General features: G+C 41.3%; 1 protein-coding gene and 1 long non-coding RNA gene across 2 annotated transcripts; one reads left to right on the plus strand and one right to left on the minus strand.

Moving 5' to 3' along the window:
* Positions 1-1,563: 1,563 nt before the first annotated feature.
* Cdrt4 (CMT1A duplicated region transcript 4) lies at positions 1,564-46,376 on the minus strand. The gene is given in 3 exon segments (XM_063241662.1): positions 1,564-16,709; positions 16,711-17,123; positions 46,174-46,376. Coding segments are annotated over 3 exon segments (507 nt in total). The 5' UTR covers positions 46,232-46,376; the 3' UTR covers positions 1,564-16,673.
* Positions 46,377-55,198: 8,822 nt separating this feature from the next.
* Positions 55,199-58,180, plus strand: LOC134474310 (uncharacterized). The gene is made up of 2 exons (XR_010045100.1): positions 55,199-55,762; positions 57,131-58,180. It is a non-coding gene; the product is annotated as an uncharacterized LOC134474310 (long non-coding RNA).
* Positions 58,181-72,089: the final 13,909 nt, after the last annotated feature.

The raw sequence follows: 72,089 nt of genomic DNA on the forward strand, positions 1-72,089 counted from the left end.
TTCCTGTAATTTTGGGTGTTGGGTTATTTTGTTTCAGCAATGAAAAAAAGTAACTAAGACACACATCAATAAATGTGAGTTCTGGTTCCAACTGGGGTGGATTTCTGTGGTTGTTTGCCAGACACTGTGTCCTTCAGCAAGTGGTTACATTATGCTCTCCTTAGAGTTGCCAATTTCTTTCCTATGGACCTGGAGATTGAACTCATAGCCTCTGCCCTGAGCCATCCTCAATCCCCTTTCTAATTAATTTTTTATATTGAGACAGGGTGTCACTAAATCAATCTGGGCTTCCACTTGCGACCCTTCTGCTTCAGCCTCCATCAGGGCTGGGTTTACAGGTGTGTGTCTACACATACGGCTAAGCTGTCAACTTGAGGCTGATCCAAAGCAAGTATTATGTTTTGTGTGGTAGGTGTTGCTCTCCCCTCGGAGATCCAAGCTGGCTGGTGAGGAAAGTTGAGGCCTGGGAGAATAGTCCAGTTTCTCTGCTGGGTGAGCACAGGATGGTCTCCTAGCATAGGTCCTCCTCAGCTGAGAGCAGCTGAGCATCAAGGAAGCTAAGTGAACACACTAACAGTGTGCAGTCCTGTACACACAGCCCTCTAATTCCACAGACTGAACAAACTGTGGGTTGAAAAAGTACTGAATCCATACTAAATGTGTACATGCTGAACAGTTCAGAGTAACAACTATTTATATAGCATTTACATTGTTACTTTAGGTGAAAAAATAATCTAGAGATGACTTAAAGTCTATAGGAGGACTGCATAGGTATGCATATTCTGTACCATTTGACATAAGGATTGGAGTGTGTGCAGATTCTGGTACCCTTGGGGGTCGGGACTGAACCAAGGCATTGCTGTAATCTGAATGTTTGTGACTCCCCCAAAATACATATTCTAAAATCCTAACCTATTAGATGAGGGTATCAGGAGGGAAGGCCTTCACCAAGTGATCAGGTCATGGTGCAGAACTCTTCTGAAAAGGACTGATGTCCTTCTAAAAGGCCCTTGGGAGCTCATTAGGCCCTTTGATCTGCACAGGCAGCAAGATGGCGTCAACTGTGAATCAGGACGTGGGCCAGGACCTCAAATCTGCCAGTACCTTGATCTTAAACTTCACAGATTCTAGCTCTGTGAGAAACACATTTATGTTGTTTATAACCACAATAGTCTGTGGTTATAAACAGCTGCCAGAACAGGTGACAAAGGCTTTGCTACCTTGAGCCAAGTCAGAGGGCAAGGGAGGCAGAAGATCACACAAGTGCAACAGGACTTGAACCTCAACAAAGTCAAACAATCACATCAGGGAGGAAGCGTTGATCACTGGAGACATTTAAAAGAATGGCTTCGATCTCTATCTGTTGACTCTGGGGACATTCATTACGTCTTGCTAACTGAGAGAAGCAGAAGAAATATATTTTTTGCGATCCCATCTTTGCAATTACTTTTTAAATGAATACTTTATTTAACCATTTCTACCTTCAAGTCCAGGGATGTCATGTTCAAAAAGCTTTAAGCTTAAATTAAGAATTCTAATGATTTCCTTTTTTTTAATGTCAATTTTTTATTTTATTAGCACATGTTCACAGCACATTAAGCTTCATTCATTTAAGGGAGTAAGTACATGTACATCACACAGTGTCTTTTTTTAACCTCCTTTCCCTTCTCACCCACCTCCCTCCTTCCATCTTTAAATTCCCTTTCCCCAGGGTGTGCCAGGAAGAGAACAAGTCAGCATCTCTCGAGATCCAGCCATGTTGGAATTTGGGGGAGCTGAGCAAGAAAGCAAGGAGCCCTCCTCCCTGGTAAGTGGTGCGGGGAGCAAGCAGTGGGCACACCAGGGAGAAAACAAGTCAGGGTCTCCCGTGAGCCTACCAGTGTGGGCTGCGAATCAAACGTCCTGTATCCCCCCATCTCCTGTTAGCAACTGGATGGTGTCAAGGACAGCTGGAGTTCATAGTAACTAAGGCATTTATCCTTGTATTGTTGAGTTGATTATGCTGACCTGGGGCCAGAGGTCCGAGCATCCCTTAGGAGGATGACCCTGTGCAATATAGCAAATAAGGGGGATTTCCTTCTATCTTCTGTTTGAAGGCAAATATTGTTTCCACCATTGGCTTTGTTCTGATTGTTTTGCTCTATTCAATATTCTCTTCTGATAGGTTTTATAATGTTCTGTATTTGGTTTGATTTTGCTACACCTGATTGAATAGACAACTATTGTGAAGATAACAAGATATACTATGGTACCTGTTACTGTTATCCCGGTACCCTGCTCTGAAATTCTGTACCAGTTTCACTGCATTGTCTTGATTGGCTTTGTTCTGCCTTGTTCTGATGTATTTTACTACCTTCAAAATAAAAATAAATTCTTTTTCCCCATTTCCATGTTATTGTTATTATTTTAATACGTTTATGACATATAATATTTACATTTATTGCAAGTATTTGGTACCTATACATGATATCTCTCAAATCTTTTTATTTCCCCTTCCCTCACTCTCATTTTTCTGGAACCCTTCTCATTTGCAAAAGGTCTATTTCTTTGATTTCTTCTACCTCTCCTAGATTTTACTCTTTGTTTGTACTTTGCCTTATTAAAAATGGGAGATAAGATGTGTAAGTGTTTGTGACTGATGCTTCTCAAGCAATATTATATTTTCTAGGAGGATTTATTTCCCACCAAATGCCTGCACCAAGTCATTCCATTCTGTACGGACTTCACATTTTCTTCATTCACCCATCTGCTGAGGGGCATACAGACTCTTTCTAGTATTCAGCTGTTATGAATTGTGCTGCTATAAACACTGACATGCCCTGGTCCCCTTAATATGAAGTCTTTAGCTCTTTGGGGAAGAAATGAAATTTCTAATTTTAGTTTTTTGAGAACTCTCCATACTGATTTGCATAATGATCGTTACTAGTTTACATTGCTACCAACAATGTAGAAGGGTTTTCATTGCAACCATGCTAGCATTTGCTACTCTTTGCCTTCCTGATGACTGCCTTCTTTGTGGTGTGAGATGAGATCTTAACGCTGTTTTAATTTGCATTTCTCTAACGGTCAGAAATGTTGAACATTTTTAAAATCTGTTTGTTGGCCATCTGGATGTCGTCTGTATGTCTATCCAGTTCACTTGCCTATTTCTTGATTGGGTCTTGTATTTCAGGGTTGCTAATATCTTGAGTTCTTTATATAGTATATATCTAGCTATACATTCCTCCATCTAAGGAACATCTAGCAAAAAAATGTTCCTGTTCCATATATCGTCTCTTTATTGTTTCCTTTTCTGTGCAGAAGCTTTTTAATCCCATTTACTGCTCTTGCCATAATTGCTTATGCAATTGGAGTTCTAAAAGTCCTTACCTACATCTATGACCTCAAGTATTTTACATATTTTATCTTCCAGTAGATTCATGTTTCTGTTTAATGTTGAGATTGTTGGTCCATTTAGAGTTCAGTTTAGTGAATGGTGAAGATATTTGTCTTCGTTCTTCTGCAAATTGCCAATTTTCCCAGCATCGTTTGTTGAATAGGCTGGAAGAGACCCAGAATAACAGAAGCAATCCTAGGCAATAAAGGCAAAGTAGTAGGCATTATATTACCAGACTTCAAGTTATACTACAAAGCAACAGTGAAAAAAATGGCATGGTACTGGCACAGAAAGAAGTGTGTGAATTAGTGTAACAGAATAGAGGACAGAAAATATCTGTAGGCACATTCAGCTATTTGATCTTCAACAAAGGGGCCAAAAACCTACTGTGGAGAAAATAATTCTAATTACCATATTCTAGAAAGTCAATATTTATCTCAGTCAAATTTTTCTTTGGTTCAGAGAGGAAATACTTCAGACAGTGTTTACATGGATATAAGGGGTTATTTTAGTGTCTTAAGTCATTGAAATAATCTAATTGCAAATGCCTCCAATAGAAATGTGGAATGTTCTGTTAGGTGAGATAAAACAGGTTTCTCATTGCAATTGCACATTTGCTGTTATAGAAAACTAGTTCTTAAAATAAAAGGTTGCACAGTCATCAAATTTTTCAGTGATGCTGGTGGTATGCCTATGGCAGTGGCACAGGTGAGGTAGATGTGGTGGTGGAAATATGGTGATCATGCTGGTGGGGAGGATAGAGGCAATCAAGGCCACGGTAGTAGGCATGGAAGGACAGGTGGAAATGGAGATAGAAGTGTAATACTATGATGGGTTTACCCCCTGGTGAGTGTAACATCAATAGGCATCACCAGGAGATAACAGAGTATAAAAGGGTTTATTACCTGCATCAACCAAGGAAAGCACTAGGGATAAATCTCAAAGCAGTGCCCCCCAACAAAAGAAAATAAATAAACATTGGGAAACAACATACATATTTATTTAGGAAAGATTCATCATTGCACACAGAGGTGGGCATATTTCTGAGCATGCTCCATTCAAGATCATGTATTGCAGGTGTTAAAAAGTGGCAGAAGGGGCTGGGGATTTAGCTCAGGGGCATAAGTGCCTGCCTTGGAAGCAGGCAGTCATGAGTTCGATCCCCGGTACCAATAAAAAGACAAAAAGTGGCAGAAGAGGAGAGATTAGAGAAGATGGTGGCTTGCTAGGTTGCTGGGTGGACAGCTCTCTGGAGAAACAGTTCAGATGCTGGAATTTGATAACTTGGAGAGGGGTGGATGAGCGGAGAGGGACTCTCATGAACCCAGAAGGAAACTGAAGTGAAAAGAAAAATAGGAAGAGGAAGGAAAAACACAAATGGAGGGCTGGAGGCCAATGTGTGCACTGAGACCAGTCCATGCTATGCTGGGAGCACCATGGAGTCAGGTGACTCAAGGTCACGCTGAAGCCATGGCCACTGATAACGGGAATCGGTGAGTCCCGGGCCCTTGGCAGGAGGATACGGTGCAGCGTGGAGTGGAGCCAAGGTGGAGAACTACATTGATTCCCGGTGAGTGCTGAAGATTGGGTCCCGTGTTGGGTGTCCCTGGCTGGCGGACATCTTGGAGTGGGGCAGAGCCTGGTGCTGCAGTGGTGTCAATCAGCCATCCCTGGCCCAGAGAGGATTGGTAGGATCTGCTTGGGCTGAGCCATGCCCCTGATTGGGACCCAATAGCCAGGACCGAAACTGTCCTGACCCTGTGACGTCCACAAAGCACAGGCTAAGTCCCTGAAGGCACTTGTGGGTTGACTGGTTCAGAGGCTAGAGACTAGCCTGCATCATCCCTGCATGTACCTCAGATAACAGCAAATTGGAGAGGGCAGCAAAATCCCAGTCAGCACACTTCAGAAAAACCATAAGCAATATGGAGAGGGCCAGGGACCTCCACAACACACCTGTCTGAAAGAAACCAGAAACATGACAAGAGATAGAAATAAAAAAAAAAAAAAAAAAACCTCCAGCCTCTGGCACTGGGAAAATAACCCCAGGTAAATAACAGAAGAGAACCAGTGCAGTAATCATGCAATATTAGCCACAACATCATCAGACATAAAGAAATACCTTTGTGACCTCATAGATTAACTTAAAACTCAAATTCTAATCCAAGTGAGGCAAGATATAAAAAGATTAATTAAAGAAATGCTAAGCCCCTCTTAAGAAAACACAGATGGAAGAACAGAGGAACCCAGAAAAGGGAGAGAAACCTTTGATGAAGAATATAAACAAAACCTAGAATACAGGAAACAGATCCAAAGAGATTACAATGAAACTAAAAACTCCATTGAAAGCTGGTAAAATGCTTGGCAGAAACTAAAGTTAGCTTTTCAAAACTTGAAGAGAGATTTAGAATGTGTGATTGTGAAAGAAAAGATCTCTTAAAAATAATAAGGAACCAGGAAGAAACAATTCAAAGGCTAGAAGATGACAAGAGGATCTATAACTGAAGAATAAAAAACATGAGCAAAGAAGCAGGAGTAACCACAAATGAATTACAAAGACTATTCACAGAAATAATTAAGGAAAACTTCCCAAGCATAGGAAAAAGAAATGATGTCCAGATAAATGAGGCATAGAGAACTCCAGCCACCTACAACCAAAACATATCTACACCCAGACATAATAATCAAGATCCCAGAAATCCACCACAAGAACAGAATATTAAAAGCAGCCAGAGAAAAGAAGCAGATCATCTACAAAGGAAAAATAATCAAAATAACAACAGACGTATCAACACAAAGTCTCAAATCAAGAAGAGCCTGGGGAGGAAATAGTCCAAGCCCTGAAAGAAAATAACCTCCAACCCAGATTGATGTACCCTGAAAAACTCCCTCTCAAGATTAATGGATAAATAAGGTATCTCCAAGACAAGGAGGAACTGTGGGAGTACATGACCACCAATCCAACCCTACAAAAAATACTGAAGGACATTCTAGAGAGAAATAGAAAAAAATACCAGGATTCCAGCAACAGTGGCAGACAGGCCTCAATGAACGGGGCAGACAGTGGATTGAAGGAGTAAAGCAGACAAATAATAACAGAAAAATAGAATAGCAGAGATGAGGCAGAGAAGGTGGGCTATAATCTTTAATATAGATAGCCTTGATACACTAACAAAAAGAAACACAGGCAGAGTAGATTAGGAGGCAGGATACATTGAGATGTTCTGAATAGGAAATATACTCAACCTGAAAGAGAATTAATAAACTGAAAGTCAAAGATGAGAAAACAATGCTATATGTGACAGGAAACCAGAGAGAAATAAGAACAACTCGTCCAGCAGCCGTACATAGAGTGGAAAGCTATGACATTTTTGGACAGTGTAGAACTACACAGTTGGAAGGAAGGAAAACCTGTGGCTTTAGTAAGTAAAGGAGTACAGCTCAAGATCAAGCTCAGGGTAAAAATGTTCAGCAATACTCAGATAAATAACAGGTTGACCTCCTAATCTAAAAACTAAATGAGCTCGTGGGACCCAAAATATACAAAGCATCTTGAGAAGGGGAAAGGTGAGAAAATGCCTTAAAAAGGAAGGCAGAGGATATTGTTAATAGTGTATCAGGATTTAAAAGCCACAGTAGTCTTATCTCTCTGTTTAGTTTGATTTTATTTTGTTTCGGTCTGTCTACTCATATTAGATTTGAGGGCACAGACAGCTATCCCAAAATTGGCAGGTTATACCACGGTAACTATCCTTAATTTCCTATTAACTTAAACTGAAACCCTGTATTACTTACATTGTCTTACGATGACTGCTCTTATTTGAGCTGGTTTGTCAGACTGCTGTTTGGCCTTGACTGTTTTTATTCGAATTTGATATGCTTGATAGTATCAAGTCTACAAGTAGAGGCAACTACTCTGAAGATGACAAGATGTAAAAGATACCCATTCCGGTTTGATTATTAACTGCTTTCGAAGTCCTACAATGTCTCCAAAGTTGTATTTTTATTAAAATAGCTATGTAATGCTATGTTAAATTACATTATCTCAGATGATGTAGACAATTCTATTGAAAATAACAAGAGAAAGCATAGTAACTACTGTAGATCACCTAACGCGGTCTTATACGTCTTTTTCATTTCATGTGTTTATAGGAATATGTTTTGTTTTATCTTGCTTTGTTTTGTTCCTCCTTCTAATATAGAAAGGATAGAAATACATGTTAAGACTCATGCATGCATAGAACCAATAAACAGTTTATGAGAACTGATCTTATGACACATGATGAAATGAACAAATACTTTAAAGAAAAAGAAACACTACAGTACCCAGTGCTGATCCAGGGGTACCAAAATGTGAAACCCAGAAATACTATTATTCTTTGCTCAGAGTGATTTTTTGTTGAACAGAACTGGTTGCAGTCTCGCTGTTTGAAACCCCACTTTATATGCTTCATTTTCGTATCTTTGAATAACTATTTGTAAGAGGACAATATGTAAATATCAACTAGTGATTTCTTACTGTTTATTCTTTCTTTGAAAGTATGTATTATTTCTACCCATTTTCTTTTTTTTTTTTTTTTTAGTCTTTAAATAAAATTTTTTTTTAAAAAAGAGCAAAGGGAAGGAAAGGTGAAAAGTACTGTCAATTTATTGTCTCATCTTGAACTCTTGCATTGTTTACATAATTTTATTAGATTTGGCTTTGTTCTGTCTTTTGTTAGATTTTATGCTTTCAGATGGTAAGGGCAGCTATTTTGAATATAATAGGAAATATTATGGTAATCATGGTTTCCTATTATATTGTTTTGAAGTCTTATAATGCCTTCATTCATTGATCTGATTTTATTTGGTTTTGTTTGATTTTATTATGTGAGATGGTATGAATGCTATTTTGAAGAAAACAAGACATTATGGTAGCTATTGCTAATTTATTATCATCTTGTTTTGAAGTCCTACCATGCTTTTGTTCTTCTATTTCGATTGGTTCTATTCTGTTGTGTTTTATTTGATTTTATTATGTGTGATGTTATAGACAAATTTTTTTAGGAAAATGAGGTATTATAGCATCCATTGTTCATTTCCTGTTATTTGGTTTTGAAGTCCTATAATGCTTTCATTCTTTTGAATTTTTTTACTATATTGTTATGTTTGATATTACTGTGTGTGAAGGTATGCTCAACTATTTCAAATAAAAGAGACATTATGTTAGCTACTGTTGATGTCCAGTTGTTTTGTTGTGAAGTGCCGGGTTGCTTGTATTTTCCTATTCTGATTTGTTTTGTTTCATTCTATTTTCTTTTGTTCTCTTTAAAATAAAAAAAAAATCTAAAAAAAAAAGTGGCAGAAGAAAATGCCTCTGGGAGAGAATTAATATTACAATAAGCAAAGTTGACTCTAGGTCATCTAAAAAGAGTGCACTACGGTGACTGAAATTTTAGCTGGTGACATGTAAGTTTCTCTGGAAGGCTCTATCTGAAAAAGAATAATAAAAAAACTTCGAAGGAGGATTAAAAAGTCATCTAAAGGGGCAATAGCTTACCTAGCCCCCCATAAGCATAGGTGATTGCCCTCTAAATTACCTTCCTAGCAGCTAACAGAAGTGGTAAAGGTGGTGATGGTGGAGGGGGACACAGAGGTGGTGGAGGTGGTGGTACTGAAGGCAGCTGTCCTGGTGATGATGATCAAGACAGAGGTCGTGGTCCTGGTGATGTAGGTAGAGTTGTTGATGGTGGCAGTGGTGTGGAGGTAATGGTTATGCAGGGTGGAGGCTCCAGCCCTGGCAGTTTAGAGATGGAGATGGTGGTGATGGTGGGCTAGGCGTGAAGGTGCTGCGTGTGCCTGAGCTACCTACAAGGTCAAAAGGTACAAATTCTCACATTCTGGAAGTAGAACCCTAAAGAAGACCAGTTAGGACTCCTCAGCTCTACTAAATGACTTTGAAGCCCCAGATGCACTGTTATTCCAGACTGGCCAAGGCAGGCAACAGGAAACATCTTGTTGAATATCATGAATGTCTTTTCTAGGTCAAGAGAACTAAATATATCTCACGGATGAAGCAATGAGTGTTCCCAGTGGAATTTGTCTATAATCAAGAAAATAGGGAAGTTACTCAATAAATGCAAGATGGAGGTGGTTCAAATGTCTCCAAGATGAACGGGGAATTAATTAATAAATTAATTTGACTGTCCTGAGATCCGTACTGGGGGCAAAACTGGTATTCACCAGGAAGCAAAAATCAAATTTAGATTGCTCACCCCATCCCAAGAGTGGCTACTTCTGGTAGCAAATGTAATTTACTGTGCTTCTCCCAAAGACTTTATAGAAGATCTGTTGGCCCTTATAAATCTTTGCTTTGAGAAGCTGCACAGAACCCTACAGCTATGGTGGGTGGATCAAGGCAGCTATGAAGCATCTCTCTTGAATGAGATAGATGGTCTGAGCGACAGGCAACCATTAGAATACATGCATGAAATATGCAAATCTTTTGGGGGGCTTCCCAGAAGGCACTTGGAAACCTCCTTTTGTTCTCAGAATGGAGGTTCCTGTTCTTGGTATCAGAGTAGTAAAGGAGCATGATCAACCTGACTTTCGAGACTCAGGGTGTCTTGGACACTTTTAATTTAAGAAAACCAAAGTTACTTTCAACACATATCACTTACTTTTGCAATTATAAAAATTAATCAATAATAAGTATCAAAAGCTAGAAAAAGCAGTAAAAGGCAGGAGGGAGACAACCAAGGAAGGAGAGAGAGAAGGAAGAAGGACAGGATGAATCAGGAGAAAGCAGAAAAGAATGGGAGGAACTAGATGGATATAATCCAGAGAAGTAAGGAGATAAAGGGTGATGTTAATGGACCCCCACGCCCTAGAGAGCCTACAAAAATTTGGAAATGAAAGTTAAAAAAAAGCAGAAGTTGACTATTGTAGAGAAGAAATGGAGGACAGCCTGATCCTTTTGTTCTGGAGAACCAGGGAACTGAGGTGGGGCTCAGCTGGATGTTGAAGGCTTAGACCTGGCATCTGTCCCAGGATTAAAGAGGTCATTCAAGGGGCCTCAAGGTCTCCTTTGTAGCCACCCAGCTCAATATTCCAGGACAGAAAGGGAAGCAGAAAGTAATGGCCCTAGAACAGTGTGCGCTGCTCTAAGTGTTCACCGGAGTATAGAGTAAGATGCCCTCACCTGAAGCCCAGCCAAGCTAGGAAATCAACTCCATGGTGCTACAGAAACAAACATGTAAGCTGGGGCTGGATGTAACTAACGGCAGCTTTGTAGAAGTTTTTAAAACAACTCACTAGGCCACTAAAACTCGACTTGGCCAAAAACTCACCATGACCTCACTCTCTTTTATGAGCAGCTGTCCTGATACTAATCCTGCCTCCTTCCGTAATCCCCTTTTCATGAGATGACAGAGCAGGTCATGAGACTAAAGCAAACACACTCTCAAAGAGCCTCAGGTTTCTGCATAACATGTATCACAACTGTGCTTAGTAATGTACTTGCCTCACGTCCCCCACTGCCAAAATATAAACTTGAGTGCATCTCCCATGTCCATGACTGGGCACCAGGCATGCTGCATGGCACAAGCCAGCACTTGGTGCATGTTTTCTGGATTCCTGTCAGCATGCTGCAAATACCAGAACAAAAGAACAAGTTGGAGCTCTAAAGTTATGTCCCTTTGATAAAGGCCAGAAAAACCATGACTTGGAATTCCACCAGGTGAGTATGGATTTAAAAGAACAGAAAAACATCTTTTATGAGATTATGCCTCTAGCTCCTTCTATCTTTCTGACACACTACAAAGCAAGGCACGTAAAAGGTGCCTACTGAATACTGTATTTGAACCATACCGTCATGACTAGAAGGAATCTTCAGAGCAAGGCTATCTTTTCAGTGTTTCAAAATTTATACAAAAACCAAGTGCTTTTCCAGCCCCAGAACATTCAGAAAGAAACCTCTTCCCAGTGCATTTTGTTTTGGGCAATAGGACTTGCTCTCATAAATCATTTGCCTAATAAATACTTGAGCACCAAGCCTGTGCCAGGCATAGACTGGGCTTTGGGGAAGTGCCAGTGAATGTGGCCAGCCTTGTTGTCGAGGCTCACGGCATATTTAGCCTCAGGTCCAGGGGCACAGTGCAAAGTGGCTACATTAAGAGGGGTCTCTACTGAAGCTAACTCACTATTGACACTGGCACCAGCAGCCACCCATGGAACACATGTGCCCTGCTTGAACACCAGCAGGATTGTCACTGAGAAGGTCAAAAGTAGGGAAAGCAGCCTGCAGTTGGAGGTAAGGGGTCTGAGTCCCTGTCATGGTTTATGTCTGTGTCCCCCAGGCCTCATGAGTTTGCACTGTGCATTTGTGATGGTTCATTGTGTAGTGCTTGGATTGATGGTGTCAGTGCTCCACCCACAAAGGGGTGGAGCCAAGACGTGATGTAATGGCAGGAAGAAGGTGTGTCTTGCTCTTTGACGGTTCGGGATTGCTATTTGCAGCCGCCATGAATGGCAGCCCAGCCATGCCCGCCTGCCTGGGAGTCAACTGAGTGTGGACTGAAACCTCCAAAAAACTGTAAGAAATAAACCTTTCCTTTGCCAGCTTGGGCATCAGGTATTTTGTCTCAGCAATGAGCATAAAATAACTAAGACAGTCCCAATCCTAAAGGGGATCCCCTAATTCAAGAATAGTCAGCTAGGTAAGCATGACTCTTAAGTCTCTGGGCAGTAAAAAATGGACATGGACAAGCTCCAGGAGTGTGGGAGGAGAGCTGGATGCACTCAGGCCAACTTCCCTTCAGCCGTAACATGATGTTGTCCTAACTTAGCTCTTCACAAAAATCCTCCTGCGTGGCATATGTACAAAAGTGATCCCAGAGGTCACACTTTTAACTTTCCTGAACTATCATGGCTTCCTATTTTTTGTCTGCCAAAATTAATGTAATAGTCTACAATCGAATCTAAAGATGAGATAAATGGATACATCAATCCTTGCTGGGCTCCCCAGCAATTCTTGCTTTCTAGAAAGCATGGGTCAGGGAGGAATTTTTATTGATCCCAGAATATAGCAAGTGATAGAAGAGATAAGGTCTAAACACCAAGTTCAAAGTCTTTTTCATGCTGTTACCCAACACTTTGTGTCAACAGGGAGACAGATCCTCATCTTTATATTCTGCCTTGCCCCATGGAGCAATCAGGTATGGCCAGGGTCAAGAATGGGGTAGCAGTGGGGAGTATTCTTGCATGCCCTGCGGGCTCTGCATAACACATTACACAAAATGCTACATACATTCGAATGTCCAGTCCAGCCATGCCCTACTGGCTTGAGACATCATCCTGTCCAAGTACTACGTGACTGGTTGAGCCCTGGGGTTACTGGTAAGAGATGTAACCAGGCAGAAGGAGAAAAGAGAAAGAGTAAAATTTCCGTGATAACTTGGCCAACAGAAACTCAGCCCTGAGCTTCAGTTCAGGCTCTGACAACATCAGATCCCAGTAAATCTCCGGTCACTGTTTACCTCTTTCCAAACCCCTTCTCAGGCTGTCTGTTCTTATCTGGCACTGATAACATCCAGGCTCCGGCTCTTTGGCCTGGAAATGTGGAGATTCCTAGGATGGAAGGACTCAAGGACACATGATGCAGGTGGGCATGTTTGTGCTGACATCCTACAAAGCACTTTTACAATCTTTTCAAAGCCACCGTTGACACACGAGAAAAACTATAGTTTTCTACCCCAAGGAAGCATTATCAAGCTTAGCTGGGATCCCAGCTCAGGGGTCTGGACTTTGTCCTGTGCTGTATTCCCTGCTTCATGTTACTTCTCCACTACTCCAAATTACCAGGGATCAAAATCCCTGCCTCAGGGTTGTCATTTTGTTTTCCCTGTGCTTGTGAACTTATGTGGCATTTATTCCTCCTCCATAAGGATTTTCGGCTAACAAAATGAAGAGCAGGATTTGAGCTCATCCCAGTAAGGCTCTAAACTTACTGCTAATAAAGTCTACAACCTTTTCTTAAGTCCCACGCTAGCCCCCTGTTCCCAGTTTCAGGGCTCCAGGCCACCCTCAAACATCTAGCTTCCCCACACCTGCACCAGTGCCTTTGTTTATGCTGTTACCTCCATGAAGACTCCAGGAGCCTCTTATCTGTTGAGCAGCTTAATCCCCAACAAGATGTGCTTTCGGGCCACACCAGGGAGTTTGCAAAAATGTGGACCTGTTTGATGTCCTAATAGTCCTAGCCAGAGTGAGAATGACCAGCAGGCTCAGTCGGGAGTTGCTGAAGTTAAACATCAACTGTTCAAACATCCACCATGGAATCTGCAAATGGGTAAATACCATACTGTGTGAGGGGAGCCAAAGAATCTGCTCAAAACAGCTGCTCGATATGTGTTGCAGCAGAGCCTTAGTTACAGAGCAACACAGACAGGCTGACAAAATGCGTATTCTGGTATTTCATAAACCTATGACAGCAGAGAGACTTAATAGCTCTCTTGCCAAGTAGAAAATGCCATATGCAAAAGACATAAATAAGAAGAGGTTGGGGGGCTGTGGAATATCAGAGAAAGCCAATCCTCTCTCCAAGATGGAAGTTAAATATGTCCAAAGTAACCTGAGATTCTCCAGGCCTCTCCAGCTTGGATAGGCAGATGAGATTACACGAGAATAATCTGCATTCCACTCCACACATGCCCTGCCTGCTTGTGTCGGGGCACAGGCCCCAGCAAGGGCTCCGTGCCTATTTCAGGGTGCACCAGAGATGTCTCCCTGACTCTCAGGAACAAAGTTGTTCCTGCCAAATGCTCACTGGGCTCCACCAGACCTGGCTATTTCTTGTTAACTAGGGCAGTGGGACATATGAGATGGTGGGTTGTGAAGCCAATAAGCTGGCCCCTCACATTTTTTTAGTACTTCTGGGCCTTCCAGGATTTTAGGGAAAGAGCCCTGTCAAGTTAGAGCCTCACGGGTCCCCATGCCCATAGCACTCAGAAAGGTGTGTCTCAGGAGACAAATCTCAGCATCAGATAACATAGGTCACTTGGGATCATCCTCCTCCCCCAGTGACCATTAGTGTGTCCAGCTGGTCTTACCCAATTGTTTATCTCTGGAGAATTCTTTCCCAGCAGCCTCCTCAGTCCTTGTGTGAATATGGTCATGGTTGGCAGGACTCTTGCTGGCCAGACCAATTGGGTTCAGTTCCCCCATTTCAAAAGGAATTGTGCTTTTTCTCCTTAAATTTTCCTCAAAAGGCAATGTGTCTCTACTGGAGCCACAAAATGCAGACAATTTTCATCAGAACATAAGCTGTGAATGGTTTATGCTTGTGTTGTTTTAATAGGTTAAGAATTAGATTAACCTAAATAATGCTATACATAAACAATGATTTTAATCTGTAGTTCATACTTTTACAAAATCCATTAAATGCCTAGAAATTTTCAAGAAAAAAAGAGTGCAAACTTCAGTAAATTATTATACTGCCCTACCCTTGAAGGAACTGCTAGAAATAATCCAAATAATCCACAACTCTGTTAAATCTAACACTCTAAATGTATCATCCATACCTTCCAAATATATGTTAAGTATAAGTAACTATAAAGAGATAAAGGAGATTTCAAAGATCTTGGAGGAATTTATCACCTGCTTCCAGGTCTAGAAAAATCCCATAGACACAAAATATAACCAAGAGATTCACCAGGAAACACTTATTTTTTGTAAGAACTCATTCTGGCCAAGGGTTGGGAACCCAGGAACAGGTCCAGACCTCCTAATTTGTACAGCTGTCCCAACACAAATACACAAGAACCAGAGATAAGTTCTACAAAGTTATACCCATAACTGACTGTAAACATTTTCATAAGACTCTAGGATGGAAAATATGTATGGTGGGGGAAATATAATTTTTCAAATGACACATCTATTATTCCATCAGATCCTGTACACCTCTGCGGAGGAAGCTACATGGATATTAACTGCCTTGCAGTACAGAAACTCAGGCAAGGTCAGCCATGCTCAGCAGTTAAATACCACACACCAGACCAGCTGGGTTTCCATCCTGACAGAATCCTCATGTGTCTAAAGACAGCTTTCTGCTGGGAAATGGAGGACAGTTCGTCGTTGCTTGCTTTAGGACCAATTCAGAGTACGGGTGGGCCAATTATAGCAGTCATCTGACAAGTAACAGCTGGGGTCCAGCCAGGAACTCAGGGATCTCTCCCTCCCAACCAGCTCTGCTCCACAGGGCAAAGCTCAAAGAAGATTGGGGATGGGGGAGGGAGAGGTTGGACCTCCTCCATTTCTCAGCAGGGACCCCGCTACCATTTTGTAAGACCTCCAAGAGAAAAACACCTGGACACTAGGTTCAGGGGCCCTATGGAGCACCAATCCCCTGCTACGCTGATTGCTAAGCTATTTCTCTCTTCGCTTCAGAATTCATCCTTTTATCCTATGTTTGGAGATACTAGGTTTGAGATGCTGCAAGCCACATTTGAGCTTTATGCCCTGATACACACTGTCCCTAGGCGGTGCCACCAGAAGCGTTCATAGCTACAAGGAGAAGGAAGAGTCTCCTCGTCAGGTTGTTTGCTTCCCAACTGCATCCTGTTTGCCTTGTGTCTGCTTCCTGTCCCTATCAGCCTTCCCTACTGACCCTTTTTACTCACCCGGGCAGTGACAGCTCCTTCTACAAGCATCTGAATGCATTTTTTGATTTTTCCAGTACTCACAGGACCAGTATGACATGACCGCTCAGAAACACCTTGAGCTCTGCTTCTTAAGAGTTGGGATACCGTCCTTCAGAGGCACCCACCAGCCCCAGCTGGGCAGCATCCCCACTCCCTCCCCTGAGTCTGAGCTTCAGCCCACATGGCCCTTCTCCAAGCAGTCAACTTCTTTTACTGCCTCCACCACAGAACTTAAACTGTGAAGAAGCTTCTTGCAGGAGCTGTCCCTATTTATACCTTTGAATTTTCTTTCTGCCTTTCTCAGTTACCTGGTTAATAATTCTTCATATTAAATTATCTCTAGTAAAGTAACTAGTATGATTTCTGCCACCTTCCAGGATCTGGACTAATACTTCCACAGTTAGGTCTTTAGCATCTGAGGGAGAAAACTAGCAGATGTCACTGCTCGGCCCAACTGACTGCAGTGCTGAAGGAGGTACCCACCCACCCATGGCCCGCATTCTAGTGTGATTTCTCTCCACCAGCCTCTGGGTATTTTAGACTTACAGGACATGGTACAATTGTGGCAAATGGAGCTTAATAGCAGTACATTCTTCAGGGATGGCTGCAGGGACTCCTTGCTAGGCATTTGCATGTTTCTCCTTGCTGGACTGTAGTGAGCTGATAAGGAACCATCCTCATCATGGGCTTTCGGGAAAAAATGATCTTGTTAAAATCTGCTGTGGGCCTTTCTCTGGAATCGGGCTGTTTGTGCTTGGGTTCTGGGACAACTGTGGGACTCAAGGCAGAGTTAGGAGCCCAAATTGACAGCCTGGCATGTGACAGATCATCCTTCAGTCCTTCGCCAGAGGACATAGATGACTTTCTCCGTTTGAGCTGAGTAATGCTGGAAGGCTTGTTGGGCCTCAGTGCTGACTGGCTCTGCTGAGAAGCACGTGGGCATTGCAGTTCCTTTGGTTTGCTTTTCTCAATCAGTCTTTGCACCACTGGGGAGATGTATGTCACATAAGCAGGCCAAGGGTCATGTTCTTCAAGCAGGTTCAGGGCAAGTCCAATGTTTTCTGTGAATTCTGCCAGCAAGAACAAGTGTGGACAACTCAGATACACTCACATACACAGTAATTTACTTCTTCAAAGACTTGGGAGAAGGGTACTAGAGTCACATTTTGACATTTTCCTCATCACTGCTTCCTTGTAGTCAGTGAAAACATAACCTAATACAAAATCAGGAGACAGAATGATGATAGTCTACAGAGGATGGAGACTCTCAGTTAAACAACAGAACAGGAAATTTAGAATCAAATATTTGATTTGATTGGAGTCAGCTTCACTTTCAAATATTTGGATAGCCTCAAATTGTTTAACTCCTGCAGTTCTGTTTTCATCACTAAAATGGTAACTGAAATGTTATTACAAGGACAAAGTACAGTCATCTTTGATATTCATGGAGGATTGGTTCCAGGGCTCCCCACAGTTACCAAAATCTGCAGAATGGTGTAGTATTTGCATTAACGTATGCAGTCCTCCTATATATTTTAAATTATCTCTAAATTACTTATACTACCTAAAACAATGTAAATGGTACAAAAATCATTGTTATATTGTTTAAGGAATAATGACAAGAAAAAAATTTTAAGTATTTTGAATCAACGATTAGTTGAATCTGAGTAAGTGAAACTCCTAGAAAGACGGACTACAATACATTTCAAGGGCCTGGCACAGTATACTGCAGACTATCTATAGATTCTGTACTTAGCTCCATATTCCTATTTGTGTTAGCTTTCACTGTGGAACAACAAAATAGTTGAGAAAATCAACTTAAACTAAGAAATAGTTGTTCTGGCTCAGGGTTGGAGAGGTTTCAATTCACGATCAGTTGACTTCATTGCTATGTAAGGCAGAACAACATGGTAGCTAGCAAAGGTGACACAGAGACCATCCCCTGATGGCAGCCAGAAAAAAGAGAAAGAGCCAGACTCAGCGAGGAAAGAACCAGCAGCCAGGTGCAGTCCCCAAAGTTGTGTCCCCATGATCCACTCCCTTCCACAAACTCTACCGTCTAAGTTTCCTTCCCAATCATGGTATCCAATTGCAAATCTACTCACAGATTAACTCACTAGTGAGATTAGAATCCTCATGATCCAAAAGCTCACCAGCTGGCAACCAGGTGCCCAGGAGGCATGTTTTTAATCCAAACTGTAACACTGCTTCACCCCTTTCATAGCTGTAAACCTTGAGCATGTTTCTTAACACTTTTCAAAGTTGACGCCTCTGTAAAATACTGGTTAGCCCAAAAGCAACTTGGTAGAACTTCCCTATATACTAGAGATAATTTATGTAAATCTTTTAGCACCATGCATGACGTGTAGCAATCAGTAAATAGTCACTGTTAAACTTTTAGCTGTGTTTCATGATCCGTACTATTTCATTTATCCCTTATTACATCTTATAAAGTAGGCGTTACCCTCATGAACAGGATGATACTAGCTCACACAACTCTCGAGTAGTGGATTTGAACTCAAGGGTAACAGGCTCATAAACTCAGAAATTTCTCACTCTAGCTGTTGGCCAGGAGTTTTGGGTGTTGAGGGCAAGGAGGACTTCTGCTAGAAATTCTACCTATCCATTTACTTGGTCCTTTGCAGATACCAGACCATGGGCAGGTCATGATTCCTTCATTCAAGGACAGAAGGCAAGATGTGTGATATCACATTTCACTAGAAAAGTCTTGGCAAAACTTCTAAGCAGAAAACATAACTGTTCATTTTATCTGCTCAAAGCAAATGCAAAACTCTTGCAGGTGAGGGCACTCACATTACTCTGGCATAAGCAAACTGAAACTATTTGGAGCAAAATGAGCAGAAATTGCTTTCACCTCCTGAACACAGTGTTTCCTACTGCATCAAAGAAAGGCCATCCACAGAGCCTCGCCTCTTCCTGTTCTCAGTCCTCCAACCTGGTCAGACCCCACTGGGAACTTCTATCGTTAATAACCCTCAACCCCTAGCAGCTTCTGTCTTCAGCTTTCTTACATCATTCCTCTCATTCTTTTTTAGTTTTCTTCACATTGTAAGTCCAAATACCTTTAGAAAAATACAATTTGGAAGAAAGCAATTAGTAGCCATCTTGATGATCCTGAGTCCTGTGATCTGTTTAAGATGCTAAATTCATTCCACCTTGAAAAAAGAGGACAGGCCTGCCTCTGGAGAGGGGCCATATAGATCCTGAAAGCCTTCTGGAGCCTTCTGGAGCCTTCTGGAGCCTTCTGGAGCCTTCTGGAGCCTTCTGGTTTAGGTTTCCATGACCATCTCAGCAAGTGTTCTACTTTCTGGTCTCTTACACTTATGGTATGAATGCCAAGTTCCCACTCTCTGACCCGCACTTCCCCCTGGAACTGAGTCCAGGAGTGGCCAAGATGGGCAGCTGCCAGGAGCCAGCTACAAGGCCCCCATATACAAGACGAACATAAGGAAGTCCTAAGGCTCTCTGCTGCCATGCAGATGGGAAAATTGATGGAAACAATAGTCATTGGTTCTTGAACTTGCAGGTGCTTCTAGATGAAGGACTTATTAAAGCATAGAATACTTTTGAAGTCCCACCAAGCTTACGTTCTTCTGTCTCCATTGGTTTTATCATGTTTTATCTTATTGTATTTTATTATATATAATAGTATAAACAAAAAATTTTATACACAAGGAGATAATATAGTAACCATTGTTCATTTTCTGTTAATTGGTTCTGAATATCCTGTAATACTTTCATTCTCTTGAATGGTTTTCCACTGTCTTTTTATGGTTGATACTATAGTATATCAAGGTATACTCAAATATTTCAAGGAAAGAGACACTATGGTAGCTACTGTTATATCGGATTGTCTTGTGGTGAAACACTATGTTGCTAAATTGTTCTGTCCTGACCTGTATTGTTATGTCCTCTTTTATCTTAATCTTTTTTTTAATAAAATTTTTTAAAAAGCACAGAATACTGGCCCCCTTCTGGGGGTGGGGGGGTGAATCAACCACCACTGGCCTAATGGGAAAGAAAACTAAGAAATACTGCAAGGCTGCAAGGTTGTATAATTATCTACTTAGACACAAGGAACAAGACTGGGAAATGTATATAATACTTTCCCTGTTCTCAGACATGTGTTTTTATGCAAGGATTCATTATTTAATATACTCAGTTTTCCCATTTTTGTAGCCTTTAAACACTTAAAAGAGCTATGGAGCAATTCCATTGTTACCTGATGAAGCCTAGTGTAAAAGGCTGAAGATAGTTTCTAATATGTTCCCAGATGGTGGTCTACAGCCGTGCTTTTCAAATTTTAACAAGTACCAAAATCACTTGCAGAGCATATGAAAACAGAGATTTGGGTCCCAACCCTGTGTTGGTAAATCTTGTCAACTTGATTGGCTTTAGTGAGGGCTAGGAGATTAGCTTAGCACACTCCTTGGGGGAGATCTGGGTAGATCATGGGAATGTGACCTTGGGGACTGTATCTGGTCTTTGGGCCTTCTTCGTCTCAGGAACTTCTTTGCTGTCTCTGTTGCTGGCTACTATGAAAAGTAGTTTTCCTCTGCCGTGCCTTTCCACCATGATGTTTCTGCTCGGAGCCCATCAACAATGGACCGAAACCTCTGAATTTGTCAGCCAAAATAAAGTTTTCTCTCTTTAAGTTCTGTATGTCTGGAATTTTGTCTTAGCAATGAAAGCTGACTAATATGCATCCCTAGAGAGTCTGATTCAGTTGAGCAATTTTGGGGACTGAGAAATTGCTTCTTTTATCATCCCAAATAACAATGATGCTAGTGGTCCATGGCATAGGCTGAGTAGCCCTTGCTTGGCCTGAACAATGGTGCTGAGTCTTTCCTTGAGCAGCAACATAAGAAAAGGCTGAGTTTTTGTGCATGAAATAATTTCCTGAGCAAGCAATTTCAAGGTTTTTCAATCCCTTTTTTTCCTAAGCAAACAAAGATTCTGAAATGTAAGTGTGTCATTGGCAAGGGCAACCTTAAATTCCACTATTTTCCTAAGTTATCCACAGATCTCAACATTTTATTTTATTTTATTTTATTTTATTTTATTTTATTTTAACACACCTAACTAAAGATAGCATCATGGAGATTTGTTCGTCTTAAACAAGAGGGAAAAATACTAGTTTTCAAATTGATTTAGATCCAGAGATCCAGAAATGACTGCTGGCAGTTTTCCACAATAATCCATTTTTAAAAGAATTCGCAATATCCTTTTTCTAATGCTAGGAGAGAAATGCTAGAGTACAGACACTTTTATGGAATAAATTTTGAGTGAAATTTAAAGCATTGTATTTCTCTTCCTAAGACCTACAATAGGATCTCAAGATTTAAGATCATCCATTCCAAGTCCTCTCTAACAAAAGCATATCATTCAGGTGGCCACCCAAACTTTGCCTGTCTACTCTAATGAAAGAGGACTCTTAGCTTCCATATATGTAGAGCTATTAGAATTTGTCCTACTTTTCCACATATGCACAATAGGAATAAAAAATCATGCCAGATGGCCAAACACATTTTGAAGTGGTAATACCTATGGAATATTTAAGGAATCCAGAATCATTCTTTTTATTATTACTTCTGAGTTTCTGATTAATGAACCCATAGCATCATGAAGCCTTGTTACTAGTGAATAGTATCTCAAAACCAGTGTAACTCAGTGCCTATATCTCTCACTGGGTCCTTATATTTCTATCCCTGTGTGGCTGTGTTATGATTTAAAATATGAAGTATTGCTCAAAGACTCATGCATTGAATGCTTAATCCCCTAATGGGACCTAGAGAAGTGATCAGATCATGAGATACTAACTTCCTTAAACTCATTATGAGTTTGTAGCTGAATAGACTATAGAGTGGTGGGCCCAGATAATGGAAGTTTATCACTGGGAGCATTCCAGCCAAGGTTATTTCTGACCTCAGTCCTTTCCTCTCAGGTACCCTTCTCTTCTGCCTCTCCCGTCTCTGCTGATTCCTATCTCCCATCTCCTTTGCCTATTTCTCTCTCTCTCTTTCTCTCCTTTCTGGCTCCCATGATGTAAACAATTTCATTCCACCATACCCTTCCACCATGATGTTCTGCTTCTCCGCAGACCTGTAGCCATGAAATCAGTCAACCATGGACTGAATACCCTGAAACACTGAGCTAAAATAAATCTTCCTTTAACATGTTCCCACCATGTACAAATGATACACCAATGATTGTCCCATTGGGCATATCATACCCAGTGGTACAAACAGACCTAATCACTTTTATCAGTCTCTTCACTAGTAAAATTAAATCAGAGCCACCTGGAAATGAGGCATGAATTACTTCCCAGTTGTGAATGTATTAGGGATGTTTTTCTCAGGTATTTGGTCACAGTGATGATAAGTCACAGGCTGATGGAAAACTCTTTGTAACATTAGGTCTTTCCCATATCTACTGCTGTAGGTACCAAGAGGCTACAAGTCTAAGGGATACAGTGTTTGAGACCATCTCAGAATGCCTAGGGAAGACTTGCTTATTTGAAAATAGCAGGAGATAAATAGTTGACATTAAGTCTGAAGACAAGATGTGGGCTTTTATAATTTCCTTCAACTCCAGCACAAAAGTTCTATTTTATTTCACTATAAATGAAATGCAAACCAGCACTCTCCAGACAGTAACAGCATTGATGGGAGGGGCAGAAGGCTACACTGAAGTGGCTTTCTTGTTTTTCCTACAGACACAAAGGTTCGTGCTCAATCCACTGGGTGTTCAACACTAGCTCGCCCCTCCAGTGCCCACTCCCCCTCTCATTCCCACCGTTTCCAGACTCTAGTCAAATATTCTGGGTTTGCCTAGATCAGTAAAAGGAGTAACACTTACCTGGAATCTGACATAACTTTGTGGCCTTGAATATAAGTCTTGATAGGACTTAAGTTATTATTTATGAGGATAAAAATAGAGTCCTGTCCTGCTTCTCTTAGGAAGTCACGGTGTAAAAAAGTGTGTGAAAATCAAAGTCCTTCTAAACCACTATAACTCAAACTTTGCTGTACATGAGGATGAGTTGGCATCATTTAACAAAGCAAATCCTACTCTCCACATTGTAATTTGATTGGAATGGACTATAGCACAGGCATTGGAATCAGAATTGGGGCTGGGATGTAGTTCAATGGTAGAGCATTTGCCAGGTTTTAATTCCCAGACTTAAAATTTCCCAGAAAAGTCCAGGATAAGAAAATTGATTAAAGGAGGTTGAATTTGATCAGAGCACATTGTGTGCATGTATAAAATTATCACACTTAATGCCAATAATATGTGCATATATCCATATTGTATGTTAACAAAAATTTTTTTAACTTTCCCAGATAATCACAATATACAGCAAAACTTGGGAGCTGCTATACTAGGATCCAAACCAAAAACACTGAAGATTTACAATGAATTATTATTAACCACTTAGAGACAAGAAACAGATCCAGAATATATTTTTGGGCCATTGCCATTCTAAGACACAGGAATTCTTTCTAGTATAACTGATTGCATAGACACAGAACTGCATCTTGGTGGCCTTTAAACATTCAAAAGGGTCATTGAGCATTTCACTACCACCACCTTCCAGAATTGACTTAGACGAGAGAAGAGCCAGTGTTTTAAAACACTGAGCTAAGGAAACTACGGCCGGCCGCGGATGGCGATGGAATTCTCATGCAAAACTAATGATCTCATCTTCTGTCTGTGGCCACAGTTACATCCTTATCTCAGGAAACCATCTTGCAAAAGGATTTAGTGGCAGCACTGATGGATTAATGCATTGGCACCAATCAATCCCACTCGAAATTCTTGCCCCACTTATTCTGTGAACATAGTGCCGTGTACATACTCATGACGGACAAGATATTATCTTAATTTACTGCTTCCTAAATAGTGTCCTATAGAAAGCCAGTATCTCTACAGATGTTAGTATTGCTTAAAGACAAAGGAAACCTGTTATAAGGGTTCTCCCTTGTAGCCTTATAGATTCTTATCTCAGCATACACTCTAAAATGTGAAATTTTGCAACACTGCCCTGTGAGTTTGAAATTTCAATCAAGTCTTATTTTTTTAAATGCCACGTAATCCCTTTCAATCAGTAAACCTGTTACATGTTCATTTGTTTTGTGATGCTCCAATAGGCAGAGAGACTAATCTCATTTGACCAGTGAGTCATTCATTCACCCATTCATTTACCTAGCAATAGGGCAGCTCATGGGACTAGAAACCATGAACAATTTGTGTGGATTCCAAAAAGGTCTGTTTCCCTAACCTCAGAGAATGCATTGCAAAGAATACAGAAGCATGAAGCTGCTCACTGGATATCCGACTCTTCCATAACCTGAAATCAGTTTCAAAATCCCCTAAAATCATCACACTCAGACAAATCGGTCAACTTAGCGGCCTAGCTCTTCACTGGAATCTGCATCAGCTTTTCCCTCCATTCAGTCTCTTTCTTCTTTTCTGTGCACTGGTCTGCAGGCTTCTCATCTTGCTGGGTCTCATCTTTCACTCTCTTCCCCGCGCTATCTCCAAGAGTCTCTGAGCCAGGGATTTAGCTCAGCGGCATAAGCACCTGCCTGGCAAGTGTGAGGTTGTGAGTTTGATTCCCAATACCACAAAAAAAGTCTCAATATCTGGTCCCAGAGGGAAAGTGACATTTCCTCAAACAGGAACCTGATGCAAAGCTGCATTTCACCTCTGCATTTTATCCTACTCAGTCTTCCATTTCCCATTTCCTGTCCTCTGTTTCCTTTGCTGTCCCCTGGCCACCCCCTGTTGGTTGAAGAGGAAGCTGCCTCGAAGGCCAGAACTGTCTCAGATACCTTATCTATGAAATGGGGAGAAATGGGGATAGATGGGGGATCAGCTTAGCGCCTTGTGCAATTTAAGGACTGATTTCTCGCCTGAGTGACCTAACAGGCAGCCTGCAGGGCCTGCACTCCGCTCTTTACAGATGGATTCCTCACACACCACACCTGGGGGAAAACAGGGCACTTTCCGCAGGCTTTCCTACCTTACCAATTTTCCATTTATTTACTCTGCCCCCCCCCCCAAGGGCGCTACAAAACTCTTGCCACAAACACACACACACACACACACACTCCTGATGCACTCTAGAGGGAGTGAATATTGGATGTACCTTCAATGACACTAACGTTCAAGAACATTGGGAGTCTATTAAGACAGAGGACTTAGTGATTGGGGAGGAGCATGCTGGTCTTTCAGGAAATTCTCTGCACCAATACACTGGCCCCTTTTTTTTTTTCTTCCTCGCTATTTTCTCTCACATGCACACTCAAAGAGATAAAACAAATCCATGACAGAGTTCTCTTTTTAAAAAAAATCAAGCTGCAACGGTGGGCCACTCCGTAGTGTCAGCCTATACGTGTGTATGCCAGGCCTTTTTCTGGGAAGCAACTATCTTTAACCACATCTAGGGTGAGAGCTAGAAGTCTAATCAGAATTGCCCATATTCTAACACAGACCTGGCTTGATTAGTTTACCATGTATAGTAGATAGAAAGAGATGTATTACTTAGGTAGTGCTTCTAGACTGCGTATTTTCTCAGACAATGATACTTGTATTTGAGAGTATTTCATTTTGCAATAATGGAAATAGAGTCGAATTATCTATGATCATGTAGTCTTTAATCATCTGTACATCATATAACATCTAACAAAGCCATACTGACCTCCAACTACCCTCTGGGAGGTGCAGGTCCTGCACACACACAGAACCTACTGTGGATTCACCACACTCCTTGCTTTGGCATCTGCCTTTTTCAACATCAAGGATCCACAAAGAAAATAAAACTAATTGTTATCATTATGTCATCAAAAGCAAAATCAAAGATGTCCCTGAGCACCCATCTAACATGAGCCATCAGGTATTCTACGGACAGGGCCTGAGCATCTCCACATATCATCCCTGAATTAGAGGCTGGAAACACAAAGCAGGAAGAGGAAGGCTTTGCTTCAAGGCACTCACAGTCCATAAAGAAGGAAGATGATCAGTTTTCTAACTTAGCCCAGCAAAAAATGGCTGTGCTGAGTTGCTAAGGTCAGTAGAGTAATGGGCAGTGGTTCTGGGTTAAATGCCAGCCTTGGTGTCTCTAAATCCTGGGTGCAAAGAAGCAAGACAGAGCCCTACAATCTAATGTTCAGGAAAGCAAAGATGAGAAAGGACTTAAGAAATCTGTGCACAGGGACCCTCTCTCTGTCTCGTAGCTGGCTTGTGAGCCATGGAGCCATGGTGCACAAGGCCTATCCGTCAGAGAAAAAGGATATCCTGGTCTTCTAGAACAATGAGGGTATTGGCAACTTAAAGAGCGCATGGGGGAAACAACCGGGCATTTCCCAGGACTGGCCGAGCCACCTCCTTTTAAAATGCTCAACACATAGGAATCCAGGACATTTTCTTTTAAGAGAGTGACTTTCATTTAAGACCTTTGCTAGAAAATGGAAAATTGACACCTAATGTTCAGGAAATGGAAAATCAACTTAACGTTGATTTGGAACACACACCATCTGGTACGACACACAGGAAGAGAAGCTTGCAGATGGACCTTCCACAAGGGTCAAGTGGGACACTGGAATGAAGGAGACTGACTTCAAAGAGGTGCACAGACACATCCACTTCTGAGGCAGAGTACCATTCTTCTTCCCATCACTAGAAGATTACGAGGAGGAAGTAGAACAAATCACCACTGTTCTTAGAAAAGCAATTCAGGATGTGCTGTGTTGATGATGGCCATGTATTTGTATATAGCCTCGTAACAAAAATACATATCAATGTTTTGCTGTATAAATTTGCACATGTTCTCAGAATAGAAATTATATATCAAGGATATAGAAACCTTGGGGAAATCTTACTTTTAAAAACACCTCACAATTCCAATACCATCACACAACTATTAGCTCACCTAATTCTTAGATAGCTATGGTCATAAAATGCACATTTCATCCTGTATCTGTTATTCTTGATCATTATATTTTCTCATCTGGTTAAAGACTCCTCATAATTATTTTAGAGGCTGTTTAAATCCATGAAAGGGGTGAATCATTATTCATGCCTCAACTTGGAGACTTTAAAATGTTTCTAATTTTAATTACTCTAAGTGATGGACTGTGTCCCTTAAAAATGAAAAACCCACTGACATTCTGCTTTTTATAAAGCTCTGTTTAGCAAGGTGCTTGTAAAATGTTGGCTACGGAAAGTTGCTAATCTTCAAAGATTCCAGTACTGCCAAAGGCACTTTTTCTCAACTCTATGGAGATGAATATTGTCCCTAATCAGCATTATCTTCATGTGCAAAGAAAATATTTGCCATGTTTGCTAGAGTTATTAACTACCAACTCCAACATCTTCTATTTATTACAATGCAACCCACTAACAATAAGAACAGAAATAAGATTCTGTGGGCAAGATGACATTACCAAAATGAGGTAGAATTATGGTAAAACTCCAAGTGTCATCCCAATTACAGACAGGCCAGACAAGGAGCTCACAAGAATAAAGTTCCTGGAGCTCAGATCTACTGTGGACAGAAAAGTTGCCGTTAGAAGAATCTCACAAGACGTGATGCACTGGCAGCATTAGTGGGAAAGCCAGATGCTTCGCAGTGTAACAGCGAGCCAAATAAGTGCTCTCTCAACTTTCAAGCCCTCACACATCTGGAACTCCAGGCATAAGAGAAAAATAAAGCTCACCAGCAACCCTATCCAATCAGCTGGGTGCAAATAGCCCAAACCAACTGAAATGTTGTTTGTCAACACACTGAGGGACAGCTGAGTAAAACCAAGAGCCAAAGGAAAAAATTCAATTTACTGTCCGATGGCAATAACTACCATGGATGGTTTTAGGGAGAACAGAGAGCTGAATTTACAGAAAACTATGGGCTACAATTCAAAGTAAAAATACCAGTAGTCTTCTCTATAGGACAAGATAGAGGTCACTGAAAAATCAAGCAGAAATTTTTATTAGTTTCAAACGAATCTTTCCAGGCACAAATACACACATATAGCGTCCAGTGGAACACAACTGTTAGCCACATACAAAATATGTGTGGGTAACTTGCCAGGAAATTTTGAAGACAAAAGGAGTTTTTGTTGAGTCAGAAACCCAATTAAACAACAAAGGTTTTAATGTGTCCCCTTGGCATGGTGGAGGGATGTGTCAAATGCTTTTAGAATCCGGGAACAGGCCCTTCACGAGGGTGCTGTGTGGACATTCTCTCCCCAGCAAAGGCCTGGCTTGAAGAACCACTCTTACACAGCATTGCAAGAAAAACAGCTGTCTCTTTACTGTTCCAGTTATTCTATACTATTATTCACAGTTTCAGAATCTGAAGAACACAACTGCGGAGAGAATTCACCAAAGTTTCCAATCTGGTGAAACTAAATATTAAGCAATTGGTTTGAATAAAGTGTAGCACAGATTTAAGAACATGAGTTTAAGATGAGCCAAGTATTTAGCTGTGTGATCAGAAGCAAAATACTGAAAGGCTTATGAACCTCAAGTTTCTTGTAGCAAAATGCATTTCACCAAAAATGAGCCACTGAGTTGAAAATCAGGGAAGAGCTGGAGAAAGAGATCAAAAGGTACACTTAGAGGATACTTCAACACAGCTTCTGCTGCACTGCTGTCCCCACATCAACCATTCTGCCCCAGTCACCCTGATTTTCAAGCGTCAGGAGGGCTATTTACAGTATATGTTCACCACAAGGATGCTCTCTGGAGCTCATCCTCGAACCCAGGAAACGTAGGCATCTGTGTCCACGTGCAGCCCCAAGTGTGTACATATGAGCACATCCCTGAGCAGGACATCTACATGGTCCACGGCATGAAAAATGTCTACAGGCTGCTACACACATATGCAGGCGTGAATTTTACACACATACACCCTTATAACTCTCCAGCCACTACTCATTTTTCCTGCCTATCCTTGACATCCTTTTTCCCAGATGTGTTCCATTTCTTTTCCCAGATCACCACAACCCTGATCTAGAATGACTTAGTACACAACCACGGGCCAAGAAGTCTCGCCAGATTCCTGCTTGGAAATAATCTTGGAGACTTAGGTACACAAATATTGTTAAAGGGGAAACAGAGGAGAGCGAAGAATTTGGAGTCAGAGAACTAGTTTTAAGACTAAATCTCTTTGAAAACTATGACTTTTTAAAAACGATCTCCTTATGATCTCTTTATGTCTAATCTTGAGCAAGTTTCTCATCTTTCTGAACCTTAGCTTCCTCTTACTCAAGATGGATAACATCTTGCCTCATGGGACAAGACGATGGGCCAATTAATGTGGGTGTGGATGTATTTTTATGATCCACAAAGAGCTTTATAACTGTCAACTTTCATAGTGAAGACCAAGAACTCTGAACTATCGGTATAAATTTTATTCCCTGATTCATGGCTTGAGCTTGTTTTGGTAACAGGAAAGCTAAACAAAACCTCTGTCCAGGGTGAGGAAGAGATGAACTCCAGAGAAAGCAGAAGTGCCATGTTTTTTTAGGGAGTGACAAAGAGGCCACAGAGAGCAAATGACTGGGATTGATGGTGATTTCCTTAAAGTGAAAGTGGAAAGGGTGGAGGTTAAGTGCATGTAATATAGAAACTCATAATTATGTGCCGCTTTGGAATGCTGTGCTAACAAAGGAATTCTTTTACTGTGGGAGTAAACATATACAGAACTCCTTTCTATCTGTCCTCCACAATTCACGGCTTATCAGAACCGCTGGGTGACAGAATCCACAGGCTAAACAAAGACTCATCAGGGTGGGGCCCTGAAAGCCTGTAATAAGTGCACTGCATGATGTACCAAAGCTCTGACCTCCCGTTCTTCGCCCTGTCAAATGAGTCATATAGTGATTTCACCTCTAACAGAGTATAGTCAAAGTGATATCACTGAGGCGGGAGAGCAGGGCATGGCAAGCTGGCTGCAGAAGAGGATTTAATTTCAAAGTTCCTCGACACACATGCAAGACACTTCCCAAAGCCCTGTGGAACCAACCAGAGTGCTATCTTTAGGAGATTCCGGACAAGTTTCCCGTAGGATGGCCTAGACCTGACATCAGCCTGAGAGGAGGGAGACAAAGGGGCAGTCACCACTGAGCTCTGGGCTGTGGTGCTCTTTCATGGCAGTGTGCGCTTATGCTGCAGAGTGGACTTCTCCTGCTTCTGCTCGGCCCAAACTCCCTCTGCAGAGCACATTTGTTTTCTTACCTTTAAAAAGTGTCAATTCTTACTACTTTTGCACTGGTTTTGTCCAGTTTCTTGTTTAAAACAAGAAGAACCTAGAAACTACCTCTGAAAGACTCCAGTCCAGCATTCCAGAACCCAGTGAGATCACTTCTGAGATTAGTTTGCCAGAACTTTGGGCTTCATCCTGAGCACTGTCTTATGAATGCTCTCCGCTGCCTCTTCTCTCTCCATCTCTATCTCTACCTATCTCTGTCTCTATCTCTGTCTCTGTCTCTAACTCTACCTCTTTTGTCTCTATCTCTCCTTCATTCTGAAGAACATTGGCCGTATGATATAAGCTTCCCTATGCAGAGGCCTATGTGGCAGTGAACTAGGAGATATTTCCAGCCAACAACTAGTGATGGACTGAGACGTCACTAGATTCAACAGTTCACAGGAATTTAAGTAGGTAAAATTTTAGTGTTTGTTTTGTTTTGTTTTCCAAGGACCAAGTAAAAATTTCTTTTGCATTTTTAGTCCGGTCACTGGACCACTTTAACACTACCACATTAACATTCTGGTCCACCTATGTCCTGGGGCCAGAAGATTGCCATCAATCCTCCTTTCCTGGCTGTGTGTTTGCACACACACGTATACACACACACACACATAGCATCAATATCAAAGGGGCTAGAGAGTATGTTTCTAGGATCCAGGAGCCCAGTTCTGCAGTGGTAGCAGTGTCAGGGTCACCATCTTCCTCGGGTCCTGTTTGACATGACATTGGCCGTTCTGACCACCAGGTCTACAGGCACCTGCCCAGAGTGGAGCTTCACCAAGATTTCAGGAAAGCAGTCCTTAAGGGATCCCATGTGAATTTTTACCTCACCACTTATCATCCCAGGACACGGCACTGAAGAAGCTGTTTTATTGGTCCCCATGGACTGAAACAGAACCTTTACCTGAGAATTGATCCTCTTGGTTTCCTGAAGCTTTCTGTGTCTTTTACACTGACTGATCAATATTTATAAAAAGAAGAATGTCCCTGATGGCCCTGACTGGTTGTGTGGTCATCACCTTCATCAAAGGCAGTAGGTGCAGGTTAGCACACTAGGCTTCTTACTGTACAATGCTGAGACACCTGACTATCTGTGCTAGGATGTCCTTCAAGGACAACACTCCAGTCCACCTGTCACTTTACCTGTTTATGCCTGGATCTCTTCCTGGGAAAAAGTTATAGAGTTGGGGGTCTTCCTTCTAGTACTAGCTTCCTATGCATGCCTGAAACCTCCCTGTACAGGGGGCCCCATGAACTGGAATTCACTAAACTTCCTAACATCCCACCAAATGAATTCCTTATGGGCCCAACTTCTGGGTTTATACTAACCAAGAAATACTGCAAGTTCTGACCTTCAGCACTCAGCTTGTTCTCATTCCCGGATGCCTTTCAAAAGAGAAAAGCTAACTTTTGCCCTCTAGGGTGGGAAATGTGAAAGGCACAGGATAAAATTCTGTGACTAGAGACCACAGCAAACTCCCAGGCGTGGAGCCCACAGAGCCGCACTAACCTGTCTTTCCATCTGAAGTGGAAATTCTAGACTTAAGAGGTGCCCAGACAGACCCTGCCCTAGGTCCCTTGCCTACTGCCATAAACCTGTGTCTGTCCCACTGGAGCTGCAGGATGGAGCCAGAAATCTGGAAGAATTTAACACCCATTGGATTCAGACACAGGAAAACATTGTTCAAAGTAAACACTGGAATCCCTTCCTCATCATGCAGGAATGTAGAGCCAGCAGGGTCTGAGCTCAGCAGCTTCCCAAAAAAGCCCCCACTAAGCCATGCTCTGCTGTGGGGCTCCAGGCCTGGGGGTGCTCCACAAGCTGTGTGCTGGCCCACCAGGAACCCATCCAGGGGTTTGGCAAGGGGCTCCTCCTCTCGCTGGAAACACTGAAAAAGTTCTGTCTGCAGGCTCTGGCTGGGCTTAAGACCTGCCGTCTCCCCCCAGGACCAGCCTATGTGCAAAGGCTCACTATGAGCCCTGAACTTGGGAAAGGTAAAGGCGGCCCAGAGCCCCGGGAAACAGAGAGGGACACGGGATACTGTGGAACTTTCCATTTCCTTGCCTCTCAGCAGACTGTGAAAGAGTCACTTTTCCTTGAGGAAGAAAGGCAGTTTTGTGCAGGGCGCGGGTGCTGCGCAGTCCTCCTAACCAAAAGATGGGTGTGCTTGTTGGATGGGATGTGGCCACCAACATCCATTTCCCTTTGACTAAACCTTAACTAATTCCACCTCCCAAAAGCTGTGTGCCAGGGTCACCGCCCTGCTTCCTCTGACTCTGGAGAGTAAAAGGAAAGGACTTGCTTTATCCAGGAGCTAAAAACTGGATCACAGAAAGACATTTCACATTTAATTTTCTGTATCACTGTGTTCCCTTTGGCTAAAGTGCTGCTTAAACTGCCTTCACAAACATGCAAACCTGAACCAAATGGTTGGACAGTTTTTCACAGAGATCCTGTAGGAGGAAAACTAATTTAGGGACAATTCAAGCAGAATGAATAGGTGGCCACTATTATGGTTTTAATGCCTTCACCAAAATTCACATGTGAGCTATTAAGGGTGATTAGTTCATGAGAGCTCTGTTCTCATGAATGGATTAATCCATCCATGGATTAATGGATCAGTGGGCCGATGAGTTAGCTTGAAAGTGGGTCTGTTGCAAAGGCCAGTTTTGCTCTGTCTCCCCTTGTGCTGTCCTCTGTCATGGTGTGATATGTCTAGAAGGCCCTCGCCATATGCTGAGCTGATGCAGGCTCCTTGTTTTTGGATTTCCCATTTTCCAGAACTATGACCCAAATATACTTCTATTTTTTATAAATACACAGTCTTGGCTATTTTGTTTTAGCGATGGAAAACAGGCTAAGTCAGCTACTTTGCCACCAAAACCTGAGTTGCGTCCTACACAGTAATGGGGCAGCCTGTAAATTCAGGGTCAGCAAATCAGATCTCCATGAAGTGGCTGAAGAAACAGGTCACTAAATGTTTAACACAGCATCCTTCTCTTCCTGGCCCTCACCATGACCCTACATGACAGTCTTAAGCATATAACTCTCCTAAAACATCTACCACAGGCTTATTTAATCCACTCACAAAAATTTATCGAGTGCCTTCTACTGACCAAAGTGGTGAGAAAGAAACTGCACATAATCCAGAGCAGAATCTGAGCATAGTTACCCGGAAATCAACAGCAGCATTCACGAGAGATTATTAGAAATACAATTTCCCTGGCTCCACCCAAATCCCTAACCTAGAAAACCAGGAACAGAGCCCAGCCATAGGATTTCACAAGTAATGCATTCTGCTGCCTGCCAAAATCTGAGAACACCTGACTGAGTCTTTCACCACCTTATACTGACAGTTGAGAAAATATAAAAGTTTAGTAGCTAGTTTTAGGGAGGTCACAGAAATGGCATGAGTATTTGTATATTCCTAAACCCAGAGAAGCTGTGCCAAACAAGAGTGTCATTGGGAAATTTTATTCTGGTTTCAAACATATCTTTTCCACCTCAGTTTGTCACCATTTAGTGATGCTTTCTAAAATTTTGGAAAACAGGTAAAAAGCCTCCCTCCACTCAGAAGCAACAAAATAGCTGGAAATTCTTTTGACCTGAACAGGCACCCTCATGGGAGCTTTGTTAATTCTATTGAAAAGTAGCTCTCAGAAGGTTGTTTGCACTGTTGTCTTCAGGGATTTCCTATTCCTCCTCTTCCATCTAACTCTTGATGGGCATCAGAGAGAGTACACAAGCAGCCTTTTCTAATAGAGCTGGTTTTTAAATAAAGTGCCAACCAATAAGTAAAATTTCCTTGATCCATTATGCAAGTGGCTTCTATATTAGTCATTTACCAAATGCTGGAACAAAATACCTGACACCCACAATTTAAGGAAAAGAGGTTTACGTCACTCAGTTTCAAAGGGTTCAGTCCATGGTAAACCGGCTCCAAGGCAGAAATGGCGAAGTGGAAAGGCCTGGAGGAGAAAAGCTGCTCAGCTATGCCAACCAGGAAGCAGAGAGAGCAGGGAGATCTAAAAGGGGAGGCCATGCTGACCTACACACACCTTCAGCCATGAATTCATCAATGGATTCATTCACCAATGAGTACAGCCACCCCATGACCCAATCAAATCCTGAAAGTTCCACTTCTGAAAGCTTGAGAACTTTGGGATATATTTTGTATTCAAACAATAAACTCTTCCATTCTTATAAGCTCAATTATTGATTTCATATTTAGTGGTCATTTTGTTCAACATATTAGCAACAATAGAACTCAAGAATTTCTCTTCTAGATTTTACAGCCTCAGAGGTTGCTCTTCTCGGACTCCGTGATAGTTCCTGATCCTCTGTTCTATGTTTAGAATTAAGGGACCCCATGGCTCTGTCCTGGGCTCCTTTTCCTTACCCCTCTGAATACTTTCCAAGATGTACAACTAGTCCTAGGATCTTCCTAAACTCCGGGCTTATATACACAAAACCCTACCAGATATCTTCTCTTGAGTATTTCTAAATATCTCAAACCATCACTATTCAAAGTGAGCTCCTGGCATCTTTCTCTCCATGACACACAAAAACTTATTCCTCCACTGGTCTTCCATTTTATTAAATAGTCTTCTAACAAACCTGTTGACCAAAAAAACCTAACCTCTTCTGCTTCTTCTTCCTCTCAAGAAACAATTGATTTGCAAATCATGGCAACTCAGCTTGTAGAAATATAATAAACCAGCGCTCTCCCTCCATTCTATGACAACTAATAATAATAATCATAAAATAGTAGTAGTGGCCCACACCATGAGTGTCTATGTTTTATCTGTGTATACTCATTCAGCCTTCCCAACAATCCTGAGTTAGACACAAACAACAGCCCCTCCTACACACGGTAAAAGTGACACAAGCTCAGTGACTTGTTCAAAGCCATCTATCACTGTGGAACCAGAATTTGCATACGAGTAGCTGGTATTAGAATCCACATAATCAAACACCCTGTAACCCACATGGCTGCCCTCACAGGTTCCAAACCAGCCTCTGCGCTTTCACTCTTGACCTGATGTAACTTTTTTTAATACACAGCAGCAGCCAGAGAGATCTGTTCAAAACACGCACCCATAGGCACAGCACTCCTCAACCTGCATATCCCCCCACAGAGACCTCCTCAGAACCTTGAAATGAAATCCAGAGTCCTTCTCTCTCTCTCTCTCTCAAACTCTCCAAACTCCTGCTGTTCCCCCCACCTGCAATGCTCTTCCCCACATGTTTTAACATAGCTGGCTTCTGGTCATTTTGATCTCTGGAATCACCTGATTTCATTTTCATTACAGCACATATCACTATCTGAAATTATTTCACATTCATTTATGTTTGGCTTATTTTCTGCTGCCCTTTTAGGATGTTAAGCTCCAATGGGAGAAACTTGTCTGTCTGCTATATTTCTACAGGTTGAGTTGCCATGATTTGCCAATCCCAGGACCTAAAACTGAATAAATACTTACTGAACATCTGCTTTGTACCATATAGAGGGATAGGAAGGTGAATATGATGAGAATCTCTTTCTTTAAGGACATTACTATCTGTAGTTTCACTGGAGAAGTTGGGGGAGCACATAGAAAAAAAGAGACAAGGGGCATCATCAGGACATGGAGGTATTATTTCTCACCCAGCCTAGGAAACACAGAAGACTATCTGAGGTAGAAGACTTGCTTTCATTTTATTCTGAGCCTGGTAAGCTACAAAGACAGATGAGCCCAGTGGTCCACTCTCAATGTCAACACAATCTGGAGAACCTAACAGAACACAGATTCTAGATCCCACTCTAGAATCTCTGATTCAGGAATTCTAGAGAGTGGGCTTGGAATCTGCATTCCTGACAAGTTCCCAGGTAAAAACCACTATCACTGGTCCAAGGAACATACTTAAAAACTCCTAGAGTGGACAATTGCCCCTGCCCCAGAGAATAGCTGCATGAGAATGAGCAGCCACCTGCTCTGGCAGAAATCAGGAGACACACCCAGGTCACCTAATGAGAAGGAGCCAGACAGGTTCTAACCAGATTTCTTGGAGGACCTGGCACCTGAGTTTTGTTTTGAATAAAAAGTAGGTATGACTGAAACAAAGAAAAATTTAAAAATAAAAACTTGAGAAAAATGGCAAAGGAGTATGTGATCTTTAAAATATATTTCAATATAGCTGAAGCACAAAGTATAAAATAAAGACTAAAAGTGGGTGAGCTTGAAATAAGCACCAGATCCAAAATGAGAAGCAGGATATCAGGCTAGACAAGAGTAAGGTGAACGTAATACACTAAGGGAACTTAAGAGTGGTCTAACACTGTGTACTCAGTGTGGTAGTGTGGGAGGAGCATTTATAATAAGAAATGGGACTGTAAATGCAATAAAAGACGAACCATGGAGGGGTTTGCCTTGAGGTTTTCCGCTACCTGTTCCCTCTGCCTAAAACAGTCACATTCAAGAATTCTGTCTTCAGCTTGCGGGCATCTTGGTGGTTGTTAAATGACTTTGAGTAGGCTATGGAATCACCAGCTTACCCTCTTAGATGGATTCCTGTGGCAGAGCCCCATGGCTGTCTACCAAGAATTCATACTTCACTTCCTGAGCAGAAATTTGTTCCTGGGGAACAGTCGCCCTGCCAAAAACTCTTCCCCAACATGCCTTCTTCTCCTTGCTTTATATCTTAGCTAGAGTCTTGTATCTGAGTTTGTTACCTGCATACCAAGCTCATAAAATCTCATCTTTACTCTGCTTTTTTTCCATTCAGATGTAAGGTGCAAAGGATTCCAAGGCCCCAAGAGATTCCAGAGCAACAAGATAGAAGAAATATGAATTCTGATTCACCGCATGTTGACTGATCACACAACTTTCAACTGAGAGAGAAGTGAATTCCTGTTATGGTGAATCTCTCAGATATGTTGGGGTGGCGTTTGTCACACCATCTAGGAATCCCTTAATGCAATCTCTGTAGCTTTACCCTAATAATTAACTGGGAACTGTTAAGATCAGAGAAACGAATTTTTAACAGTTGGGAAGTTTTGTCAACTAAGGGATTAGCTATGAGAGCCTAAATCAAGAAAAATGAAATGGAGAGACAATGTGATTGTGATTAGCTCCTGGGAAGAAGGCAAGCCAGGCGTTTAGGATAAACCCAGTCCTATGCCTCAGGTGAGGGAACAGAAGAGAGAAGAAAAACAGGCTCCAGAGCAGGTTGCTTAGTTACACACTGAATATTATAGCAATCTTTGGTGGGCAGTTGTCCATATAAACCTGGAGTCCAAGACATAGGCAGGTTATAGACATGTAGATAATGCAGAGCTGGTAAAAGATGAAACCAAAATTTGTCATAGCTCTCATTTGTGTAGAATAAGACCAACACAGAGACGTGAAATGAACCATGAACATTTGTAGGCCCGAGAGGTGCAGAAACCTAAAGGTATGCTCAGTGGGACTCCCCAGAGAGGTGTAAAAAAAACCAGGCAAGTGGCATCTTAGAAAACCAGAAGTGCCACTTAAGGAAAAGCCAGCCAAGGAAACAGATGTCAAGGGTCACAGATACATCAAGAAACTCAAGGAAAAAAGTAAAAATTATTAAGATATGATGTGTAGGGCTGGGGATTTAGCTTAGCGACATAAGCACCTGCCTTGCAAGCAGGCAGTCGTGAGTTCGATCTCTGGTACCGATAAAAATACGAAAAAGACAAAAAAAAAAAAGATATGATGTGTATATGTGTTGATTCCCCATGGTGAATATATTTATTATGTGTCACTAACATATACTAATAAAAAAAGTGGGAAAATGAGCTCTTAGACAAAATGTTTCCATTGAGGTCACTTGTGAAGGTGATGTCGTAAAATGTCGTAAAAATTAATCGGAAAGAAGGAAGACAGGACGGTGAACACAAAAGAAAACCATTAATGAGAATTCTTGTGTCTCAGGATACTACCCACCTTCTTAACTTCATTTAGTCTTCACTAAGTTCAGTATTCTCCTCCAGAAAATTACAAAACTGAAAACAATTTAAGAACTAAAGAGGAATATATCACATTCATTCTAAAAATTTCAGTTCTCCTAAAACTGCTCCATAGATTCAATGCAATCTCAATCGAAATTCCAACTGGAGTTTTGGTAGAGATTGAAAAACTGATTTGAAAATGTATACGGACATAGAAAGGGCTAAGAGTAGAAAACCATCTTGAAGATGAATAAATCTGAAGAACCTCATACACTGGGTTTTAAAACTTACATAAACCCATATATATGTGTATATATATATATATATATATATATATATATATGTGTGTGTGCTTATATGAAACTTATATAAACCACAGTAATTAAGACAAAGTAGTATTGTAGCAATAATAGTAATAGTAATAGTAAATAAAAGTCCAGCATATCAGAGGAATGAGTAAAGGACAGGATGCTTAATAAATTATAGAAGACGGTTTGAATACTAATACACAATAATAACTATGTTAACTTCTACTCCATCACTGTGAGCAAAAATCAGTATTGGGTGGGTCACAGTTCCGAAAGTTTGAAGTGAAGCCATACAGCTTCTAGAAGACAATATGATAAAATATCTCTAGGCTCATGAATATAAAAAGATTTCCTGTCCATAAAAAGATTATGAAAAGAACAAAGACAAGGATCAAATTAGGAGATTGGTATAGTCCACATAAGCAAAATAAGGCTATACACAAAATCCTTAAACAAAACAAAAAATCCTACAAAGGTAGAAAAAAGACCAAACAAAAAAGATTGGTCAAGATATTTGAGTTTAAACATAAAAGATGCTTCCCAAGCAATAAAATAGACAAAGATTCTCAGACTCCCAGAAACTTGCATTAACAGCCTAATGAGAAATGACTGCAGACCCCCCAAAAAGAGCTAACATCTTTAAAGCTGAACATACCAAGTGGGGGGAAGCAATACACTAAGAACATGACACTCACACACCACAAATAGAAGCGTAGATTTAAAAGGTGGGTTTTGTTTTTAATTTTATTTTAAAGTGGGTAAAGTTAAAACAAAACAGAACATATGAAAACAATGTAAGAGACACAGATTTCAAAGAAAGACAATCAGAGATCTTCACTGTCTATCACATTGTCTCTTGTTTTCTTCCAAATAGTTGTCCATGTCTTCACATACAGCGAATTCATACAAAACAACATAGTATAAAACTGATCTGAATAGAATGATGAAGACATTTTAGGTCTTCAAGACCAGACAATAAGGAAGTCGACAGTGGCTATCATAGTGTCTCTCATTCTCTTCAAAATAGCTGACTACCTTCATGTATGTTGAAATTAAACAAAACAAACTAAAATCATTCTGAACACAGAATAATAGTATTGCTGGATTTCACATTATGACACTCTGGGATCAGCACTGGGTACCTTAGTGTCTCCTTATAAGTTGGACATCATCTACTAAAGATGCATGTGTACCCACTCTGTGCCCTGACAATTTCACTCTAAAATTCAGATATGTGCAACATGAAAAACTAAGGTCAAGAATGCTTATAACCACACAATTTTTAATAACAAAATACCAGAAATAATGCAAATATCTATTTAGAACAATGCTGACCACGTTCTAGAGCTTTCAATGATACAAGTAACCCACTGCAGCACTGTGCAATAGGTTCACACCGCTGAGGTCCTACAATACAGCAAAGAAAAAGAATAAGCTAGACCTATGTGCAGCCACATTAATGAACGTCACAAACACAATGGTGAAGAAAGAAGCCAGGCAGGCATAAGAGTCAAAACATTTATATAAGGTTTTAAAACAGGCAAATTTTGGTGCTTAGGAATACCTTTGTTTGATGTAGATCAAGGGAATGATTACCATCAATTCAAGAAAGTACAATCAGTCCTTCCTATCTGCAGGTTCCACATTTATGAATGCAACCAGCTATGGGTTGAAAATTTCCAGGAGAATGATCACATTGAGATATTTATAAATAAATGGATGCAACTTGAGACCATACTCATAAGTGAAATAAATCAAACTCACATGTATAAATACCGAATAGTTTCCATAGTGTAAGAAATGATAAGAATACATAAAATTATATGGTAAACATGATTCCCAATCATATTGGTTTTAATCCATACAATGTTATCACTCATTAATTGCAGTGGTTTTAGCCTGGGTTATTCGATTTTAGTATCGGTAATAGTACGAACAGCTATTCTGAAGAAAAGAACACATCATAAAAGCTAGTGCTGGTTTAATATCATCTTGTTTTGAAGTCCCACCAAGCTGTTGTACATCTGTTTCCACTGGTTTTAACATGTGATATCTTACTATATTTTACTATATGTGATAGTATAAACAAAAATTTTTATAGGCAAAGAGATAATATAGAAACCATTGTTCGTTTTCTGTTAACTGGTTCTAAATACCCTGTAATTTCTTCATTCTCCTGAATAGCTTCACACTGACTTGATATGCTTGATGCTATTATATGAAGTTATACTCAAATAATTCAAGGAAGGAGGCACTATAGAGACTACTATTATGTTAAATTATCTGGGGATGAAACACAATGATGCTTAAATAGTTCGGTTCTGACCTGTGTTGTTCTAATACAATGTCCTCTTCTACCTCAATCCCATCCTTTTTTAAAAAATTAATCTATTTTTTTCTACATTTTTTTTCAATTAAGGGAAAACTAAATTAAAAAATAGTGGGACATATTATAGTAACTTTTTTGTTTTCCTATTAACCTGATTTGAACCCCAGTATTGCTCTCCCCATCTTGTTCTGTCTGATTATTCTATATTCTGTTTTGTTTGATAGTATCAAGTTTGAGGATATAGGCAACCATTTTGAAGGCAATAAGATATACTATGACGTCCATTATGGTTTGACTATTATCTTCTTTTGAAATCCTGTAAGGTCTCCAGTGTAGGTCTTATTGGTCTTGTTCTGTACTGTTTTGATCAATTCTACCATACCTGACGATATAGGCAACTTTTTTAAAAAATAGCAAGAGGCACAATGGTAACCATTTTAGATCACCTGATATTCTATTTTTACATCATGTACCATGCCCATCCTTTTGTTCTAACCGACTCTGTTTTGTTTAGCCATGTTAGGTTTTATTCTCTCCAAAAAATAATAAGAATTGTGGGAGTAAAAAAACCCAAAAAGTGTAATTGTTATTAAAAAGAGAGGAAAGGAAGATGGTCTAAGGGATATAACTGCATGTATGTTTGAGTGTGTAGCATGGAAATCCATATTACTGAACTTTTGTTGGATCATTGATCGGCATTGTGTGCAATCTCATTGTATGAATGTTCACTTTACATGCTTTAATTTTATAATTTGGGCAACTATTTCAAAGATGACTGTAATCTATTAGCTAATGATATCTTACTGTATTTTTTTCCTTGGAATTCTGTAGTATTTGTACCCTTTTACTGCTTTGTTTTTTTTTTTTTAATTTTATTTCCTTTCTTTTTTTTCTCTTTAATAAAAAAAAAAAAGAAAATTTCCAGGAAAAAAAATGTGTCTGTACTGAATATGCAAATGTTTTTGAATCACCATTCCTTACCCACTTTCATCTTATCTACATTGTAGTAGATACTATAATAATCTAGAAATGATTGAAGGCATTCAGGAAGATAGGCATATACTGTATACAAATACTATGCCATTTTTATATAAGGGTCTTGAGCGTCAGCCTATCTTTATCTTCCCTGGGATCCTGGAACCAAACCTGCAAAATACTGAGGGTGACTGTAGTTACCTCTAAGACTCAGAGGTTGGATACTGATGGATGGGGGGGTCCAGGGATGCTTTAGGGGCTGGCAGTTTCCTATTTTTAGGTATGGATAAATGTTACCCAATGACTGTGATCAGTCTTAAAGATGTAAACTGTTTGTCTTTGCTTTGTAAATTTCATATGTATTTCAAATTTTTAGAAGTTTCCTTTTGAGGCTAGAAGGAAGTTTTGAGACAGTACAGGGGAAGGGAGTGGGTAGTAGTGAGCAGGAATAGAACAAAAATGGCTAAAATGTGGGAAATGGAAGATATTCTAGAATTGCTGGACGTCACCTAGGATCCAGGCACTCTCAGAATGCATAATTGTAATGCTGCTTGCGCAGGTAGGGTGTGTGGGTATGGGTGTGAATTAGGGTGGCTGATTCTATTCAGTATCAGTCCTTAGCTCTGGAAGGAGGGGTGGGGGGATCAGATATGTGGAAAACAAGGAGGAAACAGGATGTGGGAGGGTGGTCTTTATGTGATTATAGTGACTGAGAATATACCACAGGGTAGCCTGAACCCACCAAAAAAACCAACCAGATCTGGACATCCATCACTGTCTTTTAGGTGGTGATTAGCAAGTTTGCTCATCTCTCTAAGGCCATGAGTACCTAAAACCAAAACAGGATCATTCTTTCCCAAGTTCCTAAAAAAACCTTAAGAATTACACAGGTAAAATAAACATTTGAGAAATGAGCAATAAAATTTGAAAATCAAAGCAGGCTAAGTATTTCCCAGGCAACAGGCCTGACCTGGGACACATTCCTGGTATCTGATTTCAGCCAGGCATTCACTGAAACTTAGCCAGGGCTTTCTCCTTTCTCCTTGACTTACAGGGACACTCAACACAGCGCCACCCTCTGTCAGCCACCGGTGGGACTCTGCCCTCCAGCTGCCATATCTGCAGGGGATTCCCCAGCACGGCCTTTACTAGAGGCCACCAGATGCTGTGTTGGCCACTCCAACTTGAAATACTTCCTTCTCAGCACCTCTCCCAAGTCCACCTTCCTGCCTGCCTAACTGTTCTGTCATCAGGGACATACGAGTGGCCTGAGGACAAATGGCACTGGGGAAGCCGCAGAAGGTTTAGGGGTCCAGAGCAAGGGTCTGGCCAGTGGCCCGTAGCTATTGGAAAAGTCTGAGTTGAGATTCAAAGGCTGGTTGAAATTTGATTCAGCTAAAGTGCAGGTCCAGCAGGTGGAAGGGGCTCAAAGCCATATTTGTTTTTGTTTGTTTGTTTGTTTGTTTTTGTCTTTTTCCTTTTTATTGGTACCTGGGATCAAACTCACAACTATCTGCTTGCAAGGCAGGTGCTTATGCTGATGAGCTAAATCCCCAGCCCCTACAAAGCCATATTTGAAGATCATGCATTAGAGCGGGACTGGACTGTGTAGAGGAAACAATGTCATTGCGATGTAGTGTGGAAGTCTAGAATTTGAACACGTGGGTCCAGCAGTGGCTAGCTTTGTGATCTTTAGCCAGTTACTGACCTCTCCTGGTCTCACTTTTTTCTAGTGGAGAGTCCACAGCTTGGGGACATGGGTGGGGATGGGATGGAGATGGGCTGGGTAGGGCCGAAGACTGCTGGGCAAACAGATCTTCAGGTTTAAGAGGCTCATGTATCTGTGACCCAAATGGATCTGAAACCATTCAAAGGCAGAGACTGGCCCCTGTGCTAAGCTGGTCCCTGGCCAAAGTCAAAAGAAGAATTGGATGTGAGTGTATGCATGAGCTCCTGTCCACTTCCTGTGCTTATGGGAGCTGACCATTGAGTGACAACACTGGAGCCTTGGACTTAGTAAGCTAAATTGAAAGGTCCATTAGGTTCTGGAGAGCCATGACCACCAGCATCTATTTTCTGTGCCCTTTTCCTGGGCCCTCGGCTGTAGCTCCTCACCCCTCTCCAGTTCCCTCCCTCTGCCCCCCTCACCAGCATTTCTCAAATGTCCTCCTCCATCACACCCCTCCTTCTTTCCCTTTCCAAAATTCCCAAGTCTCCTCTCTAGAACATTCTTTGCTTGACCCCATTTTTCTCCTTTTCTCTGCCAAAATCCATCAGGGAATAGCAGTACCAGCTGCTGATCTTTGCTAGCTCCCCAAGGCACTGCGTCCGTCCTCACGGCCTGTCCACAGCTGTGGGCCAGAGGGGCCAGCCGGGAACATGTGGCAGAAAGCACGGTCAGTAAGGACCTTAGAAAGTGTGAGTAGGCACTCACAGTTACACCAACACCCTGACATACACACAGATACACAATTAAAGAAGAAATACATAGATATACAGACACATGAACTGATACACAGATAGAAATATACAGATACCAACACACATGCACACAAAGAAACCTCCATATACATATATAGATACACATGTATACATACTTGGACACAAACACAATGACATACAATAACATACAATTCATACACAGAGAAACACACACACGCGCGTAGTAATCCATTCCTATCTGGCAGCCAAAGGGCCCTCACTTTGGCTAGGGGAGATGAGTAGGGAACCCTTAAGAAACTTCTGGGAAGATGATTGGATCATGGGGGAATTACAGTCATCAGTGGATGAATCCTATGACGCTAACAGCTTGATAGAAAGTGGGGCCCGGCTGGAGGAATTGGGTCACCGAAGATGTTGTCTTTGGAGGTTGTTATCTCCTCCTGGCTCTCAGCTTCCATAGGCTGCCATAAATTAAGCAGCTTTCGCCTGGCATCCCCTTCCACCATGATATTTCTGCCTTAGAACCAGCCCACTATGGACTAAACACCCTGATTCTGAGAGCCGAAATAAACTTTTCTACCTCTAAGTTGTTTTTGTCAGGTATGTTAGTCCCAACGAGGCTGACCACTACAGAACTCCAGGGCCATCCATTGTGAGGTCAGCTCACAGAGCTCCACATGAGGCCTCCAGACCCTTACCAGTGCCACGAGGAAATAAAGATCTTAGAATTGCTCTACCAAAGGGCAGATGCAGGTTTCACCCTGCATGAAGGTTTTGCATTTGAGAAAAAAGCCCACTCTGTATCCTGCAGTTAGAAGACTTCCCTGAGAGGAGATCCAGTCAGGGAAGGGGACCTGAAGATCAGCTGTGCAGGACTTGCTTTCTGACCCAAGACAGTCAGTGAACATCTTCCCAGACGAGTGGCAGGCCCTGAGTTTGCACCCAGGAGCTCTGGTTCCCCACGATCTTAATAGAGGTCACCCACTTCTTTCACACTGCAGCAAGTACAAAGCCAAAGCTACTATCATGGCCAGCATGAGGCCAGGGAACACTGCCTGCAGCAGATGCCTGGATACTGGGTCAGCCTTCACCAAGCCCTAGGAAGAGGACACAGCCTTCCCACATGCATCTCTTAACTGCTTTCCTCTTTCTCTTATCCCAATCCATACTAGGGTACCTAAGATCTCTTACTATTTTAAAATTTTACTTACGTATGTCTTTTTATGTATTCTGAATTATTTTTAAAGAAGCAATGTCATATTAATTATTACTTTGTAAAAAAATCTCTTTTTTGTGTAGCTCTTAATTATCTTCTTCCTTATAGATTCTTAATCATAAAGGTGTATGTCAGTCTTACTGAATGTACTTTTTGGTCCCGAGCTCTCTCAGATTTGGTCATACATCTGTGGGGGACATCAACACACAAGTGCCTCACCTCCACCCCTCTGAAGGAAACACTCGTGTATATGTCTGTGTGTTTTGTTTTGATTTCTTGTTTCAGTAGAGTTGTGAGCCCTGACTACACAGTAAAACCGCTTGAACCTTTTTATAGGTATATATCCAAACCCCGGCTCTCTGCAGACAGAGTAAAGCAGAATTCTGGGGATGAGGCAAGGCTTGAACATCAGCATGTTTTACTAAGTTTCAGGGGTGACCTGATGGGGAACCACTGAAGGCAAGGAATCCTGAGGACTTGGGAGCCTTTAAGGAGCAAAGGGCATGTCCCCGGAAGGGTGGGCCCTCCTCAGAGTGGTGTGTGTGCCTTTCTAAATTCTCCCTGATCCTCCCACTCTGGAAACCCAGACATGAGAAAGGTGTCACCCAAGCAATTACCTGTGAGTTTTCTGTGATTGCCCATCTTTCTTTGGTTATCCATCCTGCTCTGCTGCATGGTGTTTATTCTAGCCTCCTACAGTCCCCAGGGTTCTCAATCCCATGTCCCCCTTGGTCTTCTGTTTACTGCATCCATCATCCTTTTGCTGTGCCCTGAGGTGGTTCAAGAGCCAGGTATCCAGAATAAAAGAGGGGATTGTGACATCAACAATTACCTCATTTCCCTGACCTGTCTGCCCTGGTTCTCCCCCTTGATAAGCCCAGCTGTCTCCAAAGATGCTGTCCCCAAATATGCATGTTGGAGTGATTCCCCCCCCCCCAACCCTAACGAGATAACAGGTACTAAGTGTTGGGTCCCATACTGGGTATTTTGTATGCATGACCTTACTTGGGATCTCTGCTCTTGGAGAAGGAAATGAGATAATGGATTTTATTTGTTTTAACAGTTCAGTTATTCTGGGCAAGACACAGCCATTTTCAGAGACAAATGACACCAGTGGTCCACATCCTTAGTGTCAGAATCATCCAGAATTCTGAAAAGACACACATAACTAGGAAAGTCTGGCACACATACCAGCATGACCCAGGCAGGAACTCCCAGCAACCCACCAAGGCCCTGGCAGGGGTGCACATGGCCAGACCAGCCCAAGCAGGAATCCCCAGTGATCCACCAAGGACCCAGAGGTGGTGCTCACACCAGCCTAACCCAGGCAGGAGCCTAGAGTAACACATCAGAGCCCTGGCAGGAGCACATTAGATGGGCAGGCAGGACCAGCAGCATGGAAAAATCAAAAACAGCAGAGTGAGAACCAGCAGTTGGTAAATGAGGTGAACCAGCTCATGCTTCAGTATAGACATGTGGAATACAAGCGAGCAGGTGGCGGTGTGATTTTTTTCTCTTAATCTAAGGGCTCAGGGAGAACTCCAGAAGACCAGTGCCAGCACCCACATCCAGAGGCCGACATCAGCCCATTGTCAGCACAAATTCCACTGCAAACTTGGCTAGATTATTCAGCACATTACGGAATCTGACTTGGACCAACCACAGAAGTGTAGACACCAGAGGAAATTACTATTTTTATTTTTCTCTGTTTGTTTGATTGGCTTTCTTTTTCCTGTATGCTTGGGGTTTTTTTGTTTATTTATTTTTGTTTTTATTTGGTTGGTTGGTTGGTTTGGGGGTGGAAGGTTTTGTTTCATTTCATTTTGGTTTTTATGCTTATTTTTGGATTTTGTTTTTTCTCCCTTTTCTTGTTTCATGACTTAGATTTATTCACTTTACTTTTAGTTTTTTTCTATTAATCTTTTCTTTCATCGACTATCTCACTTGATTTTACGACACATTCGTGTGAGCAAACATTGCCTCTTCTCTTTCTGGCTTGCTTAAATACTCCTTTGCTTTCTCCTTCATTCTTCCCTCCTGTGTGTGTCCTCCAGTTTCCCAAAGCCTGGGTGATCAGCTCTGCCCTTCAGCCTTGCTCCTGCTATATTTACCTCCTCCTCTATCATGGGCTCTATCCCTCTTAAAAATGCCTCCTCCCCCACAATGGGGTAAAAACAGTCCACTAAGGGGAGAATCATTGAATACAAGTTTCTAGTATAAACTGGATTCTGCTACATGACTGTAGATTTGCTCCCATAGTTAAAGGTATCAGATTAACAGCACAGTTTGCCAGTAGCCAGTGTGTGCTTCAGACTATAGATACTGTTCGCTGTACTACGTTAGCCATGATGGCTTCCCTTCTAGAATCAGCTTTTCCCCTTGTGTGACCACACTGTAAAATTGTATGGGTCACAACCATTACCATCGTACACTACCAAAGCACTGGGTACTAAGCCAAATACATAACAACTTCTCATTCTTAATATGTTAGGAAGGTAGGTTCTTAAGATAGACACAAAAACCAAGAACCACTTATATCTAGAAGACGTCCCTGAGGAACAGATTGTTCCTAGAGAAACCTCAATGCTAGGGAGAAAGCCACCTACATAAAAAATCTGCAAGCATCAACACAGAAAACAAAATAAAATACAAAATAGAAAACAGAAACCAAAAGATGAGAAGACACAGGAAAAAATGCAACACCAGATCCACAACCCACCCAGGACAAATCCAGAGCACAGTGAGATGGAGGAAATTTGAAGCCAACGACTGGAACTTTCTGAAATGATAGTAACAGGAGTGAAACAAGGGTTCAGAAAACAATGGAAATCATGAATGCCCAATACAGGAAAGAGATTGAATCCATGAAACAGATCCAAACAGAAATCCAGATTTAAAACTTCGTTGAAAGTATGTACAACAGAGTGAAAGAAGGACAGGATAGAATATCAGATCTAGAGGACAGGATTGCAGCTAGTGACCTTGAAAAGAAAGATATCATTAAAAAAGCAAGAAAGCATGAAAAACCAGTCCAACAGCTATAAGATGAAGCAAGGAAGAACAATGTAAGATTGATTGGAGTAAATGAGAAAGCTGGAGACAGCAAAAAAGCCATTTAAAAAAACTTGAAATAAAGAATGGCAGAAAACATTCCAAACATGGATAAAGAATTTGACATACAAATAAATGAAGCACAAAGAACTCTAAGTACCCATCACTAAAAGGAATCTACATCAGGGCATATAATAGTCAAGATTCCAGAAATTCAGCACAAGAACAGAATATTAAAAGTGGCTACAGAAAAGAAACAAATCATCTATAAAAGAAAGTACATCAGAATCAAAACAGACTTCTCAACACAAACCTTCTAATCAAGGAGAGCCTGGAGTGAGGGATTTCAAGCCTAAAAGAAAACAAACCTTAAACCCAGATTGATACGCCCTGCAAAAACCTTTCAAAACAGATGGAGGAATAAGATGCTTCAGGGACTAAGAACCACTGAACAAATTCATGAACCATAAATCAGCTCTGAATAATGTGCTGAACGATAATTAGAAGAAAAAAATAAAGACCACAGTAACAAGACCACCAATAGAAAGAAGCTACCAGTTAAGGTAAGAATTAAAAAGATGGAACCACAGCAGGAAAGTAACATGAAAAAGATAACCCAACACACCATTTATAGCCATCAATGTAAATGATCTTAACTCACAAATAAAAGAAACAGACTGGCAGAATGGATCAAGGAACAAGATCAAAAAATATACTGCAATCAACAAACATTTAACTCAAAAATAAATTCCTGGACTGAAAGTCAAAGGATGGCAAACAATATTCCATGCCACTGGAACGCAGATGAAAAGCAGGGGTAGCTAGCTATTCTATTTGCAGGCAATATGAACATCAAGCCAAAGCTGATCAAAAGAGACAGACAGGTTACTATACTTGTTAAGGGAGAACTGCAAAAAGAAAACATAACAATCATAAACATATATATGCACCAAATAACAGTACACTCAACTACATAAAACAAAATAGGCATTAAAAATCAAGCACTAAAAGAATTGTTATGGGGACCTTAATACCCCACTCTCACAAGTAGATTAAGTAGGCAAAAATTCAACAAGTAAATATCAAAATTAAACCAAACCTGTGAATATATGGACTTACATATCTATAGAGTGTTCTACCCCATAACACCAAAATACACATTCTTCTCAGCTGTATATGGGATGTTCTCCAAAATAGAACACGTATTAGCAATAAGGCATCTTTAAGTAAATGCAGACAAAGTCCAACACCCTTTCATGATAAACAAAAAAAACCCTGCAGAAAATTGGAATAGATGGTCTTCATCTGAAGTTGATAAAAGCCATCTATGACAAATCAATAGCTAACATCATACTACAGGGTCAAAAGTTAAAGCTTACATTTCAAAATCAGAAACAAGACAACATGTCCACTCTGACCACTATTATTTAATATACGTCTGGATACACTAGCCAGAGTAATTACACAAAAGACAGGAATAAAAGAATAAGAATAGGAAAAGAAGATGTTAGGTTATTTTTATTTGCAGATGACATGGTACTCTACGCATAAGACCTCAAAAATTCCACCAGAAAAACTTATAGATTTAACAACCAAATTCAGCAGTGTAGCTGGATACAAAGTCAACACTCAAAAATCAATAGCATTCCTGTACACAAAAAAACTGTTCACTGAAAGAGAAATTAGGGAAACCACATCCTTCACAATACCGTTCAAAAAAATGAAATTCTTAGGAATCAATCTTATAAAGGAAATAAAATATCTATACACTGAAAATTATACTCTAAAAAAAGATCAAAGAGAATATCAGAAAATGGAAAGAGATCCCTTGTTCATGGATAGCCAGAACCAACATAGTAAAAATAGACATACTTCAAAAACTATTAGACAGATTTAATGATCAAAATAATCATCAGCATGCCTCGCAGGAACAAAAAAAAATTTCTAAATTCATTTGGAAACAGAAGAGACTTAGAATAACAAAAGCAATTCTGGGCAACAAAGTTAAGGCAGGGGGCACCACAATCCTTCACTTGAAATTACACCACAAAACTACTGTGATAAAAACAGCATGGTAGTGGAAAAAAACAGGGGATCAGTGGAATACATTTACTTACATGGACACAACTACAAACACACTCAGCCTCTTCATCTTCAACAAAGGGGCCCAACAGAGTCACTGGAAGAAAGATAGCTTCCTTAACAAATGGTGCTAGAAAAGCTGACTCTCCACATGCTGAAGACTACAGCTAGACCCAAGTCTATCACCATGCACCAAACTAAAAATAAATGGGTCAAAGATCTGAATAGTGAAACAGAAACACTAAATCTACTGGAAAGGGAAGGTAGAAATCTTGAAGACATAGGTGTAGGCAGAGACTTTATAAACAAAACCCAAACTGCATGGGAAATATTTCAAAGAATCAACAACTGGGATCTCATGTTATTAAAAAGTTTTTGCACAACAAAAGAAATCACCAACAGAGTGAAAATACAACTCAGAGTGGAAAAAACGTTGAGCCAATTGTCTCTCAGACAAACTACTTATATCTAGAACATACAAAAACATTTTAAAAATCAGATCCCCAAATGCAAAGACCCAATCCAAAAATGAGCATCTGAGGTAATTAAACACTTCTCAGATAAAGAAATACAAGTGGCAAATAAATATATGAAAAAATATTCAGTATCAGTTGTCACTTGAGAGATGCAAATTAAAAAACTGAGATTCCATCTCACTCCAAAAAGAATGGCTATGATCAAGAAATTGACCAATAACAGATACTGGAGGTGCTGTGGGGGAAAAGGAGCCTTCTCCACTGTTGGTGGTAATATAGATTTGTGCCACCACTGTGCAAATCACTATGGGGATTTCTCTAAAAACTAGGATTAGTGGCCCCATCCAACCCAGATATTCCCCTTTTGGATATCTAGAGGATTAAAAACATCACATCACACCAGTATATGTGCATCCATATTTATAGCAACACAATTCATAATAGCTAAATTTGGGGGGAGGGTTAAATTTTATTTAAAAGGAAAAAGAGAAAAAACAAAACAAAACAAAGTGGTGTAAGGGTACAAGTAATACAGACTCAAAAAAAAAAAAAAACCAGTAAGAAATCACCAGTTAATAGATTACACATTATCATCTTAGAGATAGTTGCTCAAGTCACAGTATCAAAGCATACAAAGTGGACATTTAAACAGTGAGATTGCAAACAGTTGTGTTCAATGATCCAACCAAAAACATTAATGTGATCATCTATTTAGCACCCCTAAACACACTTGCAGTTGTATCCTTTAGAGCATTTTTTCCCTCTCTTTTTTACAACAAAATTTACACATTTTGGGTTTTATTACTCCTTAGTTCTTATTACTTTTTTTTGGAAGAGAATAAAGTCAAATATGGTAAAACAAAGCTGTCAGTCAAAACCAAGGATAGACATAGCACATTATGTAAAAACAGAGTACAAGGTTATCAACAATTGTTACCATAATGCCTCTTGCTTCCTTAAAAAGAATTGTCTATCTCATTAGGTATTATAAAGTTGAACTAAACAGTAGAGAATAAGACCAATAAAACCTAAACATTGTAAACATTACAGGACTTCCAAAGGAGATAATAGTCAAAGCAGAATGGTCATCTTAGTGAATCTTATTGCCTTCTAAGTAGTTGCCTATACCCTCAAACTTGATACTATCATACAGAATGGAACAGAGTCTAATCAGTCAAAACAAGATCATGGGAGTATTACAGGACTTCAAATCAAGTTAATAGGAAATCAAAAAAGTTACTATAATATATCCTGCTAATTTTTTTAATTTTTCCCCTTAATTAAAAAATCATAAAAAATAACTAATTTTTTAATGAATAAAGGAGAAACTGAGATAAAAGAAGACATAACAACATAACAATACAGGTCAAAGCATGACTGTGTCAGCAACCTAGTGCTTCACCACCAAATAACCCGACTTAATAGTAGTTACCATAGTATCTTTTTCCTTGAAATATTTGAATATAACTTCATATTCTATAGAATAGCTAAATTTTGAAAACAACTCAAAATACCCTTCAGCCAAGGGATGGATAAAAAGATGTGATCTTTTTATATAATGGAATACTACTTATCCATACAGAAAGATAAACTTGAGACTGTTGTGTATAAATGGATGCAACCTGAGACCATACTCATAAGTCAAATAAATCAGACTTGCACGTATAAATATCATATTGGCTCTCTGTATGAGAAACTACAAGAGTAAATAAGGTCCAAGCTGTAGAATAGATATTGTGAGATGGGAAAACATTGTTCAAAAGGAAAGATGAGCTACTATGGGTGACGGAAATGAAAAGAAGGGGAAAGGAAAAAAATTCAAGATCATTATACTACTGCTTTCTCACCGAAAAAAAAAGTTTTGTGCCAATATCATCTGGAGAATTTTTATTCCTGTATCTTGTACTCTGAGTAACTACTTCGAAGATAACAATATGTGATGCATTAATTATTGCTATTCTGCTATTATTGTTTTGAAATTTTGCTTTACTTTTTTCCATTAAATAACTAGACAAACAAATAAATAATTCTGTTTCGTATCCAGGGGCTCTGATTTAGTAAATCTAAGTTGATCCCAGGAATATGACTAGCTAAGAGTCTTTCCAGCATGCTTTTGAAATGGGACACTCAGGAGAAACTGGAAGAGTATTCCTGTCCTCAAAAAGCTGTTTAGAATCAGCCCTCCACCTCCGATTCCCTGAACTAACTGTCCAGGTTTGGCTTTAGAAACATTGTGGAGCTTCTAACCCAAGATCACAGCGCTGAAAATCCCTCCAAGTTCAAGGAAGCCCTACTATGGAGCGGGCTGTGAGGTCCAGCAATTTAATAGTGGTGTAAACTTGAGACAGTGACCAGAGCCAGACTGGACACTTGCTCTTTGCATTACTGAGTCCACTAACTCTACTAATAATTGCATTGAAATTGCTTTCTTTGTATCCATTCTTCTCAATCCTCGCTTTTACAATTCCTGTTCTTGACTGCCCAGCCAGGAGTCTTCTGAAGTCCCCTCACCCCTCTGTTACCAAACCAAGTACTTGATTGTGATCAAAGCAAGCATTTCTTCTTCCTCAAATACATCTGCAAATTCCCATGATCTCTTTCTGCTTCAGCATTTTCTGTAATCTTGAGGGAAAAAAAGACATTCTGGAGAAAGCCCAGGACTGAAGGCAGAAGATGTATGTTCTAGTCTCAATTTTATTATTTAGTGATCTGAAAATCTACATCAAATTACTCCCCAACAAAAACCCACCTTTCCTTACTACCCACAAGCCACTGGCTACACTTTCACATAGACCCTTTGCTGCTGCTGTTCTTTCCACAAAGCCCTTCAGGAACCTCTCCTCTGCCCAGACTCCAGTTCCTCTTCCAGTCAGAAAGTCCCTTCTGTGCTTTCTCATTCTGGAATTCCAGCAAGGCCATGCCTCCTTGGCCTGATGTTTCCACGGTTCACTGTACACCTCCTGAGTGTTCCTTTATTCCGGACTTCCAGAAACAAGTTCTTTTTCCCATCATGGAGTAATGTCCCAAACCAGAGAAGGACCGTGTTTGAAGTCATGGAGAGGCAGAGATGCTCAGATGTTGGGCATCTTTGCCCAAATGCTCAGGCAAAGAAGAGCAAGTAGGAAGGGAATCGTGTTGGGCCAATCTGAGATGGCATACCCTCTCTCTGGCAAAACCAGGGAAGATGGAGGGCATCTTTGTGGGCAAAGGCCAGGGCAAGGATAGTGTGGCAGATGGGAGGGTAGCCTACTCCATGGTTCCAAAAGACCCTCCGGAGACTGAGCCCCAAAGCCTCCTGCGGTGACTCTGACCTGCTTTCAGGCTTACAGCTGTGCATGGAATAGGCAAGAGGCCAGATGCAAGGCAGACCCTTGAACTTGTTAAAGACTCCCATGAGAGTGCTATCAGTCTTGAAACCTGCCAATACACACTTTAAGAAGCTGTGTTGCTTCACATCTGTCTCTGTGTTGTTCATGGCCAGTCTCCAAACCAAGAAAAGAAAATCTATATACATACCTTGAGTTGTTTTCCTCCCACAGGTCTTGCCCAGTCTTTGATTGTTGGACTTCAAGAGTTGCATTTTTCTTTCTTCCCTGGGCAGCCAATTCCCCATGAGTCAGCATGATGTATCTAAGCTCACCATCAGCCACTGCTGGCTGTGAAAACCAAGCAAGTGTGCAGCGTGCACTGACCCTGTCCCTGACATGCCTTATGACCTCCCGACAGACAGGTGCTGAACGGGTCCAGCCCTTCACCAAGGCAGAATGAATTAATCAGCCTGCGGAGTTCCGGGGCGCCTCCAGATCACCTATGCACACCCCAGCTACTGCTCTTTACTCTTTACGCACTAACCTATTCCATGTTCAAACTCTTCTAAGTAACCCAAGAGCTATTATTCCAATTCCATTTTACACAGTTATGAAACTGAGGCACACAAAAGCTGGTTAAGTGGTCCATTGTCTTAGGATGTTTTCTGTTGCTATCCCAAAATACCTGAGGCTAAGTAATTTACAAAGAACAGAAATTTATTATGTGTTGGGAGCCGCAGCCCCGAGCCCGGTCGCCTCACTTGGCGGACGTGAGGCCTGTAGTAAAGAGTGAAGCCTGAGGTAGATTGCCCCTCCCATCGAGCACGTTAGTTTCCTGCTTACCGCGTAAACAACCCGCTCAACAATATAGTCTGCCTGGCAACTGATGATGTTAGCCAATCAGCTTGCCTTGCTCACTTTAACATGATTGGACACTGTACCCGTATATATACCGGTGCCACCCCTGGGCGGAAGAAGAAGCCAGGTAGAAGCCCGGAAGTAGAAGCCCAAAAGGAGCCGCGGAGAGCGGACCGGTAGAGGCTTTGGGGCAGACTGAAGCACAAAAGGAGCCGCGGGGAGCGGACCAGAGGAGGCTTCGGCTGGGAGCGATCCCAGGGCAGGCTGTACGGAGAAGGAAAATAAAAAGAAAAGGTTGTCCACTGCCAGACTTTGTCGTGTGTCCTTCCTGCCGGCCGGGAGCGGACATCGACATTTGGAGGCCCGCCCGGGGACTGATCACCCCCGAGACGTGGAAGTGGACAACGCTCCAGTACAGAGCTGCGAGACAGGTGAGTTGGGGATAAGCCTGGGCTCTGGGTGGCGCGCACCTACAGGGCTTTTAGACTCCCCTCAGGCTCACGCGTAAGTGGCGGATTCCTTGGGCCTCACGCGGTGAGTAACATATTAAAAGATGGGAAACATGTTAGGTAGCAACACTAAGAGCGAGGGTGGTTGTGGAGAAAGCTCTCAAGAGCTTACAAAAGTACGCAGGGTATTTGAGCAGGCCCAGTCGGGGAGCTCCCGAGAGGGGCCCGTCAAGGGGAACAAAGATGCTAAGGAGAAGGACGGGGCTCTAGCCTCGGAGTCGTCTGACTCCGAGGACGAGGGAAAGTTGAATGGCAAGGAGGCCAAAGAGACCAGCTGTCAGGAGCCTAAATCGCTCAATAAGGAGTCGCAGGGTTCTTTTCCAGCGTTGCCCCGCGAATTGCGCTCTGCTCAACCTGGTCTGCGGAGGAGTAGAGAGCTCCTGAGCGCTCCCCGGCGCGAGAGGGAGGCGATCCCTCGCCACGAGGCGGCCGCCTGGGAGCTCTCTCCCCTTTCGCCAGAACAGGAAGTGATGCACGGGCCCCCATTTTCCGCCCAATCACGGCCGCTGTCTTATGCTCCGCCGCCGGCGGGTCGGTATTTTTACAGGCGGCTTTGGCAGGGGGGACGCTTGTCTCATGAGGTACATCCACCTGGGATAGATAGTGGCCCCTACGGGATATTTCCTGTACAAGTAGCTATGGGCCAGGGACGCAATGCATGGGAGCCTTTTGAGATAAAGCAGATTAGAGAACTTAAAAATGCAGTTACAACCTTTGGGCCGACTGCGCCTTACACCATTGCCATGCTGGAGAATCTGTCTTCTGGGCCCCTCACCCCCGCGGACTGGATTCAGCTGGCAAAGGCGTGTCTGCCCTCGGGTAGTTACCTGGATTGGCGAGCCTGGTACACAGAGTTCTCTGCCGAGCAGGCTGAGAAAAACGCCGGTCGAGGAAATGGGGGCTGGGGATTTAGCTTAGCGGCATAAGCGCCTGCCTTGTAAGCAGGCAATCGCCAGTTCGATCCCTGGTACCACTAAAAAAAAAAAAAAAAAAAAAAAAAAAAAAAAAAAAAACGAAAAAGATAAAAATAAAAAATAAAAAATAAAAAATAAAAAACAAAAAGGGGGAGTAGGCCAAGGCCTGGCCCCAAAGGCACGATTATCCATGGCACTATTCACACACAATTTTTTAAATTTAAATAATGATAATCGCTCCCCAGCTGTGGAGCACTGCAACCCTTCCCCCAACCATAAAGGGTGGGTGAAGTGGAAAGATGTCCTGACAGGACAATGGATGGGCCCGGATCCAGTGGTCAGCTAGAACCGAGGCGCGGTTTGTGTTTTCCCACAGGAACCGGGACGAGAACCACTGTGGATACCGGAGAGACTGACACGGGCAACAAAGCCCTCGACTGAAGATCAGACCTGCCCTACTGGAGATCCATCACAGACCAACCAATAAGATGAATAGAAATAGCGGTAGCCCGAAATGGACAAGAAGATCCTCAGGCATATGCATGGCTTGCTCAATTGGCCCACGACCGAGTCTAGATATGGCGGGCATCCCTCATTCTCCTCCATAAGGTGACAATACACAGCAGGGTAGGTGAGTCAATGACGGGTAAGAGTGTGCCTCCCCAGCACGACTCGACCTAAGCCAGGCCCTACCCCATCCTGCACGTAAGCCGCTGGACTGTTAGATGCTGCCCTGGTCTAAATTTCTCTCCGAGGGGATTTCTTTACGGAGAGGAAATGAGTGCAAGCTTGTGTGCATCCAGGTTCCGTCCAGTTTGTGCCTGGCCCTAGAAAAAGGACGAGGGCCTCAGGGCCTTGGCAGACCATGGCATGGCCAACCAGGGTCTAAGCCAAGGACCTACGGTGGGCCTACGCATAGGGCATAAGCCTCTGCACCCAGTCCAGGAAGGGCTACGATGCGCACATTCATAAAAAATAAAATAGGGGGAGATGTTGGGAGCCGCAGCCCCGAGCCCGGTCGCCTCACTTGGCGGACGTGAGGCCTGTAGTAAAGAGTGAAGCCTGAGGTAGATTGCCCCTCCCATCGAGCACGTTAGTTTCCTGCTTACCGCGTAAACAACCCGCTCAACAATATAGTCTGCCTGGCAACTGATGATGTTAGCCAATCAGCTTGCCTTGCTCACTTTAACATGATTGGACACTGTACCCGTATATATACCGGTGCCACCCCTGGGCGGAAGAAGAAGCCAGGTAGAAGCCCGGAAGTAGAAGCCCAAAAGGAGCCGCAGAGAGCGGACCGGTAGAGGCTTTGGGGCAGACTGAAGCACAAAAGGAGCCGCGGGGAGCGGACCAGAGGAGGCTTCGGCTGGGAGCGATCCCAGGGCAGGCTGTACGGAGAAGGAAAATAAAAAGAAAAGGTTGTCCACTGCCAGACTTTGTCGTGTGTCCTTCCTGCCGGCCGGGAGCGGACATCGACAATTATGCATATGCAAACATTCAACAATATGAAAGAATTCAAGCATCTCAGATAAGAGGGATTCAGCCCATGTCATACCATGTTTCTTTCCTTTAGATGCATGAAATTTTAATTTATGTATTATGCACCATGATAGACTAACTATTCTTGTGCTTTATAATATTATTTTAGAACACAAACACTGCCATGCTGCAACAGGCAATTTGATAACTAAGGAAGCTGCTAAGTGGCCCGCAGTAGATAACACACACTTGAAAGGTCAGAGAGACCATAACTGCACAGGGACGGCGGATATACTCTGTCACGAAGAAGAAATTTATTTGGCACAGGGGAGGGGTTTTCTCCGGGACAGAGTGTGACCCCAAAGAGAGGGAGTCATGGGCTTATAAGCCTGAAAACCACAGCGGGGTGGAATGGGTGTGTGGCCTAGGACAGCAGTCCAGGAAGGCACAACAGGTACATTTTGGGGTGGAGCTGTGAAAACCAGGAATATCTCTGTGGGCGCTGGAGTTCTCGGGAAAGTACGCAGGGGTCTTTGTGGTCGGTGCTGCCAACTGTCTTTGTGGCTGGTTTGTGTCTTTCTGCTTCTGCAAAAGCTTGTGAGGATAGTTAGGCTGCATCCTCTAACGGGCTTCACCCTTTAACCCCCTCCTCCCCTCACCCAGAAGCTCGGTGCCCATTTCAATACTGAGTGAATACGCTGTACAAATGCTTGGTAAAGTAGGCAGGACACAGCAGGGTGTCCCACTACTCCAAATGTTGCACAATATCAATTTACGAATTATTTCTAGAAATTCTTGACATTGTAAAAATCTTTCCTACATCTGGATTTTTACATAAATCAGAAATTATCATCTATCTGGCTTACACCGGGTAAATAGTATAGTTTCTGCCATTCACAACTGAGCCTAATCCTAGCAGGTGCAACACATTTAAAAGCAGAACCATGGCAAAATGCAGTGCAATATTTTCTCCAGTGAACACAGTTCGTATCCTGGTGTTATACAGGGGTTTAGATCTAAAATATTCCTTGAAAGTCTTGTGTTCAGAGGGGAGGCTCCCAAAATGATGACTGAGTCATGAAGTATTTACTACAACTTAATCCGTGCATTGGTCCATGCATGAAAGCATAGTTTGATGGCATTGTTGGAAGATGATGGAAACAGGAGACAGGACCTGGAGGAAGGGGGTGACCTTGGGAGCTGTCTCCCTCTGGGCTCTTTCCCTTTCTCTCTGCTTCCTGGTTGCCATGCATCGAGCAGGTTTCTTCTGTCACACTTTCTCCATGGTGTCTCTTTCTCACCACAGGCTTCAAAAACAATGGAGCAGACAACCATGTACTAAATCTCCTAAAAACAGGAGCCAAACTAAACTCTTCCTCCTTGAGCTGGTTTTTCTCAGGTATTTTGTCACAGGGACAAAAAACTAACTAATACCTTGTATCTCCAGGGACTGCTATAAATGAGTGTTCAGTTTAGAATAAATATTTAATAAACATTTTCTGAATAAAAGACAGGAAAGCAACCATTTCCACCTATCCAATTGCATAGAAACTAATTCTATAAGTCTCTGCCAGAATTTGTAGGAACTGGGAAGAAATATTTACTATATAGCTGACAGCTGAAGCTGGAGACTAGAAATCTCACGCGACAATAAAATGAATACATCTTGTGGTATTGCATATGACGTAAGAATCTGAAAATAATTTCAATACTGAGCAAGATAATGACAAAAATATGTAATATCCACAACAATGGAAATTTTATGTATTTAAGCAAAGACTAGGTGTGATGATCACAGTGTAAATGTAAGTAAAAATTGCAAGGCCTTTAAAATATTATAACCCCAAGCAAAACCAAACAAAACCAAAGAAAGTAAGTTATAAGTGAAATAATATGGAAAACCTTGTAACTATTGAAGCTAGATGATGATTATTAAGAATTTATTGTACTAGTCTCTCTAGTCTTTTTTGTTTGAAAAACCTCTGCAATAAAGATAAAAACACCAGCACTCTTGAAGATGAGGCAGGGGAATCCAAAGTTCAAACCCAGCCTATGCAACTTAGCTAGTTGGCAAGAGCCTGTCTTGAAATTAAAAAAAACAAAATGAAGAGGTAGCTCAGTATGAAGACCCTGAGTTCCACACCTACACACACACACACACACATACACACACGCACACACACACACACATGCACACATGCACCCATGCACACATGCACAGTTAAAGAAACAAAAGATATAAACTTTGTTTTTAATTCGTGGATATGTGTTTTGTTCTCATTACTCAGTAAAAATATTTTCAAAATACAACCCTTACTGAAAATGAACGCATCAACCAGGCACGATGCCACACACCTGTAATCCCAGCACTTGGGAGGCGGGGACAGGCAGAGACCAGTCTGGGCTACAAAGTGAGCTCAAGGCCAGCCTAAAACTGCATGGTGAGATCCTGCCTCAGAAAAAAAAAAAACGAGTGATAAAATGTACATTCAAATATTTGAATATGCATAGAAGATATGTTTTTGGAATGCTAGAAAATTCCAACTATCTCTGATACAAATGACAGAGAAGAACATCAGAGACGAGAGACTTACTGATTTTCATAGGAATGTCTTACCACATATCTGTATGACATATTCATTGAAAAAAAAACTAACTTTATAAAGGAAGTATGAGAAAAAGACATCAATCTCCTGGTGTGTATTCTTTGAGGTAAGCAAAGTAAATAAGAAATCACACACACACATATTCATTCTCTCTCTCTCTCTCTCTCTCTCTCTCTCTCTCTCTCTCTCTCTCTCTCTCTCTCTCTCCCAGGTCCTTTCCCTTCCTCTTTGGTTCATTCAGAATGAATCTTTCAGTTTCAGGCCAAAGATCACTCACAGTAGGCACAGAACTCAAAGGGCTCCAGGAATAGCTGGTAACACCAAAGTCTGAAGCAAGCCAGTTTGGCTCATTAAGATGTAGCAGAGGTGATCACCTGCCTAGAGGTGCTGAACTTCAAAATTTTTCAAACAACACAGCAGTCACAAAAAATATCTGTTGTGCACCAAGTACAGATCTCATGTCTGGTTGCAACACTGCCAAAAAAAAAAAAAAGACTCCCCAGTCTGTGCCACCTGCCCCGGGTAGAGCTAACTGTCCCTTTGTCCATGGTCCTTCATCATTCTGAACTGCTTTCAATCTGTGTCGATTATACCACAGTCACTCGTGTGCCTTTTGACCTATAGCTCTTTGAATAATTAGTGATAATCATTACCAACTTTTATTGCAGGCTTATCAGAGATCAGACAGCCTGCCAAGAGTTTTACGCCTGTTTTCTCCTTTGGACTTCACAAGCACCCAGACAATAAGGGACAATTTTTTACTTCAATTTTCCAAACAAGGAACTTGAGTTCAAGAGAAGTTGTAAATTTTGCTCAAGATCTTACAACAAGTGATAAGTGTTCAGAGATAAGATTTTTAACCCTTGAAGTTTAGCTCCAGAATCTTCTTGTTTAACCAGCATTGTGTTTTGAACAAAAGGTGTGTCCTAATCTGATTTGAGCGTTCAATGGGTTGCACCTTGATTTAAATAAAGCAAATTCAACAAGACTTTATTGGGACATTACAAAATGTAAGATTTTTTTCCCCTGTTTTCCTAAAGGCCATTCAGGGAGACAATTGTGTCATGTCTCACCTAACTCACAAGTTATTTTCAAGAAAAATAGCTACTGTGTGGATAAACCTTGAAAAACATTAAGCTAAGGGAGAGCATCCTGCCAGAAAAAAACTCCATACTGTAGGATTCGATTTACATAAAATGTTCAGAGTCAAAAGGACTTCAGACATCCAAAGTAGAGTTAGGATTAGAGGTAGGTGGGAAGTTGGGAGCATAACTGCTGAATGCTTTGGAATTCTGTGTTAAGGCGAAGAAAATGTCTTAAACTTGATCACGGTGATGGTTGCACAGCTCTGTGAGCATATTAAAAAATCACTGAAATGTACAATTTAAATTGATAGGTTATATGGAATGGGAATTGTACCCCAATCAAGCCTTTTTAAAAATAAAAGTATCATGTTGTTTTGTTCTTGGTATATGCCAGAAGTTAGATACAAAAGAAAATAGATGACAAACATAATTAATGAGTAGCAGTTAATGATAAATTAACTAGGTAGGTATTCAGATATCTAGACAGATGATAGATTTAAGGACCAGTTTCATGATTATTTTCTTTTCCTCTTTTTGCCTGTAAGACTAGAAACCTGAGAAACATGGGAGGGACAAAGTCATTCAACGAAAAACACCAAGTTGAACACTAAGTCACACAAACATAAGTGACCCCTCGCCTGGCTCCTTCCCTAGATTTCTTCCCAGCTCCTTAGACCCTAATGTTTTGGTTGTCCATTACTCCTCCTAGGTGTAGACAAAATGCTCAAGCTTCAAAATGTGTTTCCCTGATGAAGCCCAGTCAACCCTTAGCTCTAAAAAAAAAAATAAATAAACTGAAATACAGTTATCCAGAGCAGCAGACAACCCCACAGGAATTTCTTGCATCTTTGGAACACATTATGTAACGTATTTTGCAAGAGAGTCGCATAGCTAATTACTTCCATTTCTATTGGCAAGTATTAATAAGAATTCCCATTTCCACAAGAAACTGAAACTGCACGGGGCGCTAAGACTGGAGGAGTCAAGCAAATTGTGAAATGCTTCCCAGGGTTTCGGAACTGGTTTGGGCACTCAGTGGACAACACAAATGGAACTGCGCATACAAATTCACAATCACAGGCACACAGCTTTCCACAAAGACTAATAAGATATTTTGTTCCAGCCCTCAAATGCCTAAACTGGTCATACAACCATGTGTCACCCACACACAAAATATGCAAATTTTCAAAAGGTGATTTTTCCCTTGGTTTGGACTGTTGTTCATTGTTTCTCAATCTTTTTTTTTTTTTCTTTCTTTCTTTATAGCTTGGTCTTCCCAAAAGTCAAGCCGTGAGATGAATTTCCAAGTTGCTGGGAAGCTAGTTGCAAAAACAGATTTCCATAATTTACATGTTGAAAGGCTGGCTCTGTAGGTGTAAAGTCTAGAAAGGTTTTTTGGTTTGGTTTGGTTTGGTTTTAATTTTTAAATTTTTTATTTGACAAACAGTGATTTTGTATGATTAGTGGATATAATGTGATGATTTGATCTAAGTATGTATTATAAGAAAATTTAATTAAGTTAACCATTATCTACCATCTCACCTACTGCTTTTTTTTTTCTTTTCTTTTTCCTTTTTATAGGTACCAGGGATCGAACTCATAACTGCCTGCTTGCAAGGCAGGCGCTTATGCCGCTGAGCTAAATCTCCAGCCCCACCTACTGCTTTTTTTACCTATTACTTTTTATAGTAAGATTATTTAAAAACTGGCCAAGGATTTGAATAGATATTTCTTAAAACAAGCAATACAAAAAGCCAGCAGATATATGAAAAATGTTTGACTTTTTTATTATCAAAAAAATGCAAATTAAAAGCACGAGGAGATACCACCTTACATCTCTTGGAATGTCTATTATCAGTTAGACAAATGATAGCAAGGGCAGGCAAGGATATGGGCAAAAGTGAACCCTTGGTCACTACTGTTGGAAATGTAAATTAGTACAGTTTTTTTAAACATTATTGAACTCCTTCAAAAAACAAAAACTGAACCAATGCATGATCCAGCAACCTCAGAATATAAAAAGGAGTATATCCAAATCACTATATCAGAGAAATATTTCACTTTCATCTCAGCATAATTCAGAGTAGCCAAGATGGGGAAACAACTTACAGTGTCATCAATGGGTGAATGGAAATATGAGAATATATATTAGAGAGAGAAAAAGAAAGAGAAATATTATACAGCTTTTCAAAAGAAAACTTCTGTCATTCATGAGAACATGGATATAAATGGAGGAGATTATGTTAAATAAAACAAGTAAGGCACAGAAATACAAATTCTTCATGGTCACGATGTTCCAGAAAAACCAGTATCAAACCAAATGCAAGACTCTATGCACCCAGAAATCTAGAAGGCAGTATTTATTGTAAGCCAGCAGACTGGGAAACAATGTCAGAGTCCAAATCACCAGCCACGAGTCAGCTTAGAATGCAATTTAAATACAAGGCTGGTAACAGGTTTTTACATGATTAGTTTCATGAAGTAAGTCAAGCAAGCTAGTTCTAAGTAGATTTATTTAAAAGGAATCATTTGTCATAACTTAAGAAAATTCTGGCTGTGATGGGAAGGAGCTTCAGTGGAGCAAATAAAATTAAAAATGTCCTTAGCTCGGCCAGTCTGTCCCAAACGTGAAGCCCTTGAAACAAATTGAAAACAGTCTATAGTCTTCTAACTAAAGGAAAACACAAACTAGACACAGTCAAGTTGACCCAGAGCAGTATTAAACCGAAGCAGCTGGATGTAGACGGTCAAACTGACTGAATTTAGCAGGTTAACTACGTGACAAGCAAAAGGAGCCCAGTCAGAGACCACTATTTGATTTTTAACTTTTGCTATAACATGTCTGTAAGTTTACCATTCTATACCTGTGCTCTTACAATGGAATCTAAAAATGTCATCTGATGGAAACAGAGCAGAAAAGTGACTAGGAAAGGGAGAAAAAGGGGTGACGAAAGAGGAGATGTTGACTGATCAAACAGGACAAAGTTTCAGTTATCCTGTAGGAACAACTTATAAGTGACCTACTGCGCTGTACGGTGACCACAGTTATGACAATGCGTTGTGTGCAGTCGTGAGCCACATAATAACATTTCCACTAATAATGGCCCACATGGCAGTGATCTCATAAAAGCATGTGACCTGGTGACAACAGTACCTGTCTTAGTTTGTGCAGGTAAATTCTATGATGTTTGCATAGTCATAAAATTGTCAAGTGACACATTTCTCCAAATGTATCCCATTGTTTAGAGACATTGCTGAAATACTAGGAAGTTGTGTTTCTAACAAGTCTGGAAACCACTGACCTAGACTATGTCAACAGCACCCTGACAGTCTTCGTGTTCTGGCTGCCCTTGTGTGACAGTTGAAAAACCTGTAACCCTCTCATCCTTCTCTCTTCCTCTTTGTTCCCCAAAGCCGGGTGAGGTGATACAAAAGCCTGGACACCACCAAGATATCAACCTGCCCATAGCTGAAACCTCTGGCTCATCAGCAGCCTTCAATCACTATTTTTTTAAAAATCTGAAGCCCATCTCTTCCCTCACGCTTCTGAGACCTCCAGCTTGGGAGGTCTGCCTTGGTCTTCCCAGAAAGCCTCCTCAAGTACCTGCACCCTCTCTTGATGTATGGGATGCCATCAGCCCTGACACACAAACTAAATTTGCTATGGGGACTCACGTTGTCCCCAAAATGTCACCACGGCATCTGGTTTCCCATCCCTGGAAGAAATTCTCCACCACTGCTGGAGTTGTCTTTCAAAACCACGGTGGTGCCCTGGTCTTGGCTGTGTTTTACAGTGTTCTTTGCTTCTCACCACCTACACTGCCAGCATGGACAGAGCCTTCAGCCCTGCTCAGTAATCTTGGCCTCATCTGTCTCCATTGCTACCCCTCAACATGCTTCCTCCTGCAACCAGACTGCAGCTGTGACACTGTATTTTAAAGTACTAATTAGTTTATTTTCTACATGTTCTCATTGGCTTCTGCTTTCTCAGAGAATGGCTCAGAGAAATCAAATCATTGCCATAGTAAAAATATTAAAAATTATGAAAGACAGCAAAACCAGTTTACTGGACAGCAAAACTGGTTTTGCTATGGCAGACAGAAAACAGGGAAAGAGCAAAGCTGGTGAATCAGGAAGCCAGGACTTTCCTGCAAAGCTCCTGTGCGTGTGTGTGTGTGTGTGTGTGTGTGTGTGTGTGTGTGAAGACTTTCCCGATTCTACCAGGCAAATCTGATCCTTCCTTCCTTGAGGCTCCCTTAACATTCATTCCGTCGTATCTAACCTAAATATTATTGGTTGTTCATGTTTGCTTTTTCTAGGTGTCAGAAGTTCCTGGTACTCCTCCTGCCATTCATTACTAAAAGACTAATTTTTAGAAAATCTATCATTAATGCAGAAAAGTATAGTTATATGTATGGCACTACACCTTCAGTAGACGGAAAAGCATTACTTTTCTGGTGTAACCATTAAGAAAACCACAGTGAGTTTGGAACGTAAATTTTTGACTTGTGTTCCTACAGTTCTGAGAACCCCAAAGTGCTTGTGGCTCTCTTAACACTGTGAAAACTTCAAAATCTTATACAAAAAGGGTTCAGAAAATAACTGCTGACCAGTTGATATATTATCATAATACTTCTTGGAGATGGCTCAGTACCAGAAGATAATGAAGTTTCTACAGGAAAACAGCTGACACATTTCCTTTTCCTTTCCATCCCCAAATTAAAGGACACTATTCAGTCATGATTATAAGGTAGGTCTCTGACCACTTACCCATAGCAAAGCAATGATTTCTTCTCCTATCATGGCTTCTGAATACCGTGAGCCATAAATGTTAAGAGTACCTGTTCCCAATATTGTTAAAATAGCCACACTCCCAAAACTGTTAAACAGATTCAGTGCAGTCCCAATCAAAATACCAAAAGCATACTTTACACAACTAGAGAATACAACCCTAAAATTCATATAGAAGGAGAACAGACCCACAATAGCAAAAGAAATTTTGGGCAATAAGGTCAAAGCAAGACATCTTAAAATACCAGACTTCAAGCTATACAACAAAGCAATAGTGATTTTAAAAATGGGATAGTACTGTAACATAAACAGGTATGTGGATGAGTAAAACAGAATACAAGATACAGACACATTCAGCCATCTGATCTTTGACAAAGGAGCTAAAAGCATACCTTGGAAGAGGGATTCACCAAGTGGTGCTGGAAAATTGCTTACGTGTTTACTGATGATTGAAACTGGACCCATGTCTTGTACCATGTAGTAAATTAAGATAAAAGTGGATCAAAGATCCAAACATTAAAACAGAAACAAACCTACTGGGAGATAACTTAAGTAAAATACTTGAAGACCTAGATGTACAAAACCATTTTCTAAACAGAACCTCAGTTGCACAAGAAAGGAGAACTAAAGGAGGAAGGAAAGGAGCAAAGAAGGGAATGTAAAAAAGAAACAAGCAGTGTTATGTACTTGTACCAACTGCCCATGATGATGTCAATAAGAAGAGAGATCGGAGCTAGCATGTTTGCTCTGTATCTCCATGAACTATCTTTTGTCATGCTATTATGCAGAAAGAAGGCCCTTACCACATGCATGGACCAACTGTTGAGCTTCTGGTCTCCAGAACTATGAACTGATGAAACCTCTATGCTTTATAAATTATCCAGTTTCTGATATTCAAATACAGTAATAGAAAACAGACTAAGAAGTACTTCCCATATCACATCTAACAATCTCACAAAATGGGTAATTTTTTAAATTAATGTTTACACATGAAGGAACTAAGTCTAATCAAAAAAATCACAAAAATACCACTGAAAAGCAGAAGGACTAAGACCCAACTCCAGGCTTCTTCTGGAGCCACATTTTTCTCCTGCCTGACCACACCACAGTTAGAGTCTGTGGGAGCCAGAGGGCCCTTTACTCACATTATGAGTAACCTTGCTCAACCCTTGCTAAGAAGCTATTAGGGACTCTCATTTTCCAGGACAAGACAGAAATTATTTCTATTCCCTGAAAGCTCAGCTCCCTTCTGGGGAATCAACCACCAACCTCCAGCCCAAATCATTAAAAAGATTTTTGTAAAATCTTTACAAACACCCTATTTTGAAGGTATTTGTTAGATTTCTAATTATGATTGTATTTCACATAATGACTGAAATTGTCTTTAACCATGGAACTAAAAGCTGCTGAATGTTAAGGAATTAGGATTCTCACCATTTACGCTACTTTGAAGTGTAGAAAACTCTGCAAATGGGTCAAACCATCAAAAGCAGAGAAACCTAAGGTAATACCTGTTACTGGCTTTTGTGCTCTTTTGGAAAAGTGTCTTGGAGAAGTAAGTCCAGAGAGCCTGCTGACAGAGTGGAGGCCTCAAAGCAGATACTTGACCTGCTTATAACAGGCTAGAATAAGAATGAGAAACAAAAGTCAGAAAACGGTACACCAGTGCAGGAAGGGTATCACCCACACCCACAGCCAGGTAGCGTACTGGGGATGCCATATCTCTTCACTTTCAGGTGCACAGACCAGAAGCTTCCTGGTGGAGAATATCCGACATTACCCATACCAGGCCGGGGACATGGTCCTGTCACCCCAAGAGCAACATGAGAGCAAGGCTTTGTCCATGTTGCCTTCTGAGGACTGGCTTCCTCAGAATGAAAGGAGAAGAGTGTGGGCTCCTTGACATCATATCTGTCTTTCTTATTCATTGTTGCATCCTTAGTACCCAGAACGATGCCTCACTTGGGTAAGTGTTTGCTATTTTTGATGCCTCAGTAAAAGACCAACTGAAAGAGATGCAGACAGAGTTTGATTCATCCATGAAGCACCTAGGACGTCCATCACAGATGGGGACATCAAAATCCATGCCAAGATAGCCCTAGCCCCAGTCCTAGCCTCTGCCTCTACTCTTGTCTACTCAGAATTAATACTACTGCTGGAATAAGGGGAAGGGAAGGCGGAAGAAGGGAAAAGATTGTATGTATATAGATAGGTACACGTATAGGTGTGTGTGTGTGTGTGTGTGTGTATGTATGTATATATATATATATATGCAAGTATATGTATATATAGATGTGTATATACTACTAATCACTCTTAGTTCATCAAAAAGAACTGTTTGTGCTTTCGTTGTTTGATTGTTTGATCATTTTTCATGCCTAAATCTATTTCTGAGATAACAATATGCAACATATTGACTAGTGTTAATTTCCTACTATGTTTAAAAATTTCTGTATTGTTTCTATCCTTTTTTTCTGCTTTACTTTTTAAAATAAAAAAAGAATTAATACTTGTTGTAGTCAGGGGTTGTACACAGAGAACAATTAGGATCAAGACATGGAGTTTATAATATTATTTTTATAATGGTCACTGGGAGTTAACACAGGAGAAAATGCAGGAAATCTATGCACAACACCAAAGACATAGATTAGTCAAGAGCCTAAATCCCACAACAATGTCCCACATGAGTCCAGATAAAAACCCAGAGCTCAGGACAATGCTTCCACGAGTCCAACTGGAGGTCCAGAGCCCACAAGAAGGACTTACGCCAGTCTCTTTTACGGATCCATGCTGGGAAGACCCAAGGGTCAGTGATGGAAGCCAGAAAGTCTATGCCAGCAGGATGAAGGAGCTGTGCTAGTGGGATGAGGGTTTTATACTGGAACTGAGAGGTCACACTCACAATAAAAACCAGGGCTATCCTGAAAGGCACCACAGCCATCCTCAATGACACAGAGGCTCCGAGCTCTTCCGATGACAATCACAGTCGGGTACATGCCGGGAAGCAGCGTGACGAGTTTATCCTGGAGACCAAGCAGCACATGTCTTCCCCTCTGGAGCCAAAAAGCAATGCTCGATGTGAGGACCAAAGCTTCTCCAGGAGAACCGATGGCTCAAACAGCAACTCACAGGAGAGCCCACAGTGCCACAATGCCACAATGTCTTAATGCTTCAACCCTCAACACCTCCCTTATTTTTACCTATTTACCTTGGCAACTTTCCTCAAATGGAGCATCTTTGCTCAAGGCCATGCTGATGTAATCCAGCTAGCATTAAGTTGACCACCAGTTTTTAATCCATAACAATACTACTGGGATGAATAACTGGAAGCCATAAAAAGATTTTAACAGCATCCAGGTAAATAAAAAGAATTTTCTTTGGAAGAATGAATTGTAGTTAGGGGACATATGCTTTCATCCAAAGATTAATATATGAAAAAGGAAAGGGTAGAAAATGTAAAACAGGAGATTCGAGCAATATGGCGGACAGATAACAGCTGGCTACAGAGGCTCCCTGAGATAATCAACATACCATTCAACATAATACAGCGTAGGGAGCCCCGAACAAAGGGAGATGAATTCTCTCGTCCCAAGAAGAAACTAAGGTGAGAAGAACCAATCAAACATACAGTCCCAGTGCTATTACTGGAACAGCTAAAGGTTTAGTGCTTCTGCCACAGCGGACAACTTACCGAACCATCCAAGGTCCCACCACTTCGACTCACAGAGGCACAGTCACACTGAGGTCGGGGGTCGGCCAGCCAAAGGGAGAGCTGAGCAGTGGGGAGCCTGCATTGACCTGTGGTGAGTGATGGGAGTGGAGTCATTCCACAGAAAGGGGGGCTCCAGTGGACGTCATTCTGGGACCAGGCAGGACTGGCAAGTACAAGGAGCAGTTATGCGACCTGGATGAGACCCAATAGGTTATCTGAAATCAATTCCCTATGGTGGCAGCACGCACTAATGTAGTGAAGGCCTCAGAAGTTTGATTGACCCAGAGAGGAGGCAGCACAGAGTAATACAGTGCAGGCCTCAGCAGCCTGACTGATCTGGAGGGGAGGGGCCGGCATACACTGCCCCTGTTTGCAACTCACAAGCACACTGCAGTGTGAAGGGTCACCTAGCCAGCGTGCTTCAGAAGAATTGTAACCAACGAAGAAAGAAACCGGGGCCTGCTGGAAGAAACAAAAAAGATGGGAAGAGGAAGCAACAACAAAAAGTCCCCAGGTCCCAATCCTTAGATCACTGACCCAGGACAGGTAAATACAAAGGATAATGAGAAGAGCAAACATGCAATATCAGACACGGCACCAGTGGACATAAAGAGATATATTCGAGACCTCATAGATGAGTTCAAAAGTGAAATATTTAGCCAAGTAAAGAAAGATATAAGAAGATTATAAAAGAGATGCTAAGCACCCTTCAAGAAGACACATATGAAAGAAGGGAGGAACTCAAACAAAGGAGAGAACCATTTGATGAAAAATATAAACAAAATATAGGATATATGAAGCAGATTCAAAGAGATTACCAGGAAATTAAAAACTCTATGGAAAGATGGCAAATCTGCTTGAAAGAAACTAAGGATAGATTATCCACACTGGAGGACAGGTTTGCAATGTGGGATTATGAAAAGAAACACTTTTTAAAAATAACAAGGAAATAAGCAGTAACAATACAAAGGCTAGAAGACAACAAAAGGATCTATAACTTGAGAATAAAGAATGTGAATGAAGAAGCAGGGGTACAAACAAAGGAACTACAAAGGTTATTCGCAGAAATAATTAAGGAAAATATCCCAAACAGAGGAAAAGGAAATGATATACAGATGTATGAGGCATACAGAACTCCAGCCACCTACAACCAAAACACCCAGGCATATAATAATCAAGATCCCAGAAATTCAATAGAAGAACAGAATATTAAAAGCTGTTAGAGACAAGAAACAGGTCACCTATAAAGGAAGGTCCATCAGAATAACAGCAGACTTCTCGACACAAACCATCAAGTCAAGAAGAGCCTGGCGCAAAATATTCCAAGCCCTGAAAGAAAATAACCTCCAGCCCAGATTGATATAGCCTAAGAAACTGTCTCTAGAAATTAATGGAGAAACAAGATGCTTCCAAGACAAAGAGGAACTTGGGAAATTCACAACCACCAATCCAATTCTACAAAGAATACTGCAGGACATTCTAGAAAGAGAGAAAAGTACTAGGATTCCAGGAACAGTGGCAGAGGGGCCTCAATGAATGGAGCAGAAAACAGAATGAAGAAGATAAACAGATAACTGATGGCAAAAAAAGAGCATAACAGAAATGAGGCAGAGAAGGTTGATTATAATCTCTAATATAGATGGCCTTGATACACTAATTTTA

The sequence above is a fragment of the Cavia porcellus genome, unplaced genomic scaffold (assembly GCF_034190915.1).
Source record: "Cavia porcellus strain 051 isolate PalLab524CR breed Dunkin Hartley unplaced genomic scaffold, mCavPor4.1 scaffold_32, whole genome shotgun sequence".
In the NCBI taxonomy this organism is placed as follows: Eukaryota; Metazoa; Chordata; class Mammalia; order Rodentia; family Caviidae; genus Cavia; species Cavia porcellus.